Genomic DNA, 72,089 nt, shown 5'->3' with positions numbered 1-72,089 from the left:
GCCATTGCTATCAAAAGAAATACATCAACCCCACGGGAAATCGTCGGAAATTCAGAGTTTTTATTTACTACGTGCTTCTTTATATCCTGAGACCTCTTCAGATGCGGTTCAGCTAATTCAGCTACATGATTTAATATCTCCTTCTCGTCAGATACATAATCAAAGTGTGAGATCTTCGACTTCAATCCTGTCAATTGCACTCTAATTCATTTCAAAGTCCCTCTCATTTCATGTCCGACCATTAACTCAAAGGGAGCAAATTGATTAGATTCATTTGGGGCATCTCTAATGGCAAACAATGCAAATGGAACAAATTATCATGATCATTCGGGTAATCTTGCCAGTATGCTCATAACACGGTCTTCATGGTCCGATTCCAGCTTTCTTAAAGTGCTACATGCCATAGCTATCCATGACGTCCTTAAACAGCCTAGCAGTAAAAATAGACCCTTGGTCTGATTGAATCACTATGGGTAGCGCATGCGACGTGAAGGAAGATACTAACTCGTCTTCCGGCCTTTTTACCTTAATATTCCATAATGAAATTGCCTCTGGACATCTGGTAGAAACATCCAATTTGGTTAGCAAATACTGGTTCCTCCGTTTAGATTTAGGAAGGGAATCAACACAATCAATCATAACCTGGGTGAAAGGTTTTTCAAATGCGGGAATTGGCAACAAATGTGCTCGTTTTATTACTGCCTGTGTTTTCCTACCATTTGATATGCATGACACGTACAGCAAAAGGTAACCGCATCCTTGTATATTCCAATCCGGTAGAAAACTTCTGTATCTTTGCCTCGGTGATACTTACACCTAAGTGATCTCCTCCTTGTAATTCATGTGGTACCCGTAACATTTCCTAACTGTATGCTACAGACAACACAATCTGGTGCACTTCTGCCCATTTCTTCTCTGCACTAACATTCCATAGACTCATTTTCCGAGTGTGTATACATATATGGCAGTCTCTTCTTTCTCTTGCAAGGTTCATTAGCCTTTCAGGACTAATCACTTCTGCATGACCCTCTGCCTGTTGGTTTTTGCAGCACAATTGCATGAAATAGGGCATCTGCTATCTGATCCATAGCTCCTTCATCTTTCTGTTTATACTTTGCTTCTTACTGTGACTGATGATAGTGGGATCTTGCTACTGCGCAGTCTGGAAAATTTCCAAGGTATTTCTCTTTTAACTCCTCTGTACCCTGCTCTTCCTTTGGCTTAACCACAACAATGAGTGTCAATCCCACCTCAGATACTGATAAATTGTTCCCAGGTTTAAAAACCCTGCATTTCTGGAAATGACACTCTATCAATCACTCCCACTGTTTCTTCTCCAATCTTAATTTGGCATTCCAACCTGATCTTACATAGGACAACGCTAAACGTCTGCAAATCTATTGCACAAATTAACACTCTCTCGAGTAACATGTCAGTAAGAGTGCAAATACTTTCACATCATACTATTAGAGACTGATTAGATTCTGTATCTCTCAAAATTAATACTTCTTTCTCTTCTCTACCTGTTCTTTCTGAGTAAACTTTACTCGCAGAGGTGAATACATTACAGAGATCAAGCACCAACTCCACACCCAGCCCTGCCTAATCTGTTCATTCTCCTGCAGCTCCTAATCTTTTCTTAGGATTTCCTTTTTTACTTTCACTAATGCCTTAGCCTCTTTTTCGACGTCCTTTCCCACAGTGCCTGTCTTTAATGACTGGCACTGTGTGTATATGCGTCCCACTTTGCTACAGTCTATTCGGTTTCCTTTTGTACTCTACTCTTTATTTTGCACGTTAGAATCTCCCCTTCGCCCAATTTCAATCCCTCAAAAAATGACATACTTTTCCTGATGCACCAATGCCTATTCATCTGCCATATTTGCTGCTTTTCGAAATTCTTGAAGTTTCTGTTCACCCATATGAAATCTTATCATCTCTGGAAGTGAGTTTTTAAGCTCCTCCAGCAGAATAATCTCTCTTGGAGTTTTGTAGGTCTTATCTGTTTTTAAGGCCTGCACTCGTTTATCAAAGCTATCATTTTAATTCTTTTGAGCTCAACATAAGTCTGACATGGCTCCTTCTTTCTGTTTCTGAACTGTTGTTTTCCACTTCTGGTACTAATTCATAAGCACTCGAAATAGCGTGTTTGACATCTACATGATCTCTTTACCCCTCAACTGACAGCGCTGCAAATACGTCACGAGCTCTGCCTATCAGCTTAGATTGACCTAACATTGCCCACAAGTTCTCTGACCCCTCCATCTGCCTAGCCAGTTTTTCAAATGAAATGAAGAAGTATCCGACATCTTTTTCCATCAAAAAGAGTAAGTGAGGACTACAGATGCTGGAGATCAGAGCTTAAAAATGTGTTGCTGGAAAAGAGCAGCAGGTCAGGCAGCATCAAAGGAGAAGGATGCTTGAATGCTTATGCCCGAAACATCGATTCTCCTTCTCTTTTGATGCTGCCTGACCTGCTGCGCTTTTCCAGCAGCACATTTTAAGCTCATGAAAATGTAGCAATGTTTTAACATATTTTTGTATCACTACCTTTTCTCTTCATTTCCATATTATTAATTTGATTTTCCTGACTAATTTTCAACTTCTGAAGTTCAAGATCTCTCTACCTTGCTCTTTCTTCTCACTCTTTCTCTCCTTTGTCCCTCTCTTTGTTCGTCCCTTTCTTCTCTCTCTCTTTGTTTAGCAAAGAACCTTGTCTCCCTTTTGTTTTCTTTCTTCTGTCTTGCTCTTTCTTTTTTCTCTCTCTCTCCTTTTCTTCTCTCTCTTTCTCTCAGATTTTTCCCTGCCTTTATCGTCAAGCTCCATTTTCCTCAATTATAATTTAAGTTGATCTACCTCTAGTGCACTTGTGTGTTTCACTGACACAACTAAGTGAGTGACTAACTCCCTTACAGTTTCAGCTTTACTTTTGAAACTAATTAAAACGAATTCTAACCTATTTGCTGATTCTAAAGATTTGACCCTTTACTGTCTTTATAAACTTTTCTTGCTAATTTGCGAATCATCTTCAAACCTCTGGACCTCTAGCAATTTTAATAGCCAGTTCTCTCACGTTTAACTTAACCAACAACAGGCAAATAAAATTAAATAAATTGCCTCACATACGTTTTATTTTAAAGATTTGTTTTAAAGACCTCTCTTCTGAAGCCAAGAGAGTGGTCTTGTGTCATGTAAAATACCAAGAGACTGTCAGACGTTCCACATTCACACACACACACATAAATAACATCCTAATGTAGACACACTGAGGCGCATATTTACGTTGACAAGGGAACCTGTGAGTATTTCACTTCGTGGAGAGTCTGTCATGATTTTACGCGCTCTGAATAGTGTGCGTCAGCATTTCTGTATATTATTCGGCAGTGTGCCATTATTTGACTGGATCTGCAGGGAGTATGCCAATGTTTCTGACGCTCTGTAGCGAGTATGTAAGTATTTCACTTGTTCACACCAGTGAGTATGTTAGTATGTGAAGTTGTTCCGTGTGGAGTGCAACTGTCGTAAATGTTCACTGCTTGCAGGTATCAAACCTGGAAGTATTGAAAATTATGTGGAGGATGTTGTGGAACTCCAACAGAGCAGCAAGCAGTTGGTGCATTGTTCAAGTATATGGAAAATGAGGATTAAAGCAAAGGAATGGGAGATGATGTCCTTTGCAAGAAAGACATTAAAAGACATTACTAAATAGGCTGTACTATTGTAAATGGACTGCAGCAGCAGAGGGTCCTGTGTGGAAATAAGCACAGATTATTTAAGGTGTCAGGACAAGTGGGCAACCACAGCTTCTTCATTCAGCAGCAGTCAGACATTCCCATCGTCTTCTGGACTCCACGTACGAAAAGAAGGGAGGTCATCCCAGATAAAAGCTGTCTCCTTCACAGACGGTTCAAAATCCCCTCCCGCTCCCCACCTCCCCACCACTTCAATGTCTCCCGTGTGTACAGAGAGCAATGGGACAACTGGAAACATCATGGAGCAGGCCATCAGGGAGATGACTCGAGATTAGAGTGGTGCTGGAAAAGCACAACTGTTCAGGCAGCATCTGAGGAGCAAGGAAAATCGACGTTTGGAGCTAAAGCCCTTTATCAGGGCGGAGGGCAGGGAGCCTCCATGGTGGAGAGATAAATGGGAGGGGTCTGGGGCTGGGGACAAGGTAGCAAAGAATACAATGGATGGATGGGGGTAGGGATGAAGGTGATAGCTCAGAGAGAAGGGTGGAGGTGATAGATGGGAAGGACGATTCGAATCCTCCTATTTTCACCCGACGAAAGGGGTAGCCCTGGGCACCCGTATGGGCCCCAGCTATACCTGTCTCTTTGTCGGCTATGTAGAACAGTCCATCTTACGTTGTTACACCGACAGCACTCCCCACCTCTTCCTCCGCTACATTGATGACTGCATCAGCGCCACCTTGTGCGCCCGCGAGGAGGTTGAGCAGTTCATCAACCTCAACAACACATTCCATCCCGACCTTAAATTCACCTGGATCACCTCGGATACCTCCCATCCCTTCCTGGGCCTCTCCACCTCCATCAATGACGACCGACTTGACACTGACATTTTTACAAACCCACTGACTCCAATAGCTATCCGGATTACACCTCTTCCCACCCTACCTCCTGCAAAAATGCTATCCCGTATTCCCAAATACTCTGGCTCCACCGTATCTGCTCCCAGGAGGACCAGTTCCACCATAGAACACACCAGATGGCCTCCTTCATCAAAGACTGCAATTTCTCTTCCCACGTGGTTGAAGATGCCCTCCGACGCTTCTCATCCACATCCCACACATCCACCTGCAAACCCCACTCCTGCAACTGTAACAAAGAGAGTATCCCTCTAGTCCTCACCTTCCGCCTTACCAACCTTAGCATAATCCGCTTCATTTGCGGACAGTTCCACCACCTCCAAACGGGCCCCACCACCAGGGATATATTTCCCTCCCCACCCCTTTCCGCATTCCGCAAAGACCGTTCCCTCCGTGACTACCTGGTCAGGTCCACGCCCCCAACAACCCACCCTCTCCTACTGGCACCTTCCACTGCTACCGCCGGTATTGCAAAACCTGCGCCCACATCTCCCTCTTCATGTCCATTCAAGGCCCCAAAGCAGCCTTCCACATCCATTGAGGTTTCACCTGCACATCCACAAATGTAATTTATTGTATCTGTTGTTCCCGATGTGGTGTCCTTTATATTGGGGGACTGGACGCCTTCTCGCAGAGCGTTTTAGGGAACATCTATGGAACACACGCACCAATCAACCCCACCGCTCTGTGGCCCAACATTTCAACCCTCCCTCCCACTCTGTCGAGGACATGCACGAACTGGGCCTCCACCACCGCCACTCCCTCGTCACCGAATACCTGGAGGAAGAACGTCTCATCTTCCACCTCGGAACACTTCAACCCCAGGGCATCATGTGGACGTCACCAGTTTCCCCTCCCCCACCTTACCCCAGTTCCAACCTTGCTGCTCAGCACCAGACTCATGAATGGTCCTACCTGTCAATCTTCCTTCAGCTCCACCCTTCTCTCTGCCCATATGTCTTTCTTCCCGACCCCTATCCACCCAATGTATTCTTTGCTACCTTCTCCCCAGCCCCAATCCCCTTCCCATTTATCTCTCAACCCTGCTCCCTGCCTTCCGTCTTGATGAAGGGCGATTTTCCTGCTCCTCGGATGCTGCCTGACTGGCTGTGCTTTTCCAGCACCACTATAATCTAGACTCTAATTGCCAACATCTGCAGTCCTCACGTTTGCATCAAAGAGATGAAGCAACACTTCCAATGTCTGAAACGATCAGAGTGAACTCTCTAGTATAAACTGTAACACTAAGTCTTATACTTTCTCTCGATTTCCGTGGTGTATGGCTATTCATTCTTCCTGAAAAATTCACAGATTCACAGTTCCCAACATTGTATTCCTTCATCCAAATTGCCTATTGATTATCCATTTAGCGATTCTCTACTTCCTCTAGATAATTTCAGTTCCCACCTACCTTAACAATCATCGACAAACATCATTGGAATGCATTTCCTCCATTTGTCTCAACAATTGTTATAAATTGCAAATAGTTGAGCAACCAACAGTGGTCAGTCTCCCAGTACCGTGATAGTTTCCGTTAAACTGGTAAAGACTAATTTATCCGAGTGACTGATATCTTCAAACGTGGCTGACACTTTTTCTTTGCTAGCACTGTGTGCTGGGTGCTCCTAACGATACTATTAGGGACAGATACATTTGTGATAGATAGTTTTCTGAGAATATTTCCCCCTTGTTGGTTCAACCATCACTCCCCACAGTCTGGCAGCTGTGTAACTGAGGCTTTGCTCTGTTCAATCAGTGGTGGGACTGTGGAGACTCTCTTGGCGATGGGCATTGACATACCACACACATTACGCCCTTGTCACCCTCAGTGCTTCCTCCGATTTGATTCCAACATTGATGGAAACTGATTCGTCACCGAGGGCTGATGTAGAGGGCAGTAGATGTCCATCAACAGGCGATTTCTTCCACCATCTTTGACTTGCTATAATGAGATTTCTCGTGTTCTGGAAACAAAATTTGGGAATTCCCGGGTAACTCCATTCCTGACTGCATAACACGGTACCACCACCACTGGTGGATCTGTCCTGCCGGAAGGACAAGATGTAACCAGGGATGGTGATGGGACTTCATGAAGTATTAGAGAGCCTGACTCTGTGAGCATGACAATGTCAGAATCTTTCCTGACCAGTCAAAATGAGAAAAAAGACAACAATGGAGAAGGGTACAGTTGTTTAACAAACTAAGTGAAAGACATTATATCCGAATGTGTGTTGTATTTTTAAGAAAGATTGAGGAATTCCCTGCATACATTAAGGTGCATGGATGTGATTTAATGGCATTAGAGAGACCTGGCTACAGGGGGACTGATACTGGGAACTGAATATCCAGAATATTTAATATTTAGAAATAGTAAGCAAGAATGAAAAGGGATTGATGTAGATCTATGAATAAGGGTTTGATACTTGCATGTTTTTAAAAGTAAATTATCAAGGTATCAGCTTAATCTTATTGTTTTTGTGTGCAATATTTCAGTTGAGTTGGGTTTGGGGAGAGCTTCCCAAAATGAAGCTGAGTGGATCTCAACAAACTTAATGGCAGAAGCGGTTTTGTGACATTAATCTTTTGGACTCTATCACATTCTGTGCCCGATATTCCCCAAAATATTCTAACACAGACACTGCCTGAAACATTCTGTACCCATTCCCCGGCACTTTCTATACCCGAAATTCTCCAGAATGTTATATAACCCACATTCCTTGGAATATTCTATAACCGACATTCCCTCTTGAACATTTTATAACCAAAATTCTCCAGAACCTTCTATAACCGACATTCCACAGAAAATAGAGTAACCAACATTCTCAAGAACATTCTATACCTGACATTCTCCCACAAATCCTCGATCCAATATTCCCCACAACATTCTATACCCGACATTCTCTGGAACATTATGTACCCAACATTCCCTGGAACATCTTATAACTGGCATTCTCCACAGCATTTTATACACCTCATTCTCCAGATCATTGTATACCCGATATTCTCCAGAACATTTTACACCCGACTTTCCCTGGAACATTCTGTAACTGATATTCTCTGGAATATCCGATACCCAATATTCCCCAGAACATTCTGGAACTGACATCCTCCAGAGTATTCCATAACAGACATTATTTGTGAACGGCCGGACGTCAGTTAATTAAAGAAACACAAGATCCCGAGAGAAGAGCACCCATTCCAGGGAGAAGGAGACACCGCTTTCTAAGTTCTGTCAGGTAGTTAAAAGGATAAATAAGTTTTCCTTGTGTTTATATTTCTTCACGGCAGAGGATTCAATACAATCTGGAGTAAAGGATAGAAATTTTCAACTTTCTGTTTGTATTGAAAGAAGTGGAGAAGAATCCTTCAGGACGACAAGGTTTTCACTCTCCGCATTACGATTTCTAAAGAAGTGACCCGTGTCTGCTCTTCAGTAAAAGTTCTAAAAAGCAGTTGTGCTTATGGATGTGTATCTGTGTGTTTGGAGAGGAAGGATTTCTTGTGTTTTACATCACATTTTTATAAGTAATTCACATATTCCCATTTGTTACTTCAATGACATCATCTCTGTCCTCAATAAAACTGATAGCTCTGCTTCCGGGCGGATGTATAATGTGTTGTTTTCCTTCCTCACAGTTAACGTACTAACGATCTACGTCCTGCTATATAAAGATTGTGGATTGTCTCCATGTGTGAGTCGTTACTTGGGAGCCATGGCAGTGACGGACCTACTGGTCATTATCATCGACCTGATAATGAGACACATTCCATTTGTTTATAAGGAGCAGTTTTATTTCCTGAAGTCCATCCCCGTGTGTAATATCCACGCTGTGCTGCTTTATACAGCTACTGACTGTTCTGTCTGGTTCACCGTCACTTTCACCTTCGATCGATTTGTGGCCATTTGTTGCCCGAAGCTGAAAAGCAAATATTGCAGTGTGAAAACGGCGGCTGTGATTCTGGTAACAGTGATTGTGTTGAGCTTTTTAAAGAACATTTTCTGGTATTTTATGCTTTCAGCTCAGTATCGGCTTGGGAATTCCCCCTGGTTTTGTGAGGCAACAGACGATGTTTATAACTCTCGTGTCTGGGTCACAATCGAGTTCCTCCACCACTTTCTAACCCCGGTTCTTCCATGTCTCCTGATTCTGCTGCTCAATGCTTTCACCATCAGACACATTTTAGTAACCAATAGAGCCCGCAGGAGACTCAGGGCTCACACCAATGTGGACGCTCAGTGTGACAGAGAAATGCAAAATCGAAAAAAATATATTATTTTACTGTTTGTGATCTCGGCCAATTTTATCCTATTATGGTCAACATTAATGGTGTTTGTTGTGTGGAAACGGATGAGTTATTTGGGGTATAGGTCTGTATATCTGCCTTGGTTTGTGCTTCGATTGGGCTTCACGCTGCAGCTCCTCAGTTGCTGCACAAACACAGTGATTTATGCCGTGACACAGACTAAGTTCAGACAGCAGATGACGGACGTGCTGAAATATCCCTTTATCCGAATTCATCAATCAATCAAAATCACTCATTAATCAATCCATCTAGGATTTTCTTATTTCAGTTTAATATTCCAGTAACGAAGCAGTCTGTCGCGATGGTAACAGATTAGGGGTAGTACTGGTTTGTCCAAACTTATCCCATAGGAGAAAACGGGGACACATTTCAATTTTTCTGTCAACTCAGGGGCCAGTGAGAAAAGGCATCATCCCACTTACTGTTTCTATCACATCAATTTGTAATTAATAAAGATGTTAATTGAAAGGGGCAATGCAGCAGAGTCAACTAAATTGTCGTTTGTCTTTGTGGTGAAAAGCTGAGCTGGAGAAAGACAAACACAGCCTCAACTCCTGATCCTCAGAGAAGCAGCCTGAGCTCAGGAGTTGGTTTAAAGTCACTGTGTACTTGCTTTCACCTCTGGTGTTACACACTCTCCCCATTCTACTACACTAGCTCTCCATCTTGCTCTCTCTCTCTCTCTCACTCACTCTAAATCTCCCTCACTCTTCCTTCCATGGTAAAAGGTTTGCAAGCCGTTACGAGGAGAACAGAGTTGGCATGGTTCACATTTCGTTGCGAGGAGTTCAGAGTGGAGATAAGTTGATACATCATTACTAGGGGAACAGACCTGGAATAAGTTCGCAGGTAGTTGCGAGGTCAATAGAGTTCAGATAACTCACAGGCCAAAATGGGGAAGCATCGGAATAACGTTGCTGGTGAAATGGAATTGGAGCAGGGTAACAGGCTGTTGCTGGGAGAACAGAGTGGGAATTTGTTCACAGGCCCTTGCTGGGAGAACATTCAGGGGATGGGTTCACATTCAGTTCCAAGGAGAATGGAGTGGAGACGGGTTTCCAGGTTGTTTCGAGAGAACATACCGGAGATTGAATCACAGGCTATTGCTTGGAGAAACAATTGGGAATGGGTTCACAAGCAGTTGCTTAGGGAACAGAGTGGGGATGGGTTCACTGTCCGTTTCGAGGAGAACAGCGTGGGTTTTGATGTACAGTATGTTGCGAGGGAAACGCCATGAGGATGGGTTAAATGGGCCATTCAGAGCTGAGCGGAGTGGGAATGTGTATGTGGACTTCAGTAAGGCATTTGATAAGGTTCCCCATGGTAGGCTCGTTAAGAAGGTCAGGAGGAAAGGGATACAGGAAAATTTAGCTGTCTGAATACAGAATTGGCTGGTCGACAGAAGACAGTGAGTGGTAGTGGAAGGAAAGTATTCTGCCTGGAAGTTAGTGGTGAGTGGTGTTCCACAGGGCTCTGTTCTTGGGCCTCTATTGTTTGTACTTTTTAGTAATGACTTGGATGAGGAGATTGAAGAATGGGTTAGCAAGTTTGCAGACGACACAAAGGTTGGAGGTGTCGTTGACAGTATAGACGACTGTTGTAGGCTGCAGCGTGACATTGACAGGATGCAGAGATGGGCTGAGAGGTGGCAGATGGAGTTCAACCTGGATAAATGCGAAATGATGCATTTTGGAAGGTCGAACTTGAAAGTTGAGTACAGGATTAAAGACAGGATTCTTGGCAGTGTGGAGGAACAGCGGGATCTTTGTGTGCAGGTACATAGATCCCTTAAAATTTCCACCCAGCTGGACAGGGTTGTTAAGAAAGCATATGGTGCTTTGGCTTTCATTAGTAGAGGGAATTGAGTTTAACAGACGTGAGATCTTTTGCAGGTCTATAAAACTTTGGTTAGACCGCACTTGTAATATTGTGTCCAGTTCTGGTTGCCCTGCTGTAGAAAAGATGTGGATACTTTGGAGAGGGTTCAGAGGAGGTTTACCAGGATGCTGCCTGAAATGGAGGACTTATTTACGAAGAGAGGTTGACTGAGCTCGGACGTTTTTCACTGGAAAAAAGAAGGAAGAAAGGGAACCTAATTGAGAAGTACAAGATAATGAGAAGCATAGATAGAGTTGATAGCCAGAAACTTTTTCCCAGGGCAGAAATTGTTTACACGAGGGGTCATAGTTTTAAGCTGTTTGGCGTAAAGTATGGAGGGGATGTCAGAGATAGGTTATTTACGCAGAGAGTTGTGAGAGCATGGAATGCGTTGCCAGCAGCAATTGTGGAAGCGAGGTCATTGTGGATATTAATAGACTGCTGGACATGCATATGGTAACAGAAATTTGAGAGTTCGTGCATTCGGTTTACCTCACATGAGGATCGATGGTCGGCACAACATCGTGGGCTGAAGGGCCTGTTCTGTGCTGTACTGTTCTATATTCTATGTTTCACTATCACTAAAATCCCCGACTATCAATATCCTGGGGCTTATCATTGACCAGAAACTAAACTGGACTCGCCACATAAATATAAGAGCAGTTCAGAGGCTAGGAATGCTGCATGAGTTACTCACCTCCTGACTTCCTAAAGCCTGTCCAACATCTACAATGCACAAGTCAGGAGTGAGATGGAATACTCCTGAATGAATGCAGCCCGAACAGCACTAACGAAGCTTGACACCATCTCAGACAAAGCAGCCCGTTTCATTGGCATCGCATCCACAAGCATTCACTCCCTCCACCATCAATGTTCAGTAGAAGCAGTGTGTACTATGGACAAGACGCACAATTGAAATTCCCCAGAGACCCTCAGACAGCACTTTCCAATTCCATGAACAGTTTCATCGAGAATGACAACAGCAGCAGATTTTTGGGAATAACATCACCTTCAAATTCCCCTCCAAACCAGCCACCATTCTGATTTGGAAATGTATTGCCGTTCCTTCTCTGTTGCTGGGTCAAAGCCTTGGAATTCACTTCCTCTTACCATTGTGCGTCAATGAACATCAGGTGTATTTCAGCAATTCAAGAAGGCAGCTCAGCACCACCTTCTCAATGGGGGAAACTAGGGATGGGCAATAAATGCTAGATCTATCCAGCGATGCCCACATCCAAAAAAATATATAAAATGCTCCCAGTTGAGCATCTCGATGGGAGAGGTTGTCTGATTTGAACACGAACAGGAAAGCAGTGTTTCTGCTACTGAACATTTTAGGCTTTTTTGTTATTAAAAAAGTGTTCAGTATTCTATGACTCGTTGTTGCTGAGTTCTGTGATAAATTTCACCTGTTTTGTTAAATCCAACAACGCTGGCATAACAGGATCGAACCTTCTAAAATACCACACTGAAAATGACAACCATTGGAGAGACAATGTGCTCCCTCCAGATGAGACTCACTGATAGCAGCTCATATCCAAAATATTGATGGACTACTGACCGACACTGAATTCTCCCACCGTCCATATCACAGAGGTTACCATTGACCAGAACGTGAAGTCAAATCAACGTAAAAATACAAGGGTTACAAGAGCAGGTCAGAGACTTACAATTCTGCACTGAATAATCGACACTTTGACCAAAAGGGCATGAGATGCAGCGATAGATTTAGGCCATCAAGCCCATTCCTTCTCTCGGAAACTGTGTCATTTTGTCATAGTCTCTGTGACTAGTGGAAATGTCTTCTACACACTAAATGTATCAATCTTTGCATAATCAATCAGTTTCTATCAGACGCCCAACACCCCCTCCATTCTTCTAAATTCCATCGAGTACAGACAGAGCCCTCAACTGCTGCTCATATGACAAGCCGTCATCCCAGAATGCGTAACCTCCAACAACAGCAGTTCATTCCTTAAAACAGCTCCCACTATTCCAAATGCCGTCTGACCAGACCCTTATACATTCTCAGCAGTATGACTCCGCTTTTGCATTCTTGCTCTCTTGAAATGAATGCATTTGATTTTCTAACTGGCAATTGCACCTGCACATTAACCATAAGAGAGGACGAGTACTCTTAACTCCTTTTGTGCTTCAGATTTCATGAAGCTTTTTAGAACATAGTGCCTGTCTCTATTCCACTTACCAACGTGCATCTCACACGTTCCCATGTTGTGTTCCATCAGCCATGTATTTTCCAACAGTCCTAAACTGTCCAGGTCTTTCTGCAGCCTTCCCACTTCCTCAATATGACCTGCCCATCCAAACATCATTGTGTCATCTGTAAACATAACAAAACTTCCCTCAGGTCTTTCGTTCAGGTGGTTCATGTACAATGTACTTCCTGACTCCCTCAGGTCTGCCCACCATTGAAAAGGCACAACACTTAAGGTGCTTGACGCCATTCAAGTTAAAGCAGTGGCTTGACTGGAATTACAACTGTAAATTCTTCACTCCCTGCACCATCAACACTCAGTAGGAATACACCCTGCCCCCTTTTTTTGTGAATTAACCCCGTTATGGTGACACAGGACTTGATGGAGCATTATCCCAGTCTACTGATGGCACTCTATCTCAACATTAATTGTGTGATGCTAACAACAATCAATGTGATTGTGTGTTGATGATGACGGAGGGAGGTCGGGGAGGAAATGTCTATGATGAATGACTGTGTGTCTGCCAGGCTGAACCCTGCCCCGACCGCCTTGGATGTACATGTGTCCGTTGTCACCGCTGCAGGCATAATCAATCTTCCTGGGAGTCAAGTCAAGGAAAGTGACGGACCTGGACAGTGTTCCTGGCTGAGCACTCAGTCCTGCGAGGACCAACCGGCAGAGATATTCACAAATATCTTCAGCCTCTCCCTCCTACAAGCCAAAGTTCCAACCTGCTACAAGAAGGCCACAATCATCCTCGTAAGTGAGAAAGCATATGCAACAGGCCATAATGACTACCGCCCAGTGGTTCTGACATCAATAATCAGTGGTGGGACCCAACACCGAGCCTTGCGGTACACCACTGGTAACTGGACTCCGGGATGAACATTTCCCATCAACCCACCACCCTCTGTCTTCTTTAATCAAGCCAATTACTGATCTAAACTGCTATGTCTCCCACAATCCCATTCCTCTGCATTTTGTACAATAGCTGACTGTGGGGAACCTTATCGAACGCCTTGCTGAAATCCATGTACATAACATCAACCGGTTTACTCTCATCTACCTGCTTGGTCACCTTCTCAAAGAACTCAGTAAGGTTTGTGATGCAAGACCTACCCTTCACAAAACCATGCTGACTATACTTAATCAAATTATTCTTTTCTACATGATTATAAGTCGTATATCATATAACCTTTTCTAACACTTTACCAGCAACTGAAGTGAGGCTCACTGGTCTATAATTAACAGGATTGTCTCTACTCCCCTTCATGAACATGGGAACTACATTCGCCCTCCAGTCTTCTGGCACTATTTCGGGAGACAATGATGATTTAAAGATCAATGCCAAAGGCTCGGCAATCTTCCCCGTGGCTTCCCAGTGGATCCTAGGATAAATCCCATCCGGCACAGGGGACTTATCTATTTTCACACTCTGCAGGATTTCTAATACCTCCTCCTTGTGAACCTCAGTCACACCGAGTCTAGTAGCTTGTATCTTAGTATTCTCATCGACAACATTGCCGTTTTCTAGAGTGAATACTGCTGAAAAGTATTCATTTAGTGCTTCCCCTATCTCCTCTGACTCCACACACAACTTCCCACTACTATCCTTGATTGGCCCTAACCTTACTCTCGTCATTGTTTTACTCCTTAAATACAAATAGAAAGCCTTAGGGTTTACCAGGATCCTATCCACCAACAACTTCTCATGTTTCCTCCTAGCTCACCTGAGCTCTGTAGGTCTTTCCTGGCTACTTTGTAACCATCAAGCGCCCTAACTGAGCCTTCGCATCTCATCCTAACATAAGCCTTCTTCTTCCTCTTGACCTTAGAATCTACTTCCTTCAAAAACCACGGCTCCCGCGCTATTCAGCTTCCTCCCTGCCTGACAGGTACATACTTACCTAGGATGCACAGTAGCTTTTCCTTGAAAAAGCTCCACATTGCCTATCCACTGCAGTTTTCTTCTCCATCCTATGCTTCCTAAATCTTGCCTAATCACATCATAATTGCCTTTTCCCCAGCTGTAACTCTTGCCCAGTGGTATGTACCTATCCATTTCTATCACAATAGTAAACATAACAGAATTGTGATCGCGATCACCAAAGTGCTCACCTCCTTCCAAGTCTAACAACTGGCCGGGCTCATTACCCAATACCAAGTCTAATGTGGCCTCGCCCCTTTTTGGCCTGTCGACATAATGTGTCAGGAAGCCCTCCTGCACACACTGGACAAAGACTGACCCATTTATAGTATTTGTACTATAGTGTTCCCAGTCAATATTTGGAAAGTTGAAGACCCCCATGACAACTACCCTGTCTCTCTCAATCCTATCGAGAACCATCTTTGCTATCCTTTCCCCTACATCTCTGGAACTATTCAGAGGCCTATAGAAAAGTCCCAACATGGTGACCTTTCCTTTCCTGTTTCTAACTTCAGCCCATATTACCTCAGTTGACAGGGTGGAACTCCATCTGCCACTCCTCAGCCCAGCTCTGCATCATATCTAAGTCCCTTTGCAGCTGACAACAGCCCTCCTCACTATCCACAACTCCACCAATCTTCGTATCATCTGCAAATTTACTGACCCACCCTTCGACTCCCTCTTCCAAGTCATTAATAAACATTACAAACAACAGAGGACCCAGAACTGATCCCTGCGGAACTCCACTTGTAACTGGGCTCCAGGCTGAATATTTACCATCTACCACCACTGTCTGACTTCCACCGGTTCGCCAGTTCTCTATCCAACTGGCCAAATTTCCCACTATCCCATGCCTCTTGACTTTCCGCATAAGCCTACCATGGGGAACCTTACCAAATGCCTTACTAAAATCCATGTACATTACATCCACTGCTCTACCCCCATCCACATGCTTGGTCACCTCCTCAAAGAATTCAATAAGACTTGTAAGGCAAGACCTATCCCTCACAAATCCGTGCTGGCTGTCCCTAATCAAGCAGTGTCTTTCCAGATACTCATAAATCCTATCTCTCAATACCCTTTCCATTACTTTGCCTACCACCGAAGTAAGACGAACTGGCCTGCAATGCCTGGGGTTATCCCTATTCCCTGTTTTGAACAGGGGCACAACATTCACCACTCTCCAGTCCCCTGGCACCACCCCCATTGACAGTGAAGACGAAAATATCATTGCCAAAGGCTCTGCAATTTCCTCTCTTGCTTCCCACATAATCCTAGGATATATCCCGTCAGGCCCGGGGCACTTATCTATCCTCAAGTTTTTCAAAATGCCCAACACATCTTCCTTCCTAACAAGTATCTCCTCTTGCTTACCAGCCCGTTTCATACTCTCCTCTTCAACAATACGGTCCCTCTCATTTGTAAATACCGAAGAAAAGTATTCATTCAAGAAAGATTTAATCAGTGGCGAGGCATTTTCTCCTCGCACGACGTCGATGATGCTTTCCAGCTCATCTCATCTACTTCCCTCAACTACGCTCCCAAGACCCATCCCTCCAAATGTGACGAGGACGGAAATTCCTTCTTCATCACTTTAAAATCCAGCAACCTCTGTAGATATCATGTCATCCTCCGGTATTTCCGTCAGCTGCAAATGAACCCACCAACTAAGATGTGTTTCCCTCCCCACCCCCATCCACTTTCTGTAAAGATCATTCTCTCTTCGACTCCCTTGCAAACCACCGTCTCCTCCCAGCACCTTCTCATTCCAACAAGGGATTTGCAAAACATCCACCCACACCTCCGCCCTCAAATCTGTCCAAGGACCCAAAGGACCCTTCATGTCCATCAGAGTTTTACCTGCATTTCCACGCATGTCATTTACTGTATCCATTGTTCCCTTTGCAGTCTCCTCGACATTGAGGAGTTTGGATGCCTAATTACAGATCGATTCGGAAAACATCTCCGGGAGACCCGCACCAAACAACACCACTCGTCCCTGGCCGAACACGTCAACTCTCCCTGCCACACAGCCAAATTCATTCAGATCCAGGGTTTCCACCGCTCTCATGAACTGTCCTATCTGCCCATCTTCATTCCCACCTATCTGCTCCACCCTGCGCTGCGACCTATCATCATTACCCCCACCTCCATCCTCTATCACACTCTCAGCTACCTTGTCCCAGCCCCACCCGTTCCCATTTGTCTCTCTCCCGCCTCGGTTCACAAGCCTCTTTCCTGATGAGGACTCGTGCCCGAAATGTCGATTGTCCTGCTCATTGAATGCTGCCTGCCCTGCTGTGCTTTTGTAACATCACACTTTCGACTCAGTGGCGAGGCATTGAATAAAACAATGACTGCAGATGCTGGAAACCAGATTCTGGATTAGTGGTGCTGGAAGAGCACAGGAGTTCAGGCAGCATCCGAGGACAGGCAAAAATCCGAGTTTGCCTGTCCTCGGATTTTGCCTGTCCTCGAATGCTGACTGAACTGCTGTGCTCTTCCAGCACCACTAATCCAGGCGAGGCATTAGATTTTGAGTTAGGGACTGAAGTCAGAGACCTCAATTTTGCAATGATTCAATTGTAAGAAATGTCTGCTCCAAGAGGACTGGATGTCAGACAAGTCAGGACAGTGTTTGACCTAGAGGGAACAGGGATCGTGTTCATTACCATCTGCTGACCTGCTCGTTCTCTGTGGTGGAGCTGTGTGCATGAAGGATTCTGACAAAATTCTGGTCAAATTCTTAGTGTCGAAAATCCATTACCTTCAGACCATATCTTCAGACAGAATCTAGAGTCTTGTCAAAGACGGTTTCACGCTTTTATTTTTGGGTAACATAAATTTCGCAGGATATTAGAAGGGGAAGATATACAAACCAACCTCTCCACCATAATCTGATGAAGCCAGTTTAAGTGCTAGCAGCAGCGGAGGTCGGACGAACTCGGAAGACTGCAGATAAGGTGAGGCAGTTTTAATTAATATTACTTACCGGTAGCGGGCAGCGGTGTTTTTCTCTTTCACAGAACGAGCGGGTGCAGCGATGGAAGTGACGGGGACCAGAGGGGTAGCCGGGAAGGCAAGCAGTGAGTATAAATAGTCACTCTTCGACGCCAACGGCATTTTAAGTGCGAGCAACAGCGGAGAAAGAGCGGGAGCAGCAGAGGAAGTGACGTGAACGGACTGGCAGCCGGGAAGGAAAGCAGTGATCATATATATCAGCAAAGCCGCTATCACCGAGACTCTACTACTGTAGTGTCTCCCACCTGCCTTCCTCCTCTAACCGAGTTAATAAGTAGGAAGATATGGATCGACGACCAGGGGACTGCCGGTAATATATCTGGTCAGTGGCTGAACCCGACGTGTTGTGTCTCCCTCCCACCCCCCCACCTCCTCTAACCAAAAATAGGACTCTGGTTGGTTGTCTTTTGGCAACAGAGAGCGGCGGGAGCTGAGCGGAAGTTCAGACGGAGCACAAAACCGGTCGGGAAGGTAAGTGATTACTATATAAAGAACTTCCCTCGACGCCAACGGTGTTTTCGGAACAGAGAGCAGCGGAAGCTGGGAGGAAGTTCAGACGGAGCGCAAAGCCGGTCGGGAAGGTAAGTGATTACTATTTAAAGAACTTACCTCGACGCCAACGGTCTTTCCGCAACAGAGAGCGGCGGCAGCTGGGCGGAAGTTCAGATGGAGTGCAAAGCCGGTCAGGAAGGTAAGTGATTACTATTAGAGTGGGTATGTTCTAAACCCCAGGTCCTACAAAGTAGGGTCTCCCTCCCTCCCTCCTCTAACCTTAATTAAGAGTCCACAGACGTGCCACAAAAAGAGGGTCTAAGGAAGTTTAGATCGAAGAGTGAGGCTTCAGCTCAGGACTCTTTGACAAGGAGGTTGAGTGAAGTGATTACACCACAGTTGAAGAGGGTGAAGACATGACTGCCCAGCTGGTTCAGTGCGCTACGTGCTTGATGAGGGAGGTCAACGACTCTGCTGTGTCTGGCTCGTATATGTGTGGAAAGTGTGTGCACACTCAGCAATTGATCGAGCATATTGCAGCGCTGACGAAAGAACTCGAAGACCTTAGGCTCATCCGAGAGAATGAGATCTTTCCGGACAAGACCTTCAGCGAAGTTATTACACCAATCATGTCAGAAGAGAGCAAATGATGAGGAAGGCAGAGAGGAGACAGGTGCAAGAGACCCCGCGAGAAGTACCTGTCAGGAACAAGTTGAAGCTTTTGGAAGCAGAGACTGATGACACTGCCAGTTCGCAAGGCAGCCAAGTTTGTCAATCAATAGTTGCCGCAGAGGCAGAGTGGAAGAGTCGGACATCGCACAGAGCCGTGGTAATAGGGGACTCCATCGTGAGAGGAACTGACCGGGGTTTTTGTGGCAGCAGACGGGATTTAAGGATGGTGTGTTGCTTTCCTGGTGCTAGAGTGAAAGACATCGCGGACAGAGTGCAGGAAATCCTCAAGGATGAGGGTGAAGAGCCAGAGGTGGTGGTACATGTCCGCACAAATGATGTCAGGAAGAAGAGGAGGAACATACTACAGTGAGACTTCGGAGCACCAGGAAGAAGGCTGAAAAGCAGGACGTCCAAGGTGGTTATCTCCGGTTTGCTTCCAGTTCCTCGGGCTAGTGTGGCCAGAAACAGGGAGATAATGGACTTGAACGTGTGGTTGGGGAACTGGTGCAGGAAGCAAGGATTTAAGTTCTTGGATCACTGGGGTATATTTTGTGGTAAACATAAATTCTACAAGAGAGACGGCTTGCACCTTAACAGGTTAGGGACCAGTATTCTGGCAGGCAGGTTTTCTACTGCAACACCGCTACATTTAAACTAAGTAGCGAGGGGGAGGGGACAAGCTGGATGTTTAAATAGGAAATGGAAGGGAAAGTTAGAACAAGAGAAGTCAAGAAAGACAACTGTATTAATGATGCAGAAAACTCGGAAAGGCATCATGCTGTAAGGTTGAGTGAAATAAGGGTTGATGGGAAGGGTGAGAGCAGTAACAAATTAAAAATACTATACATGAATGCACGAAGCATTAGACATAAGATGGATGAGCTTGAGGCTCTTTTGGAAATTGGCAGATACGATATTGTGGGGATAACTGAGACGTGGCTTCAAGTGGACAGGGCCTGGGAAATGAATATTCAAGGATACACGTGTTATCGTAAGGACAGACTGACGGGCAGAGGGGGTGGGGTGGCCTTGTTGGTAAGGGATGATATTCAGTCCCTTGCGCGAGGGGACCTAGAGTCAGGAGATGTAGAGTCAGTGTGGATAGAGCTTCGAAATACCAGGGGTAAAAAGACCCTCTTGGGAGTCATCCACAGGCCCCCAAACAGTAGTCTGGATGTCGGATGTAAGTTAAATCAGGAGCTGAAATTGGCCTGTCGCAAAGATGTCACTACAGTTGTTATGGGGGATTTTAACATGCAGGTAGACTGGGAGAATCAGGATGGTATTGGGCCACAAGAAAGAGACTTTGTGCAGTGCCTCAGAGATGGATTCTTAGAGCAGCTGGTGCTGGAGAAGGCAATTCTGGATCTGGTATTGTGTAACGAACCAGAATTCGTCAGAGACCTCGAAGTGAAGGAGCCATTGGGACGTAGTGATCATAATACAATAAGCTTCAATCTGCAATTTGAGAGGGAGAGGGTACAGTCGGAACTGACAGTACTTCTGTTGAATAAAGGGAATTATGGAGCTATGAGGGAGGAGCTGGCCAAAGTTCAATGGTGCAATACCTTAGCAGGGATGACCGTGGAGGAACAATGGCAGATATTTCTGTGTATAATGCAGAAATTGCAGGATCAGTTCATTCCTAAAAGGAAGAAAGATCCCAGGAGGAGGCATGGGCGGACGTAGCTGACGAGGGAAGTAAAGAAACATATAAAGTTAAAAGAGAAAAAGTATAGCATAGCTAAGATAATTGGGAAAACTGAGGACTGGGAAGCTTTTAAAGAGCAACAGAGGATTACTAAGAAGGAAATACGCAGAGGAAAAATGAGGTACGAAGGTAAACTGGCCAAGAATATTAAGGAGGATAGTAAATGCTTTTTTAGGTATGTGCAAGGCAAAAAAATGGTTAGGACAAAAATTGGGACCTTGAAGACAGAAACAGGGGAATATATTACTAGGAACAAAGAAATGGCAGAGGAATTAAATGGGTACTTCAGATCTGTGTTCAGTGGGGAAGACACAAGCAATCTCCCTGAGGTAACAGTGGCTGAAGGACCTGAACTTAAGGGAATTTATATTTGCCAGGATTTGGTGTTGGAGAAGCTGTTAGGTCTGAAGGTTGATAAGTCTCCGGGGCCTGATGGTCTGCATCCCAGGGTACTGAAGGAGGTGGCTTGGGAAATCGTCGGATGGGTTGGTGATTATTTTCCAGAGTTCAATAGATTCGGGGTCGTTTCCTGAGGATTGGAGGGTGGCTAATGTTATACCACTTTTTAAGAAAGGTGGGCGAGAGAAAGCAGGCAATTGTAGACCAGTTAGTCTGACCTCAGTGGTGGGAAAGATGCTGGAGTCTATTATAAAGGATGAAATTACTGCACATCTGGATAGTAGTAACAAGATAGGACAGAGTCAGCATGGATTTATGAAGGGGAAATCATGCTTGACTAATCTTCTTGAATTTTTTGAGGATGTAATTATAAAGTTGGACGAGGGACATCCAGTAGATGTAGTGTACCTGGACTTTCAGAAAGCTTTTGATAAAGTCCCACACAGGAGGTTAGTGAGTAAAATTAAGGTGCATGGTATTGGGGGCAAAGTACTAGATTGGATTGAAAATTGGTTGGCTAATAGGAAACAAAGGGTAGTGATAAACGGCTCCATTTCGGAATGGCAGGCAGTGACCAGTGGGGTACCGCAGGGATCCGTGCTGGGACCACAGCTTTTTACAATACATGTTAATGATATAGAAGAAGGTATCAGCAATAACATTAGCAAATTTGCTGATGATACAAAGCTGGGTGGCAGGGTGAAAAATGATGAGGATGTTAGGAGATTACAGGGTGACCTGGACAAGTTAGGTGAGTGGGCAGATGCATGGCAGAAGCAGTTTAATGTGGATAAATATATGGTTATCCACTTTGGTAGCAAGAACAGGAAGGCAGACTACTACCTCAATGGAATCAATTTATGTAAAGGGGCAGTACAGAGAGATCTGGGTGTTCTTGTACACCAGTCAATGAAGGCAAGCATGCAGGTACAACAGGTAGTGAAAAAGGCTAATAGCATGCTGGCCTTCTTAACAAGAGGAATTGAGTATAGAAGCAAAGAGGTGCTTCTGCAGCTGTACAGGGCCCTGGTGAGACAGTTCTGGTCTCCAAATTTGAGAAAAGACATTCTGGCTATTGAGGGAGTGCAGCGTAGGTTCACGAGGTCAATTCCTGGAATGGCAGGATTACCTTACACTGAAAGACTGAAGGGACTGGGCTTGTATACCCTTGAGTTTCGAAGATTGAGAGGGGATCTGATTGAGACGTATAAGATTATGAAAGGATTGGACACTCTGGCAGTAGGAAACATATTTCCACTGATGGGTGAGTGCCGAACCAGAGGACACAGCTTAAAAATACGGGGTAGACCATTTAGGACAGAGATGAGGAGAAACTTCTTCACCCAGAGAGTGGTGGCTGTGTGGAATGCTCTGCCCCAGGGGGCAGTGGAGGCCCACTCTCTGGATTCATTTAAGAAGGAGTTGGAGAGAGCTCTCAAAGATAGTGGAATCAAGGGTTATGGAGATAAGGCAGGAACAGGATACTGATTAGGAATGATCAGCCATGATTATATTGAATGGCGGTGCAGGCTCGAAGGGCTGAATGGCCTACTCCTGCACCTATTGTCTATTGTCTAAGGTAAGGATTTTCTATTTCTTTATCGGTGAATGGTTAAAAATTTACTTTTTATGGTTTATCTATTAGATGGTTTTTAGAAAAAGACTATAGCAGAGAGGTATCAGAATGTATTTTAACTCAAACCTGTACAAAGTAATAAAGTAATTAACTAAGCCGAGATGGCTGGGCAGATAATGTGATGTAGCTGTATGATGTGGGCGCTGGCAGATCCCATTGTGAATGGCAGTGACCACATCTGCAGCAAGTATTGGTTGCTGGAAGAACTCCGGCTCAGAGTTGATAATCTGGAATCTGAGCTTCAAACACTGCTGCACATCCTGGAGGGTGGTGAGCTACCTGGGCGCTTTGTTTCAGGAGGAGTCACACCTGGGAGATTAAGTAATTCACATTCAGTTAATGATCAGGGACATCAGAGTGTGACTGTAAGTGAGGCAGGCAGGGGGAACTGGAGTTCAGGAGTGCAGGAGCCTCAGCCCTTGACCTTGTCCAACAGGTATGAGGTTCTTGCTCCCTATACGGATGAGGAAAAGGACTCTGGACAGGATGAGCCAGCTGACCACGGCACCATGGGGCAGAAGGCCATTCAAGAGAGGGGAGCAAAAAGACAAGTAGTTGTTGTAGTGGATACTATAATTAGGGGGACAGATAGTATCCTATGCAAGCTGGATCGGGAGTCTCGCATGGTGTGTTGCCTGTCTGGTGCCAGGGTGCTGGACATCTCAGACCGGCTTGAAAGGATATTGGAGCGGGAGGGGGAGGATCCAGTTATTGTGGTCCACGTTGGGACTAACAACATAGGCAAACCTAGGGTGGAGGACCTGTTTGGAGATTATCAAGCACTAGGAAGGAAATTGAAGTACAGTTCCTCAAGGGTGATAATCTCCGGATTACTGCCTGAGCCACGTGCCAATTGGCATAGGGATAAAAAAATTAGGGAAGTAAACACGTGACTAAGGGATTGGTGTGGGAAAGAGGGATTCCATTTCTTGGGGCATTGGCATCAGTTTTGGAACCGGGGGATCTGTACCATCGGACGGTCTCCACCTGAACCGATCTGTTAACAAGGTTCTAACGAAGACGATAAATAGGGTGGTCAATAGGACTTTAAACTTCTGAGTTGGGAGGAAGGGAAAGTGAAAGCGACAGAGAGTACGGAGTTAAATAGATTGATAAGCAGGAGGATACCATGTATGCAGGTGGATTTAACCTTGAGGCAGATTAGGAATGCAACAAAAAGGAAGGATAACCTAGGCATCTTATGACTTCCAATATCTCTCATGATAAGAATGTTAGCATTAAGGCACTTTACCTGAATGCTAGTAGAATTCGTAACAAAGTAGATGAACTAACGGCACAGATCATCGTGAATGATTATGATGTGGTAGGCATCACAGAGACATGGTTGCAGGGGGTTCAGGACTGACAGTTAAACATCCAAGGATTTACAATTTATTGAAAAGACAGGGAGGTGGGCAGAGTGGGCGGGGTGGTCTTGTTAGTTCAGAAGAAAATTAAATCTATGGCACTGAATGACATAGGATCGGATGATGTGGAGTCTGTGTGAGTGGAATTGAGGAACCACAAAGGCAAAAAAACCATAATGGGAGTTATGTACAAACCTCCTAACAGTGGTCAGGACCAGAGGCGCAACATGTAGTGGGTAATAGAAAAGGCATGTCAGAAAGGCAAGGTCACGGTGATCATGGGGGACTTCAATATACAGGTGGACTGGGTGACCAATGTTGCCAGTGGATCCACAGAAAGGGAATTGTTGGAATGCTTACAAGATGGCGTTTTGGAACAGCTTGTCATGGAGACCACAAGGGAGCAGGCTATTTTGTACCTAGTGCTATGTAATGAACCAGACATTATAAAAGATCTTAAAGTAAGGGAACACTTAGGAAGCAGCGATCATAATATGGTAGAGTTCAGTCTACAGTTTGAAAGAGAGACGGCAAAATCGTATGTAATGGTGTTAAAGTTAAACAAAGGTAATTATGAGGGCATGAGAGGGGAACTGACTAAAATCGACTGGAAGTAGAGCCTATCAGGGAAGACAGTACAGCAAAAATGGCAGGAGTTTGTGGGTATAATTGAGGACACAGTACAGAAGTTCATCCCCAAGAAAATAATTTATTATCTGGGGAGGGATTAGACAGCCATGGCTGACAAAGGAAGTCAGGAAATTTATCAAATAAAAAGAGAGATCCAATAAAGTGGCCAAGAGCACTGGGAAATCAGAAGATTGGGAAGTCTACAAAAACAGAGGATAACAAAGAGAGAAATAAGGAAGGAGAGGATCAAATATAAAGATAGGCTAGCCAGTAATATTAGAAATGATAGTAAAAGTGTCTTTCAATACATAAGAAACAAACGACAGGCAAAAGTAGACATTGGGCCACTTCAAACTGATGCTGGAAGACTAGTGATGGGAGATAAGGAAATAGCTGGAGAACTTAATAAATACTTTGCGCCAGTCTTCACAGTGGAAGAACATGAGTAATATCCCAACAATTAAAGGGAGTCAGGGGGCTGAGTTCAGTATGGTTGCCATTACAAAAGAGAGAGTGCTAGAAAAGCTAAAAGGTCTTAAAATTGACAAATCTCCTGGCCCCGATGGGCGACATGCTCGAGTTCTGAGGGAGGTGGTTGAGGAAATAGCGGAGGCGTTGGTTGAGATCTTTCAAAAGTCACTGCAGTCAGGGAAAGCCCCGAATGATTGGAAAACCGCTGTTGTAACCCTATTGTTCAAGAAAGGATCAAGACAACAGAGGGAAAATTATAGTCCAATTATCATAACCTCGGTTGTTGGTAAAATTCTAGAATCCATCGTTAATGATCAGGTTTCTAAATTCTTGGAAGAGCAGGGTCGGATTAGAACAAGTCAACATGGATTTAATAAGGGGAGGTCGTGCCTGACAAACCTGTTAGAATTCTTTGAAGAGGTGACAAGTAGGTTAGACCAGGGAAACCCAGTGGATGTGGTCTACTTAGACTTCCAAAAGGCCTTTGATAAGGAGCCACACGGGAGGCTGCTGAGTAAGGTGAGGGCCCATGGTGTTCGAGGTGAGCTACTGGCATGGATTGAGGATATGCTGTCTGACAGAAGGCAGAGGGTTGGGATAAGAGCTTCTTTTTCGGAATGGCAGCCAGTGACAAGCGGTGTCCCACAGGGTTCAGTGTTGAGGCCACAGCTGTTCACGTTATATATTAATGATCTGGATGAAGGGACTGGGGGCATTCTAGTGAAGTTTGCCGATGATACAAAGATAGGTGGACAGGCAGGTTGTACTGAGGAAGTGGGTAGGCTGCAGAAGGATCTAGACAGTTTGGGAGAGTAGTCCAGGAAATGGCTGATGAAGTTCAATGTGAGCAAATGCGAGGTCTTGCACTTTGGAAAAAAGAATACCAGCATAAACTACTTTGTAAACGGTGAGAAAATTCATAAAGCCAAAGTACAAAGAGATCTGGGAGTGCAAGTCCTGCATTCTCTAAAGGTAAACATGCAGGTTGAATCCGTGATTAAGAAAGCGAATGCAATGTTGTTATTTGTCTCAAGAGGTTTGGAATATAAAAGCAGTGATATGCTCCTGAGACTTTATAACGCTCTGGTTAGGCCCCATTTGGAGTACTGTGCACAGTATTGGGCCCCACATCTCAGGAGGGACATACTGGCACTGGAGCGAGTCCAGCAGAGATTCACACGGATGATCCCTGGAATGGTAGGCCTAACATACGAGGAACGGCTGAGGATCCTGGGATTGTACTCATTGGAGTTTAGAAGGTTAAGGGGAGATCTATTAGAAACTTACAAGATAATACATGGCTTGGAAAGGGTGGACGCGAAGAAATTGTTTCCGTTAGGCGGGGAGACTAGGACCCGTGGGCACAGCCTTAAAATTAGACGGGGTCAATTCAGAACAGAAATGCGGAGACATTTCTTCAGCCAGAGAGTGGTGGGCCTGTGGAATTCATTGCAGCACAGTGCAGTGGAAGCAGGGACGCTAAATGTCTTCAAGGCAGAGATTGATAAATTCTTGATGTCACAAAGATTAAGGGCTACGGGGAGAATGCGGGTAAGTGGAGTTGAAATGCTCATCAGCCATGATTAAATGGCGGAGTGGACCCGACGGGCCTAATGGCCTTACTTCCACTCCTATGTCTAATGGTCTTCTGATCTTAAATGCAACTTGATCAGATTTCGAACATGAAAGGAACAAGCTCTGGTTACAGTGGGAGATAAATCGTTCACTTATCGTGTGTGTGGACGAGGTTTTTACCCTATCATGAGACCTTACAAACCTCAATTGCAGTCATACTGAGTAAAGACTGTGGAAATGTGGGGATTCATTTCCCTATCTGAGCTGAATTCCCATGGATGCAATGATACCAGGCACAAGCCATTCATCTACTCAGAGTGTGGGAAGAGATTCACTCTGCCTCTGACCTGCTGCGACACCTGCTCGTTCAAAATGATGAAAAACCATTTCAATGTCTGAACTGCGGAAAATGCTTTAAAAGTCCAGCAATTGGATAACCGAACACCACGCTCATACTAATGAGAAAACTTTTATCTCTCCGGACTTTGGAAAATGTTATCAAACCTCGATGTTCTTCATCTCTGAGAAATATGCTCACATAAATAAGGGTCCATTAAGAATTATGGAGACCTGACGTCTGATCCACGTGCTCACCCGGAAGAGAGACATCTCCAACTTCAAATCTGTGGGACATGCTGTAAAGTCCGAGCGACCGGATGGCTCATCACCTTTCCCACCATATTAACAGGTCTTTCTAAATGCCCTGGCTGCGGGAAGTGCTGCGCAAGTTCCTGAATACTAATGTATCATCAACGTGTTCACACTGAAGAAAGACATTAATCACTATAAACGTTCCTGGGGACAGTTTATCATGAACGTCTTCATATTGAGGAGAGACCAATCAAATATGTAGCCTGCGGGATGTGCTCTCTAGTCTCTGTAGAACTGATTTCCCATCGATATTTTCGAATTGTGAGAGACGTTTCAAGTGTATTTATTCCAGGAATAGGTTCAAGCGATCATCTCAACTCTCAGTACACCGTCTGGTTTGCAGTTGACAGCAAGCATTTACCTGTTCCATGTGAGAAAAACAGTTAGGTCACTCATCGACCCTGCTGAGAGAGTAGAGGGATCCCACTGAGGGACGGTTTCACTCACTCATCGAACCTACTGATGCAGCGTAGGGTTTACATGTCTCAACAGCGATTGAGCTTTGTTGTTCTTCACATTCAGGTCCGAAATCAAAGTTTTAATATTCCAGATAACAATCAAATAAATCAGCTTTGTGTTAGACACAGAATCAAAGGTCATTGGAAGGTTGGGATTACAGAGTACGTGAAGCATCAGCACAGGTTGTCAAGGAGAAATCACATTTGACAAATATATTAGAATGCTTTGAGTAGGTAATGAGCAAGTGAGACGAAGTCAAGCCTGTGGAGGTGACCAGCTTGAATTTCCACAGACATATGTCAAGATGCAGTATGGCATACTGCTGAATAAGAGGCCATGGATTGAGGCTTGGCTGACTGGCAGAAGGCAGACAGTTGGAAAAAGGGGTCTCTTCCAGAATGGCAGCCCGTGACTAGTGGAGTTCAGAGGAGTCAGTGTTGGCAACACAGCTGTTCACATTATGTATGAATGACCCATTCAAAGGGACTGAGGGTGTTGTTGCTCCATTTGAAGAAGACACAATGATAAGTGGAAGGACAGATCTTATTGATGAAGCGGACATGCTGCAGAATGACTTGACAGGACTGAGTGCTTCGAAAAAGTAGTAGCAGTTGCCATACTTTGTGGAAAATATGAAGTCATATGTTTGACGGAAAGAGTAGAGGCATAGACAATGTTCTGAAAGCAGAAAGAATTCCAAGTTCAATTTTCTCTTATGTTTAGCATGCAGTTTCAGTTGGTGTTTAGGAAGGCAAATACAATGTAGGCGTTCAGTTCAAGCGAATTAGAAAGCACGGGCAGAGGTTTAGACCTCAGTCAATAGAAGGCTCTGGACAGATGCATTTGGAACATTGGGAGTAGGTTCTTGAACGATATAAGGAGTAGAGGGACATTCAATTTGAGGGGCGGCACAGTGGCACAGTGGTTAGCACTGCTGCCTCACAGCGCCAGAGACCCGGGTTCAATTCCCCCCTCAGGCGACTGACTGGGTGGAGTTTGCACGTTCTCCCCGTGTCTGTGTGGGTTTCCTCCGGGTGCTCCGGTTTCCTCCCACAGTCCAAAAGATGTGCAGGTAAGGTGAATTGGCCATGCTAAATTGCCCGTAGTGTTAGGTAAGGGGTAAATGTAGGGGTATGGGTGGGTTGCGCTTCGGCGCGGCAGTGTGGACTTGTTGGGCTGAAGGGCCTGTTTCCATACTGTAAGTAATCTAATCTAATCTAATTCGTAAGGAGGACATCATAAAGGTGAATCGAGAATATGAGATCGCCTCACACCATAAAGTTAATATAATCTAAAGAGATTCTACAAGTATATTAAGAACGTGAGACCAAATAGGGCTACTTTAAGATGAAAAAGCTCACCTTTGTCTTGAACCTCAGCAGATGGAGAGACATATAATGTTCACTTCACGTCAGTTTACACCGTGGAGAACGAAATGGCGGTTACAACTAAATATTGATGTTTTGAAAGTAGTTAGCATTGAAAAGGGAAAGTGCTGGACGACCTGGAAAATATAAAGTTGGATATTTCTCTGGGATCTGATCTTCTGTATCCCGGAACTTTGTGGGAAGTAAGGGAAAGAAACTGTTGGCCCTTCGTAGAAATATTTTTATCATCTATTATTACGAGTGAGGCGCCGAATGACTGGGGGATGGCTAATGTTGTGCCTGTGTTTAGAAAGGAATTCATGGAGAAGCCTGGGATCGATAGACCTGTGTGTCTGGTTATGGTCATGGGTACGTTGTTGGATGAATTCTAAACGATAGGATTTACTTGAATTTTTAGATACAAGGAATGAATCGGGATAATCAGCATGGTTTTGCACAAAATTGATTGAGTTTTTTGAGGGCGTAACCATGAAGATCAATGAGGACATAGTGGTAGACATTGCTCACTTGGACTTTAATAAAAGCTTTTACACGGTTCCACATGGTTGACTAATTCATAAAGTTAGATCACATAGAGTTCAATGTAAGGATTCCAATTAGATATAAAATTAGTTCAATAGCAGGATGCTGAGAATGATGGTGGAGGAGATTTCAGACTGGAGGACTGTTACCAATGGTGTCCCATTGGCTGAACGCACATTCATTTTTTTTTCATTTAAATAAATGATGTAGGTGGGAAAATAGAAAGCATGGTAAGTAATTTTGCAAAATTGGTAGTAGAATGGTCAATAAAAAGGTTATGGAAGGTTGTGAAGCAATTTTCTCGTCAGCTCAGTTTCTCTCTGGCCTCGAATTTAAAAAGCGTGTGGGGGAGGAGTTGTGAAGGGCCATTCGTCCATTGTGAAGCGTACATTATCAGACATCCATCTATTATCGTCCCAGTTTGCAGCAATGAGATCGTCTATGTGATCTTAAATGACATAACAATGGTACTGAAGGTTGACCTGGTCACACTGTTGTAACTTGTTTGAGGAACGTATTCTCATGTTCACATTCAGAGACAGTCGCACAGGCACATTCCCCGACAGTGATAGAGTCCTCAGGATTATACCCACTGCATCCCTGTGGAGCTGAGGGACAGGCAATCATTGTTTGGTTTGTTTGAATTCCATCACCACAGTTTCGACAGGGTTAAATGTCAGGACATGTTTGGTCTGTGTAATCAATCTCATTGGTTGAAATGGTCATTCAGTTAAAAAGAATGGGAGAGATTGCAGGAGAAACTAAACAGATCTGGCAGCATCTGGGGAGACAAACAGACACAACGATTCAGCGTTTCTTCAGGAGTTTCTCGGAACTCTATTTTCTCTTACAGGTACTGCCAAACCTGCCGAGTTCCTTGAGCAGTTTTTATTTTTGTTTTAGATCCCGAGTGTCCACAACCCTTCACTAGCCATTCAACAATACAGAAAGGCATTTGTGGCTGTAGATGTAGTAGAACGGAGTAGACCACTTAGGACAGAGATGAGGAGAAACTTCTTCACCCAGAGAGTGGTGGCTGTGTGGAATGCTCTGCCCCAGAGGGCAGTGGAGGCACTGTCTCTGGATTCATTAAAGAAAAAGTTGGATAGAACTCTCAAAGCTAGTGGAATCAAGGGTTATGGAGATAAGGCAGGAAGAGGATACTGATTAGGAATTATCAGGCATGATCATATTGAATGGCAGTGCATGCTCGAAGGGCTGAATGCCCTACTCCTGCACCTATTGTCTATTGTCTATTGTGGTTCCTCACTGGATTTGGTTTCCGTTTGAATACATATCCCGGACCCTATTAAAAACCCCGAAAGTGCACAACAAAGGAGTCGGATGGATAAGAACAGCGACCGCTCCATGCGTGAGTACACCCTCTCTTTTAACAGCCAAACGAGAGGACTAATTGCTTTACAGAGACTGCGGAGTCCCTTGTAGCAGGCCCCTTGCAGGATCTCCTAAAGCAGTCAGTGAATTCAAGATTTGCCTGCCCTTTGCAGAATGAAAATTGTCCTCAATTGGTTTGACGTTTCCAAAAAGAATCCTGGGGCATTCATTGTGGGCAATGGGAACAGTGTGATCTCACCCTTTGCAGACACATACATGTCACCAGGAACCAGCTCTCCTAAAACCTGGACCTTCTCCCTTCGAGCCTTATGAGGAACATAGAACATAGAACAATACAGCACAGAACAGGCCCTTCGGCCCACGATGTTGTGCCAAACATTTGTCCTAGCTTAAGCACCCATCCATGTACCTATCCAATTGCTGCTTAAAGGACACCAATGATTCTGACTCTGCCACTCCCACAGGCAGCGCAGTCCATGCCCCCACCACTCCCTGGGTAAAGAAACTACCCCTGACGTCCCCCTATACCTTCTACCCTTCACCTTAAATTTATGTCCCCTTGTAAAACTCTGTTGTACCCGGGGAAAAGTTTTCTGACTGTCTACTCTATCTATTCCCCTGATCATCTTATAAACCTTTATCAAGTCACCCCTCATCCTTCACCGTTCCAATGAGAAATTCATCTTTTAGAATGATCACCTGCACTTCGAAAGCTAGTGCTTTGAAATAAACCTGCTGGACTATAACTTGGTGTAGTGTGATTTTTAATTCACCCAATCGACCTCCAGTTTAAGACCTTAATCTGTGGACCTGTCTGATCTTTTTCCATAACTATGTTAAATGAAGACAGTTGTGCTCACTGGACACAAAGTGCTCTCCGACTGACACTTCAGTCACTTGCCTGACCTTGTTTTCTGAGGGGAGGTCCAGTGTTTCACCTGCCTGAGTAGAGTGTGGCCCTCTACATATTGATCAAGGAAAGTTTCTCGGATTCTCGGATACGTTTGACATCCGGGCCTTTTACACTCTGTGTAGTCCAGTCAATACAGAGGAAGTTAAAATCTCCAACTAATACTCTTCTTTATTATTTCTATAGGTACCTGCAAACTCTCTACACATCTGCCCCTCTAGCACCCGCTGGCTATTTGGGGGACCAGAACACCATCCTGACAGACTGACCATCCCCTTTTTGTTTCTAACTTCTCAACATATGACCTCATTTGATCACCCCAAAAGAGTATCCTCTCTAAGCACAGTTGTTATATCCTCCCTTATCAAAAGTACAACTCCCCCTCGTCATTTACTAGTCATTTTGTCTGTCCTGTAGTTTCTGTATCCTGGAACACTGAGTTGCCAGTCCTGCCCTTCTCTCAGCCATGTTTCTGTTATGGCTATAATATCCCAGTCCCCAGAGCCATTCCATGATCTGAGCTCCACTCCCTTACCAGTCAGGCCTCGTGCGTTGAAATGAATGCCCTTTAAACCAGAAGTCTTTTCCCTCCCTTGACTGTGCCCCTGGATATCCTGGATAGGAAACTTGCTCTCGATGGAAGATGCATTTTTCCCTTGACTAGTCGATGGTACCTATCTTATTCAGAGTCCAAACCCTCTGCCAAACAAGTTTGATTCCTCCCTGCGTATCACTAGCAAATCTCTCCCCCTCCCCACCCCATTCAAGAGGTTTTAACAATTGATTATTCAGGGAATTCGCAGGGAAAGGGACGTCAGGCAGGTGGGAAGCTTTCAAAAGAGATATAAAATGAGAGTTCAGGGCCAGCATATTCCTGTTAGTCTGAAGGACAATGCTGATCACAAGTAGGAAAGACTGGATGACCGGCGTTATTAAGGCTCTCGTCAAGAAAAGGGGGCACGTGTCATATATAGCCAGCTGTATTAAGGGAAACTCTTGAAAAAATATTGTGGGTGGAGCAATACACTTAAAAGGAAAATCAGGACGGTCCAAAGGGGACCACAGAAAGCGTCGGCAGATCAGGCTGTGGAAAATCCAAAGAGATAGAACATATTCCTGACCTCGGTAAAAACTTGGAACTGTGCGGTCAAAATAAAACCAGATGGTGTGAGAACAGCTGTCGCTCTGTTCCTGGTTCGTGAGAGAACAGCAACCTCTCAGTGAAGAGCCGAACGCACTGATTAACATTATCACAGCGACTGATAAGCCAATGGCGTCAATGATCCCCGAATGTAAGCTGCAGCATGCTCCTCCCACATTGACAATCGTCCTTAATTAGCATTAGTTTTCCGAAATAAGACATGGGATTAGTCTGATCCCACCATCTATAGACGCACCCATCATACCGGAAACCAGTTATCCTCCACCAGGGATCGTTTCACTTCCAGACTTTCAGTGTCCTGTCTGTTCCTGCGTTTTCTAATTGCCCCGGAGCTGAGGTGAGATTTGACATCCTGACGTGCAGGAACGAGAATCCTTCAGTGTCACAGATCAGTTCATGTCCAGAGAACATAAGTGTCAAAGTACCGGTCTCCGAAAGAAAGGCAGTTCACTCTTCATTCGTCTCTGAATCCGCTTCCCAAGGCATATCTAAAGTTTCACAAAGTTCGAGTCTGGGATTTCTGTTTTGCTTGTTGACAGTTTTCCCACTTGTCAATTGGCAACATTTTCCCAGAATCTTTTCACAATCCTCTGCTTTGCACCATGTAGAGGGATAAATAAACCTCCTTTTGTGGAGAGATTCCCGACTCTGGGAATGTTTTGTTTGGAGCAAAGAAGATTAATTGGAGATTTCTTGGGGGCGTTTATAATGATGTTGGAGAAAGAGGTGTGGATGAGCGGGTTAATGGCAAGGAGGAACTGCTGCCTCTGACCAGGGCAATTGACGAGAGGGCGAGGAGTGAAGACGTTTTATGGAAAACACAATTTGTTTCAAAGAAATTCAGTGAAACCTGTATATATCCCATGCGTTTTTTTAATCATCTGTGGATAGAGAAACAGAGCTAACGTTTTGAGTCAGTTCCGTTTCTGGTTCAGAACGCAAGTTTCCTGCATGTCAAGAAATGAGCAGACGTGAGAAAACATCGAGTTGTTGAGACGGGTTCTCTGGAATTTCAGGGATAACTCATCCAACAAGAAATAATTTAAAGTCAACTGTGAGGGAAACATGTACGGTATAGATGTGAGGTAGAATGGATATGAAGGATCCATTTTCATGAGCAGAGAGACTAATAATATGGCAATGGTAGAGTCATTAAGATGCACTTTTATCGCGCCTTTCGGCTCCACTTTAATCCCAGACACTGAAGTACGTTTGAAGCAGATGCGTCATTGTCAAATCTAATGTGTTAATCAGGGCATTTTGTTCAAACAGAGGTCAAAAAAGAAGACTCAGAACTCGCACTGGAGACGCCAGTGACATTATGTTTTACTTTAAGCGTTTGTTCTGCTCTGGTTTATATCCAGAATCGTGCAGGACCGGAGGTCCCAATCTCAGGGGAAGGGGTTACCCACTTAAGAAACAAATGAGGAGCATGTTCTCACATTCAGAGGGTAGCAAGTATGTAGAAGTATTTACAGCAAAGGCCTGTCAGGACTGGGTACATTCAAGGCTTCAGTTATCTCTTTGTTAATAGCATGGAGCAAGTGGCAGTGTTAAATGTGTCCAAATTTACTGACAATACACACTCGTGGAAGTGAATGTTGTGATGAGATCATGGCATTATGCAGAGGCAAATAGATAGGTTGGGTGAGTGGGGAAAAACTTGTCAGATGCAGTTTCATGTCCGGATTATGAGGTCATGCACTTTGGTCGGAAGTGTCAAAACACAGAGTACTATTAAAATCGAGAGAAAGTAGAAGAAACGTATGACACAGAGGAATCTTATGCATGGCACAAACAAAGATTAGTATGATATTCTTTCCCTGACAAAAAGAATGGCTCCATTTCCGATTGCTAACAATGAAAGGGATGATTTCCCAGGAAAGAAAAATAACTGAAACTAATAGCCTAATCGAAAATTTAGATAAGACTTGGATCGTTCCAATCGACGACGTTGATGTTTATGGCTCTCTAAAATTTGTTTACAATGGGGCTGGGAGTGGGATTAGGGGAGTGGAAGTCGGGTTACCCATGATTACTGTCATCCTTCATCTGTCTACGTCATTTTGTACGTTTTATTTCGCATTTTGGTTCCTGTGAGTGCCCTTGTAAACTATATCCCCGAGTGACTTATTTCCCTGGTTGTTCTTCATCACGATCCGAAAGAATTCAATATTCTTTTCTCCTGAATCTCGGTAATCTCTGATCAAATGTCACGAGAAACTCGATATTTTCCACGCCTGTCTGCCTTCTTGCAATATCAATTGATCCGTCACTGTGTTACTGTTGCACAAATCAAGAACATATCAAACAGCATCTAGGTTGCGACCGCAGATAACTGCAGCCTTTCCCCAGAGTACTGCCAACTGTGCGATCACAGAAGCACACATTGAACAGCCAGGAATCTCAAAACAATAGAAACACTCTTTTGGGCTACAGACCTGGTTGTATTTCTCGATCAGCAATCGAATGTTACATTGGTGATATCAACAGTTCACTCACACAAGGAACTAAGGAACGGAGGAGACAGTGAGGACTGTAGATATTGGAGGTCAGAGTCGTGAGTGTGGTGCTGTAAAACACAGCAGGTCAGGCAGCATCCAAGGAGCAGGCGAATCGACGTTTTGGCCGAATGCCTGATGAAGTACTCATCTCAGAAACGTCCATTCTCCTGCTTCTTTGATGCTGCCTAACCTGCTGTACTTTTCCAGCAACAAATTATCCATTGCTGCAGACTGTCACACAATCCGAGCTTCCAGCCATGGAATCAGCGACGCTCAGTGTCTTGAGTCAACCTACTCAGGACACCAGGCAGTGGTCTTTTGTGTCAAGTTGATCTTCATGAATGCGTATCGTGAGTTGTTTGTCCTTTATAATGTTTCCAGCAGTCATTACGTGCAACATTGTTTGGCCAAATTTGTCCTGAAGATGATGGGTATTGGGTCCATGTTTTGGTGAGTTGTTGTCAAACGTGGCTTTCGGTTTATCCTGTCTCATAAATCCGAGTGGTCAGAGGAGTCTGGCTGTCCGTGCTGAGACATTTTTTTAACCTATAATGTAGAGTGCTTGGTGTGTTGGGTCATGGCATGTCCTCCTCGCGTTGTTTTTGGCAAGGTATCTGCGGGAATATCTATTGTTGCAAAGTTTTTCTGGAGTAACCAGTAAACAACACAACCAGCTGTTCCGAGTAGCAATGTAAAGCGATGACGAGGACAACAAATTTGACTGGGACAACACAAAAATAATAGGACCAGCTAAACAGAGTGCAGCCAGAGAATTTCTAGAATGACGAGACTCATCCAATGACTCCATCAAAAAACATGTTGATCTGGACCCAACACACTGAGACATGCAAAGAACGACAAGAACCAGCAACTGAAAGCAGTGGGAAGGAAATTAAAACAATTCGAAACGCTGCAGGACAGCAGCGCTTCACACGAGTTTCATCTGCCTTCAGAATATCACCGAGAAAGGGGAGTCAACGGCTGCAAACCAACTTCACAAAACCACCGAACATCCCCACACTATCTGCAGCCTTCACCGAAACTACAGATCTTTACACAAACCTTGAAACCCTGAAACAGTCAGAGCCGCACCAGCGGGAAAATGAACTCTGGCCTCCCACGTGACAACTGAGGTTTCTAAACGCCACACGAAGGACGTCAGAGCTAACTGAGCCTGCAAGCTACATGTGCATCTCTTGTCAATAACACCTTGATTATCCTCATCCCATTTTCCATTATTTAACGTTGTATACCTTAAGCATTACAAATTCACAGTTAAATATCTCTGAAGGTTATTAGAATTTCTGCCGCTCTGACACACAGAGACAGTGGTGTCCAGATTCCAACCACTCGCTGGCTGATAAAGTTTTTTCTATGTACAGCTCCTCGAACTTTTATGACTCCTATCTTAAATCTATGGCTACCTTTAGATTGATCCCTCTATCATCGGGAAATTTTTCATTAAGTGCACCCAATCCATGCTCCTCATTATTTCCTACATCTCAATACTGTCTCCTCTCAATCTCTCCTACTCTCACAAAAACAAGGCTAGTCTGTCTAAACTCTTTCATACCTGAAGTTCTTGAATCCAGACAACATATTGGCAAATCACTTCTGCACCGTTTCCACAGCTGTCATATTGCTTCTTTTATGTAAATTGCAGAATTGTTCATAATCCTCCAGCGAAAGACGAATAAAGACTTGAAATAAATGTGGGGAATTCATATCTGATTGCATTAAGTGGCTTAAATGTCCTCATGGTGGTATTGGGGCACGTTCAACTAACAAGAGTGACAGCTGCAGCAGTAAGTTAACGGTGTCAATGTGAAAGTGAACGTTAATTTGTGCAATGCCCAAGTGGCACGGGAGGAGGATGGAAAGGAAGAATAGTGTTTGTGAAAGGGAGAAAATCTCCGAGATTTGGTGCAGATAAAGTTTGAAGCAATAGCTTCATCACCTTAGGAGTATTTACACCTTAAAAATTGATTGTTTCCTTTCTGCGTTTTTTTTTGCACAGGTTACATGGAGTAACATTGAACAAATGCGCATTACTGATACTCAGATTTGAATGGAGGTTGCTTCAGCCACAATGCAGAGGATGAACCGCTATACGATCACATGAAAATACCGAAAAGTAAAAGCAATAAATACAATGGATGAGATTGGCGAGGAACAGCACCACATGCACAAGAGGATAACCCACTGAGATTGGGTTGAATCGTCATCTTCGATGTCCTCAGTGGCTGTGGAGATTCCTTCATTGAGAAAGTGAAGAATGAGTTCGATGGATTTCTAGAAAAGATGAAATATACAGATAATAGTACATAAATTGTTGAAACATACGTTTTAATAACAATGAAGCTTCACATTGTTACTTTACCAGTGCCACGAGACAAGGTAGTAACTACTGTTACACACTCACATCACACCCGTTCCCAGGTCTGGAATCAGAGAAATTTAATGGCGCAGTGGCGAAGATCCGATTGGAAATTGGGAGTGGAACGAACGCGTGGATGTCTACTCTATCTGCCCATGACAAAGTCCGTGAGCATGCAGTCCTTCTATGAAAGCAGAGGGGCGCGTGAAACGCCCAGGCTGGGAACTCCAAACTCGGCTGGAGCAACTTATGTTGAAATGGGATAGGGAGCATTGGGAGAGAAGGCTGGGAGGCCTAACCTCATCTGGAGACACTTCAATTGACATGGCGCAGGAAACATTGGGTTAATGGAAAGTATCCTGAGCCATTTTAATCTGAACTGAAATAGTTTTCGGCAGCATACATTTTTGTGGATTGAGGGAGTATCTGTCCCAGGGAATTGTAACAATTATAAATAAACATTTTGCAAAGTCTGAGCTCGTGTGCGAGTATCTGTGCATTGTGAAATGGACTAAATATCATTGCACTGTGACATTTCTCATATTCTGACTCTGCAGTCGGTTAGCTTTCTGGAAGGATATTTTAAAAAAAATTTTTGTGTGTTCGTCAATTTCCTGCAAGCTTGTTCTGGTCTAGTCATTGATGTAACATCAACAACCGAAAATTAATATGATGTTGGGATTCGGTTCGAGGTTCCCTCGAATTATGGAAGAACAACAGGGGAGAGCAGGTGAAATTTATCAGAACAGCAGTGATCAAATTGAATGGATGGGCAGACAAAGGGTGAAAGGAACCTTCATGGGGATAAATCTGCTTTCTTTGCCAACGAAACATAACGCATCACAAAGTGGTGACTATTGAAGTCAAACAGTGCGGGTGATAATATTTGCTGGTTTTGTGAATGTCTCACCTGGACTGACGGGAATGGAGCTTATAAGTCCTTCTACATAGAGTGAAGCGGGAGAATGTAAACACAGCAAGCTAAAACAAAAAACATAAATATTTGTTCTTTTCTGAACTTCAGTCCCGGACTGACTAAGATGACCTTTTGAAAAGTATTTTACAACATGTCAGGAGAGGAGTTACAGATTCGAACACGGAAACCAAATTACGTATCAAGATAAAATCATGCCACTTTATTTGCTAAGACAAAAGCAGCATGGAAGTTCTACCGACTGACTCGCAGTAATTCTTGCACAATATCACAAATTTGTTTCCCATGAAAAGGGAACAGCTGCACTTCCTCTAAATTCCTAAACGCATTAAAACCTCGGTACCTTGAACAAATCACACCTCAATGTTTTTTGATCTGTGTAGAACAACTTCAACTTCTCCACCCTGAACTTAGATATAATATTCCACATTTATTTGACTGTTCTGATAAATCTGCTTTTCGATTTCTCCACAGACACTCACATTCTTTGTCGAGATTACCTGTTTGCGCAAACCCAAATGCTGTGTATTCGTGTGGGTGATGTCATTACACACAGGCAATTGCTCAGTAACATCATCCTGATTCCTGGGTATTTCCTCAACTGTGAACGTTTGCTCTGACCACAGTGCTTCTGATTTTGTTCAAGCTGCCGGGTCCAAATTTGAATACCAAGGTGAAATCAAATAAATCAAATAAATTACTCCAGTATTTTTTTCCTGATAATCTACCCACTTCTAATGCTGTGCTTTCTTACCTGCAAAATGTTTTACATGTCTCTTTGGCGGATGTGACCATTTAGTGCCAACTGAAGCACAGTTCATCCATTGATCTGTTTGATACTTTTCTCCTGAATGAAGCTTCTGTCATGGGTTTAACTATCTTTCTCCAAGAATGTCAGTATTACCTTGGTTGTTTTTTTTTTTATTCTTACTTCTATTGACTCTCTAAATTAGGATTTTAGTGCTGAACGTTTCCTAACTATGTGCCGCTGGCAATATTCTTCGCTTAGTAGCTCCCATTAGGCGATTAGGTTTGGAGATATTCAAGAAGTGAGAGTGAAGTGATTGTGATGCGTGTCAAAAACAATGACAATTAATTTACATAAATCAATTGTTATGATCCAACCAATGGGTGGAAAATGCTGCAAGCCAACTTCCCATATCGGTAGAACACACCCATAATAACTGCACCCGGTACTAGGGGGCCAATTCTTTCCAGAAATCTTGAAGCTCCAAAAGGGATATCAACGGCAGAGAATTGAAACTCCGACTCCCGCGGAATAGGCGAGTATAGTCACCACTAAAGAAACGAGGGCATCATGTAGGGCGCCTGTCTCAAGTTCATTGTGCGTGACCTTGTCAAAACCAATTGCTTGGCCATCCACATTCCATTTTCCATCATTTGGCCCTGTGTGCCTTGTCTTCAAATACTCACACCTGAAGGTTATGAGGGTTACTGCCTCTCCCGCCCATGCAGACATTAAGTTCCTGATTCAACCACTCGCTGGCTGTATAAGTTTTTCCGCACATTACCACAAACCTTTTTGTCTCTTATCAGAAATCTATGGATCACTGTTGATTTAAACCCTCCACCAATGGCAAGCGTTTCTTTCCGTCGACCGTATCCATGCCGGTCATTATTTTGTACTTCTTAATCATGTCTTCTCATAATCTTCCTCTCTCTGAGAAAAAAATAACCCCAAGGTGTCTCATCTCTCCTCATAACTGAAGCTCTTCAGGACAGAAACTATCCCCATATGCAGCTGTCATATTGCTGCTATACCGTGAATTATGGAACTCCAAATAAAAATGTGCAGGGGGAAGGAACAAATTACATAAATGTCACAGAAAGCCACAGAAATTTCTCCTTTCCAAAATTAAAAGGTCCCTTTTCCTCGCTACTGCTCTGAATTCCTTTCCTGAGACTGACGCTCCAACACTGTCTGGTCAATGTCCTTTAAAAGTGCTGCATGATGATTGATGTCACAACCACGATGTCTGAATGATTCAAATGGTTTGAAGGTTCAAATGTTTCGGTGAGACTGGGGCAAGTCCACTCAGCAACAATGATGGCAACACAGACTGAACGTTGTCCATGCAGAAGTAAGTGTCAGAGTGAGCAGTGCATTTTTGAAATGGGACGAGGGAACATATTCACAACAGGACTCGGAAAGATGTCAGACAGCGGCAGTTAGAAGGAACAGAATCGTCACTTCAGAGAAAATTTTCATGTAAAAATAATTAATGATAAAAATGCCAAATCAATGAAAATTTAATTATATAAATACAGTGTTACAAATCAACCTTTTGACCCCAGTCATAGAACGAGTTATAACGTAGGTAACAACATGTATAATGTTCAAATACGCCGTTTTTAAGAGATATTTTAAAGTGACAATCTGAGATCAAGAGAGAGAGTTTAGTGAAGAGGCTACACAGTTTATACCCTTGGCAGCAATAGGTTGTGGGCCACCTTTGTGAACGTGTGGAAAAGTTAAAAGCGAGAATGCTTAGATGCATGGTTTAGTGGTAATGCAGATATAATGAAGGGTGTTTTTTAAAACAATAATTGTTTGGATATAGGCATTGTTGGCTGTGTTGGCACTTTTTGCCCAGCCATAATTGCACCGGAGAGGGCTGGAGGACTTTAAAGACCGAGGCAGAGAGACGGTATTTCTTTCTTCAACTTTTTGTGTTGAGAAAGCATTTGTTTCTTCTCCAACTTCTCCAACTTTGGTAATAGACACATTGTTCCAAAGATGCCGCTGTGTGTGGGGACATTGCCCACTTCTCTCTCATAGCCTTATACCGAAGAATACGTGACAATTCCACCTTAAAGAATCCCAGCAGTATGTATACAGGCGCTTTGCTCCCAAGCGTAAACCAGCCAGAGCAATCCTCATATCCTAATATTCTTTATTTACCTCAGGCTAATGCATCTAACCCACATAAACCTGAACACTAAGGGCAATTTAGCTCAGCCAATTCACCCACCCTGCAAGTCTTTGGACTGTCCGAGGACACTGGAGCACCCTGAAAAAATCCATGCAGCACAGTGCGAACGTGAAAACTTCACACATACAGTTGCCAGAGTCTGAAATTGAATCAGGCTCCTCAGCGCTGTGACAAAGCAGTAATGATCAATGACCCAGCGAGCCTAACATCTCCCTAGCGCCCTCACTCACACTCATCGAGAGTGAGATCCTGCCCTTATTTCCTGTTTAGTCAGTGACCCTTCTCCGTCCCTGTACCACTAGCCCCGCCCTTTGCTTACTGTTGACAGTGCCATATCACCATGCCAGTGGCCAGCGTGCTGGAGAAGGAAAACAATGTAGATTATGAACATGCGCACCACAAGTTATCTCCGGACAGAAATGTTGGTCCCTCACGTCAAAGGTGGAGATTGAAGGTTGAAGGAGAGGGCCGAGTACGGAGCTATATACAGGTTTGTATTTTTCATGACTGGTCTGAGCACAACTCTAGCACCAAAAAAATTGGTTTTACGGGCTGTGATTGAAGCCGCAGAGATCCTCAGACCGTTATCCTTGGATCAGTTTGTCTTGTTTTCGTTTAAGTTATCGCTTCACTATTTGTTAATCTCTCTTTGGTGTGCATGGGGCTGAAATCAAAGGTTATTGAGTTAAATCATTGTTGTCGAGTGTGGTGCTGCCAAAGTACATCAGATCAGGCAGAATCCGAGGAGCAGGAGAAGTGACGTTTTGAGCAAAACCCCTTCACCAGGAATGAGTCTGGTGAGCCAAGACAGTGGTAAGATATTTCAAAAGGGGCTGGTTCGGGGGCATGGGAGCTGAGATTGCAATACGGAGATGAAGGTGGGGATGATGGGACAGGTCAGAGAGGATGGTGGAGTGGATAGGTGAGAAGGAAGCTCGACAGTGTAGGCCAGGTCATGAGGGAGTTGCCGAGTTCGAAGTTTGGATTTGGGATAAGATGGGGAGTGGAGGGGTAATCAGGAAATTGTTGCAATTCACATTAATCCCGTGAGGTTGGATGGACCTAAAGTGGAAGATGAGGCGTTCTCCCGACAGGCGTTTGGTGGTTAGGACTTGGCAATGAGGGAAGCACAGAACCTTCATGTCCTTGGCCGAGTGGGAGCGAGTTGTTTAATTGGTCGGCCACATGGTGATGCGGTTGGTTGGTGTGGACGTCTCACAGATGCTCTCTGAAGCGTTCTGTACGCAGTTGGCCTGCCTCCCTAATGTAGAGGAGACCGTATTGGGAGCAACGACTACAGTGAAGCACATTTGTGGAAATGCGGGTAAATTTCTGATGAATGTAGAAGGCTTCTTTTGGGCCTTGGACGGAGGTGATTGGGAGGAATGGGCGCAGGATTCCTAATTCCTGCGGTAGCAGGGGAAGGTGCTGTTAGGAGTGGGAAGGTTGGTGCTTGGCAGTGATACAGTGTTTGAGTGGGGAAGCTTGCGCCAGTCTCAATTTTGCTATGTGATGGCGCACACTTGACTTCGAAATCCAGCATCAGCAGTTCTCACTTTCTCCTCCTTAAATAGTTGGTGTATTCGGTTAAAAACTAACCGGCAACCCGACTTGTTCACTGTAAATGCCACCAATTTCCCAGAGATCAGTAATGGAAAGGGTACTGAGGGATAGGATTTATGAGTATCTGGCAAGACACTGCTTGATTAGGGACAGCCAGCACGGATTTGTGAAGGGTAGGTCTTGCCTTACAAGTCTTATTGAATTCTTTGAGGAGGTGACCAAGCATGTGGATGAGGGTAGAGCAGTGGATGTAGTATACATGGATTTTAGTAAGGCATTTGATAAGGTTCCCCATGGTAGGCTTATGCAGATAGTCAGGAGGCATGGGATAGAGGGAAATTTGGCCAATTGGATAGAAAACTGGCCAGAGTGGTGGTAGATGGTAAATATTCAGCCTGGAGCCCAGTTACAAGTGGAGTTCCGCAGGGATCAGTTCTGGGTCCTCTGCTGTTCGTAATTTTTATTAACGACTTGGATGAGGGAGTCGAAGGGTGGGTTAGTAAATTTGCAGATGATACGAAGATTGATGGAGTTGTGGATAGTGAGGAGGGCTGTTGTCTGCTGCAAAGGGACTCAGATATGATGCAGAGCTGGGCTGAGGAGTGGCAGATGGAGTTCAACCCTGCCAAGTGTGAGGTTATCTATTTTGGAAAGACAAATAAGAATGCGGAATACAGCGTTAACAGTCGGGTTCTTAGTAAGGTGGAGGAACAGAGGGATCTTGGGGTCTATGTTCATAGATCTTTGAAAGTTGCCACTCAGGTGGATAGAGCTTGCAAGAAGGCCTATGGTGTATTAGCGTTCATTAGCAGAGGGATTGAATTCAAGAGTCGTGAAGTGATGTTGTAGCTGTACAGGACTTTGGTTAGGCCACATTTGGAGTACTGTGTGCAGTTCTGGTCGCCTCACTTTAGGAAAGATGAGGAAGCTTTGGAGAGGGTGCAGAGAAGATTTACCAGGATGTTGCCTGGAATGGAGAATAGGTCGTACGAGGATAGGTTGAGAGTGCTAGGCCTTTTCTCGTTGGAACGGCGAAGGATGAGGGGTGACTTGATAGAGGTTTATAAGATGATCAGAGGAATAGATAGCGTAGACAGTCAGAAACGTTTCCCTCGGTACAACAGAGTGTTACAAGGGGACATAAATTTAAGGTGAAGGGTGGAAGGTATAGGGGAGATGTCAGGGGTGGGTTCTTTACCCAGAGAGTGGTGGGGGCATGGAATGCGCTGCCTGTGGGAGTGGCAGAGTCAGAATCATTGGTGACCTTTAAGCAGCAATTGGATAGGTACATGGATGGGTGCTTTCGCTAGGACAAATGTTCGGCACAACATCGTGGGCCGAAGGGCCTGTTCTGTGCTGTATTGTTCTATGTTCTCTGTTCTAGATCACATTCCTGTCATTGCGGGTTTCCTTCAATTCCTCTCACTTATCTCTTCACGAATATGTTAGTGATATCATTTTGTGATCGTTTGTGCTGACATAACCAGATATATAATGAATTCTTGTGCCATCTCCTCATTCCACATTATAATTTCGCCTGTTTGACTGTCAGGAATTTGTTTCCATGGCATTTTTTCTCTTCATATTCTTTTGGAAGCTTTGAAAATTAGTTTGCATGTTAAGCTAAAGCTTACCTTCAGGATTTATTTTTCTATCTTCAGTAATCCTTTAGTCTTCTTTTGTTGCATTCTGAACTGCTTCCAGTTAACTTGTATGCTGCTCTTTTTAGCCGGTTGGTACGCCTCTTACTTGAAGTCACTTCTTCTATCCCTCATATTCTTTGTGAGCCATGGCAGGGCCACCTATCCCGATTAATGTTGTGACTGACAGGAATGATCAACAGTCACAGTTCCTTCAAGAGCTTTTCCATTTTTTTTATCGTTTTAAGTGATCTTCCCAAATTATTGTGTCTCATGCCATCATAATTTTGTCCATTTAGATTTTAACCCACAGTCTCAGAATTATCGTTGTCACTGTAGTGCATAGTGCATCACTCTCACACAAGGTGCTTCTCATGGTTAGATTCCCAGCAATTCCCTTCTCATTACAAAACAGAAATTTTAATACAAAACTTGTCGTTGTCCCAGAAGATCAAAGGACCGCAAACTCACGAGCAAGAGAGAGAGAGAGATGACTGATGGTACTTTAAACTGTGTGTCACTATGCCTCAGGCCAGGGGTAATGTTCAGAAGCTGGAACTTGCATGGCAACCTCAACCGGTGCAGGGATTGGGCACGTGCTGTTGTTGTCACTCTGCATCACAAACCAGCCATCCATTCAACAATTTTCCCATTCTGGACTGTGGGAGAAAACCGCACCACCCATATGAAACCCACACAGACACGGGGAAAACATACAAACTCCACACAGACAGTGTCGAACCTGGGACCCTGAATCTATGAGGCAGCCGTGCTAACCAATGAGCCACCAGGCCACACGTTTGCTCACTGACTTGGCGCCCACAGCCCTCTATGACAACTATCTTCACAGAATCGCCACTCTCTGGCTGAAATTTTCCTCCTCGTCTCATTTCCATTTTGTTATCGCTTCAATTTGACTCTGTGCCCTCGGGTTCTGGTGTGTCATATTGGTTGAAACGTCTTCTCCACATTGGCTGTATGCAGGCCTCTCAGCATTCTGAAAATTTCAATCCCATCGAGTCATTGACTCAAACATCACTGAAACAGACCGCTGTTCCAACCAGTCCATGGCTACCATTTACGGAACCTAACGTAGTACCAACTGCGTGTACTGGGCCCATATCTCTCTTAACATTTCCTATTGATGCACTTATCCAAATGTCTTTTAAAATTTGCAATTTTATCCACATTCACTACTTCCTCTGGAACTTTGCACATGTAAAGTAAAACAAAGTGCACCTCATGTCTTTTTATACTCTTTCTCCTCTCACCTTCAAAATACGTCCACTAGTCCTGAAATCCCCCAATGAAGGAAAGCACAGTTGCAGTTGAGCTAATCTGTATCCCTCAGGATTTTCAAAAATTTTATCGGATAAACGTCAACCTCCTAAGCTCCTTTGAAAGAAGTCCCAGCCTATCAAACCTTCCCCTTCACCTCAATCCCCTCATTCCGAGCAAATTCCTGGTGAATCTCTTCTGAACTCTCTCCAACTTACTATTCTTCTTCGTCTAACTGATCAACCAGAACTTGACGCAGTACTCCAGAAAGGCCTCACCAACGTCCTGTACAACCTCAACATGACGTCCCAACTGCAACACAAAAAAACTGAACAACGAATGAAAGCATTCTCACAGCATTTTTAACGGAACTGTCGATGTGTGACACGACTTTCACATAGGTAACTCACGTGTCTATTACGCAGCACTATCCAAGGCAGTACTTTTAATTGTACAAGTGCTACATCAGCACCTTACATTTATCCAAGTTACACTCTCTCTGTCATTCCTTTGATCATATACCTGAATGATCAATGTCTCTTTTAATCGTAGATAACCTGAGATAACTTTCTTCTCTGTCTACTGTACCACCATGGAGAGTTATAGAGTCCTTCAGCACAGATACAGGCCGTTTGGCACAAACTGGTTCATACTGATCATAATGTCTGTCCACATTAACTGCATGTCTCTGCACTTGGCCCATATCATTCCAATCATTTGCTGTCCACGTATTTGTCCCAACGCATTTTTAATGTTCTCAATGTACACACAAAAACTTCTGTTCTCTTCTCATTATATGCATACCGCTAATTTTGGTGTTAACCACAAACTGACGATCTCTGCCTTTCATATTGTCATCTAAAACGTTTACGTAAGTCACAAACAAAGGAGCCAGCATGGATCCCTGTGGAACACTGCTGGTCACAAGTCTGACAATCAACCCTCCAAAATCTCATCCCTTCTCTTGTTGTAAACTGAATTTTGTATCCAATGGGCAAGCTCACTGCGAACTCCATGTGATCTAAATTTACTAATTAGTCTTCCTTGCGGAATCTTGTCAAACGCTTTCTTAAAGCAACGTCTGTTGTTGTTGCCTCATCAATCCTCTTGTGTACTTGATCAAAAACTAAAAACAAATTGTGAGACACAGTTTCCACCTCACGAATCCATGCTGATGATCCCCTATATTTCCTGGCCTCTGCAAATGCTCTCTTCCAAAACCACCTCTAAAAACCTGCGAACAACCAATTTCAAACTCACAAGTCTGTAGATCCAAGTCTTTTCCCTATGTCGTTCTTCAACTACGCTCGTCACTGTCCAGTCATTTGGAATCCCACCCATATTTAGATATGACACCATTATTTCAGCAAGGAGTCCTGCAATTTCCACGCTTACCTCCCACAGTACTTTTGGATTCAGTTCCGACACAGGGTAAACCTCTATGCTAATTGAAACCAGCAAAACAGAAAAAAATGTTTACCCCGTGCTGTAATGTGTGAAAATCTGAGAGGCAAGACTTATCTCAAAGGTCACGATTTATGTCAAACAGAGAATATGAAAACTGAAAACTATTTACAATTACTTCCTCTGAAACCCATCTTTTACCTTCCAATCTACAATAGTATCCCAATTTGAAAAATTCCCAATGATGATTTTTTTTTAAAAAATCGCAGTTCTAAACCACTCAGCATTGCCATGTCTTATTTTGTGGATTTTTCTGTGTCGATTCTCTCCAGGTAGTCATCGATGTTCTGCCATGCAACCACATTTCCCAGGTTGGTACATTTGGGAAATCTCTTTTAGGTTAGATTACTTACAGTGTGGAAACAGGCCCTTCTGACCAACAAGTCCACACGCACCCGCCGAAGTGCAACCCACCCATACTCCTATGTTTGCCCCTTTACCGAACACTACGGGCAATTTAGCATGGCCAATTCACCTGACCTACACATCTTTGGACTGTGGGAAGAAACCGGAGCACCCTGAGGAAACCCATACAGACAGAGGGAGAATGTGCAAACTCCACACAGTCAATCACCTGAGTCGGGAATTGAACCCGGGTCTCTAGCACTGTGAGGCAGCAGTGCTGATCACTGTCCCACCGTGCCGCCCACTGTACCGGCCGTTTCTGACACAGTCCTCTCACTAGCTTTTCAAAATGTCCTGTTTTATACACCAAAACATCAGGTTATTTCATTGGCTTTAACATTATCAAAATGCTAAGTTTCAACCTGATTTTGGTTTGGGATCTTGATTAATAATTTAACCTGATAGTAATCCAGCTCTGCTGGCTATTTCGAATAAATGTCACATTGTTCCCTTGTTCAGACCAGGTTGTGATGTGTCCTTGCAAGTTTTCAAATCTTTTCTTCACAGCATCTTCATAACAATGCACTAGTCCAAGGTCTGGAGAGTTATCTGCTTTTTACACTTTCTGAGAATTTCAGCAATTATTTTCCTGTTATATGAAGTATTTATCAGTATGTATTTCCATGATTTCTGTAGCCTCCTTAAGTGCAACATATCTCAAACCAAACTATCCCATCTTGCTTGCATTTGGTCTGTATCTCTCTAATCACGTCTTCTTCATCTAAATGTCCAAATGTCTTTCAAATAATGCAACAGTACCTCGACGAACCAGTTGCTCCAGCAGTTGATTCCAAAAAGAAACCATCCTCTGTGTGAAAAGGATATCTTGTCATTCCATGTAAATCTTATGAGTTCTGGACTCCCGTATCCAAGGGAAAAAGACCTTTGCTGTTCACCTTATCGAGAGCACTCATGATTTTATGAATCTCTAAAATGTCCTCCTTCAACCTCCGATGCTGCAGCCCGACAAGTCAAACCCTACTCAGTGTCTCCTCGTTATATTACAATCGAGTCCAGGGAGCATGTAAACGCTTTGTTGCATGAAGCAACACAGAGTCGAATGCAATCCAGCCGCTGGAAATATCACCTAATGTCAATTTCTTTGATGCTTTGTCAAATAGTTGAAGAAGAGGAATCGTCCTCTTCATACATGGAGAGTGAACATTCGGTCTTTCTTTCTCCACAGTAAAAACTGACGTGAAAAATTCGTTTAATGGCTCTTCCATCTGCTAAGCTCAAACGCAATGTAAGCCGCTTTAATCTTTATGTTACTATTTCTCCAGTTATTCACTTGCCAGATATGTTTTGTAGACCCTCTTCGGATTATTTTCAGCCCTGGCCGATTCGATAATTTCATATTCCCACTTTGCCTTCCTGGTCTGCATCTTATTGAAGATCCTCCAAGAAATTAATTTGAACTCTGTGACAAACAGATTTTAATCAGCAAGGGATTCGAAGGGTAGCTGACATTGCAGGAAACTGAATCTGTGGATTATCAGATCAGCTGTAACGTCACTGAACAGTGAGAGCAGACTGTATAGGTTGAATTGAAAATGTGTTGCTGGAAAAGCGCAGCAGGTCAGGCAGCATCCAAGGAGCAGGAGAATCGACGTTTCGGGCATGAGCCCTTCTTCAGGAATGAGGCAAGTGTGCCAGGCAGGCTAAGATAAAAGCTAGGGAGGAGGGACTTGGTGGATGGGTGTTGGAAATGCGTTAGGTGGAAGGAGGTCAAGGTGAGGGTGATAAGGTGAGGGTGATAGGCCAGGAAGAAGATTGCAGGTTAGGAAGGTGGTGCTGCGTTCGAGGGTTGGGATTGAGACAAGGTGGAGGGAGGGGAAATGAGGAAACTGGAAAAATCTGAGTTTTGGGCAGGAGGTAGAAACGGGCGGTGCGGGGTTGTGGGACTATGAGGTTTGAGGCGGTGGATGGGAGATCCTCTGAGGAGATGAGGTTATGGATGGTCTGGGAGATGATGGTTTGGTGTTGTGAGGTAGGGTCATAGTAAAGGGAGCAGTAGGAGGAGGTGCCCGCGAGCTGGCGTTTAGCCTCAGTGGTGTAAAGGTCAGTGCGCCAAACTACTACCGTGCCTCCCTTGTCTGCCGGTTTGATTGTGAGGTTGGAGTTGGAACGGAGGGAGTGGAGTGCTGCACATTCCGAGGGTGAGAGGTTGGAGTGGGTGAGAGGGGTGGAGAGGTTGAGGCAGTTAATGTCATGGCGGCAGTTAGCTATGAAGAGATCGAGGGCAGGTAAGAGGCCAGCACGGGGTGTCCAGGTGGATGGGGTGTGTTGGAGGCGGGAGAACAGTGAGTCAAATTAACCACTTGAATCCAGGACCTGACTTCGCAGTCACACAGCTCTGACCTCCAGCACCTGCAGTCCTCACTTTCTCCTATATAGGTTGAATTGCCGACTTCTGCTCTTGCATCTTATTGTCTTTTTCTTCTGGACTACAAAGTGCTTCTGTTTTTCCTTTATGAATACATTTCCCGGGCATTTGAAAAAGAAGATTTACAGTGAAAAGCTTAAAACCAAATATCATTTCAGCATCTGATGATGTTGTCCAATTGATTGTTGTCTGAATATGATTCGCTTTTGAACATGGAAGAGAAAAGCATCATTCACAGTGTGGAGAAACTGTGTCTTGATACGAGTCGACAGGGATTCAACAGATAATCTGCCTTGTCAGAACAGAAATACAGTCAGACGAGGTAGAGGCCATTCGTCTGTTTCGAGTGTGGGATACAATTCACTTGATCCACCACATTGTTTGAACAACAGCAAGTCCACAAATAGGAAGGATTTTTTAAATGCCCTGAACGTGGGAAACGCCTGAAAATCTCGGAGGATCTGTTGACCCATCAACGTTGACATTAAGAGAAACCGTTAGTTGCTCTCAACATGGGTCTGGATTCAAGTGGTTAATTTGAGTCACTGTGCACCCGCCATCTCACTCTGGGGAGAGAAGGTGTGGGAAGAGATTTGATGTGAAATCCAAACTACTGAAACAACAGCAAGTTCAAAAGTGAAGGAAGTGCCTGGTTTTTGCTGTGCTTCATCGTGTGCCAAAGTCTCAACTAGAAGTTTTTGTTTGAATTGCAGCTTACTGTGGATTTGTGCCAAGGAGTTTAACTGTTTCTTAATTGAGGATTGAATGGTGCCCATTGTGTCTTCCTTCCGATGAAGTTAATAAATTCCAGCAGAAACGAAATGTGTTCCATGTTCCTCATGTTCTACAGCAGAGAAGTACCTGTTTTTCTCCACATTGTCCGGACAGGAATTGTTTGTGTGACTGAGATGGTGCTCAAATGGTGCTAAATAATATGCAGTCAGGTATGGCATGTTGGCGCAATAGTCACCACTGTTTTCTCACAGGGACAGGGCCCTTGCTTCAATTGCAGCCTTGGGTGATATTCTGTGTGGAGTATGCACAATGTCCCCACGTTTGTATGGTTTCTATTCAACGCCCAAAGATGTGCAGGTTAGGTAGTTTACAATTGCTAAATTATCCAAGGAAGTCTGGGTTAGATACTTAGCGATGGGAAATGCAGGGTTACCGAAGGAGGGTGGGAGATTATTGGATGGTGTTTGGAAGGCAGATGTGAAGTTGTTGGGTAAATTGGCCCCTTTCAGGGATTCCAAGTTTCCGTGATTCAAATAACCAACTCTTATTTTATGATTGAACAATAGTAATTGAAACAGTTCAGAACGATTGGGACTGAGACAATAACCTGCGAACCCACTGCAGTGATGTGCTGGGCTTGGGATGATTGACATTCCGAAATTGCAAGCATTTGGGCTGGATGATTACACCAAGTGAAGAGTGTTACTTTATTGACACACACATGTTCACTTTAAAATAGTGTATTTTCTGAATGCTGAAGGAAATTAAGAGTGCATGCTTTGCTCCCTGAATGAAAAGGCTGGGGGACAGGCTGTTCACTTCTCGGTGAAAATCTGATTTTTTTCCTGCTGTTTTGACAACAACTCACATTTAATCAATTACATTAAATTATGCCCAGGGTCCCAGAAGCAAATGAAATTTCAATTTTGGTTTTGCTTTGCATCCGGAACCTAATCAATTTATACAAATTAATGTGTCATTGGAGTGTATATAAAACCAATATTTTGAAAACTAGAGTGAGAGCTATTGCTGGAGAGCCCACCCAACACTTCCCTCTCTAAGAAATTAGAAAGCACTCTCTACCAAGAAGGTACCTTTTTCTGCAAAACACACTCTGTATAAATGAAAGAAGTTGGAAAAATTGAGATGAGCAGATAGAAGTTGGAAACAGCGGAGCACATACAAACTGTGTCGACTTGAGATGAAGTTGATGTAATGTTTAACAGCTGTGTTAATGAAACAGCATGTTCATAGATTGCGTTCAATTAAAGTAAATAATGTTTAGTTTGTTCATTGTTTTGTTTAGTATTCGCAATAGAGTGAAATAAAAAGTTGTTTTTCTTTATGTATTGGAAATTGGAATTTCTGTGTCACTCACTCAAGTTTGAATAGATTACGAGATGAGGAGAGGTTTTCCGACTGTTTGCTATTAATTAACGAGGGATTCCACGTCCTCATTGTAACAGTGGTTTCCGTTGATTCCAATTGACTCCAGTTTTGCAAAAGCTATTCAATGTCTTAGTCATTCAGATGCACCCTTAATTTCAAGGGCAGTCAGTCTCACCTTGCATTGTGAGTGCAGTATTTTATCCATTTTGGACTAATTATGTAATGAGGACAAAAGGTATGTGCCTTTGATCAAACACGCAGGATCAGAGAGCTGCTTATTGTTGACTGAGTACAATCTGAAAGCACAGTTATTACTCCCTTCCATCACTTTGCTGTTGGTTGAGCATTGATTAACCGGAATAAGGGTTGAGGTTGTCCCGCTTTTGTGGACTCATCACAACTGGGCATTTTTAATAAACTTGTATCAATATGAATGTCGTGGTTACAATACGCTGTTGTGAAAGCTGGAGCAGGGCATTGAGTATGATGACCATCAATCATTATATCGAAGGGAAAGACAAGCTTGAAGGCCCAAATGACCGCCTGCTATTCTGATATATCAATGCTGGGCACATTCGGGGTGGGCGAACTGATATAGAATCGTCCAGGGTCTCCATCATTTCACACTTCTGTCTTGAGATTATTAACAATGGTTCAGTCTTACCTTGTGCACTGATTGTGCTGGATGGCCCCGTCTGCCCCATGACAGACAATCTTTGAGATAAGTAGCTCATTTCCAGTCTGGCTTATTATGAGTGAGGACAGAGTGAATTTCTCTCTAGCATGTCTGCGACGACACGAGCCTCATCCTCGTTCGCTATGCGTTTGGTGGATTAATATTTTCGCCCCTACTCATATTGGACAGGTGCCGCTGTCAATCACCTGTTTAGCGTACATGTGCAGTATTGTGTGAAGTGTTGGTGCAGACACAAACCACGGGCTGGAGCCAGACTGGCTGGAACTGGAGGCTTACTAACACTGGGAGTGTCCCAAATACCCAATGTTGGCGTAAAAGTCCAAATAAGACTGTTTATTGCTTTGAGTGAGCATCAGTTGCATAGTTTCTTACGGTAACAGGCACAGCGTGAACATTCCAAGCAGAATCTCGTAAAGTTAAAACAGAGAGCGACTGTGGACAGTATTGAAGATTAGAAACACTGCCTTAAATCTTCCCAGTATTAATTAGAGTTAATTAATCAGCATGAAGTGAAGCAGAAAGCAAGATGGCTCACGAGGTGGATTCCACATGCAATTGAGTATAAGCGGGAGAACAGGAACGAAGGGAAAACTGGCAGGTTTAGAGAAATCTCATTGAAACAACAGTCTCCGGCAGTTAAATATTTCAACCATGACGTTAAATTGGAGAAACGACATTGAAACGACAGTCTCCGGCATTGAAGCATTTCAGCCATGACGTTAAATTGGAGAAAGCAGACAGGAAATTCAAAAACATTTTCAAAATCATGAGGGTACAGTACAGAATTGATGGTGAGAAAGTGTTCCCACGCGGAAAAGCTTTGAGAGTAAGAGTGGAGAATTCAAAAACATTACAAAAGAAGAAAATGTGATGCAAGAAATAAACTTCACACAGAGAGTCGTTAGATGTGGAATTGTTTTATGGATCTGTGGTTTGGGCTTTATCAGTCAAGGGCATTAAAAGATTATTTTATAAGGAAACATGACAGGATTACAGTGGGAGAAGTCAGGGAAATGACACAAAATCAGAAAGCATATTCGGAGAATGGTGTTGACCCAAAGGATTGAATGACCTCCTCTGCACGTTAACAATTCTGTGATTCAAAATTAGTCATTGAATCTCCACACAGTCCGTCAAGAACATGGCACTAATATCTCATATTCAATCTAGTTGTACAACTATACTGTGATTAATTATTTGAGAGAATCATTGACTAAATTGGATTATCAAGCACATCACTGTTTCCAGATGCATTTTTTTTAAAAAATAGCTTCATAAATTAATTATCCATACCAGAATTTCGATTTTGTCGGAACACGAGGAAGAATGTGGGAAACAGATTTATAACTTTGAGATTAACAGAAAGGAAAAATGTTTCATACGAACTGGTTTCCCTGGCAACATTCTTGTTCTATATTTAGCAGAGCTGAATGTTGTGCTTTTTTTTCGAATTGATGAGAAAGAGAGTATTTGCTGATGGGAAAATTAAACAAGATACTATACTGATATCTGAAAGAGCCACGCGATTCATCAGCAATTGAACGCTACCCCTCAATGTGTTCATCTGACAAGATTACAAATTTTAGCATTATACATTCCTGATGTGGGGAAATAGGCCATTCAGCTTAACATGTCCACACCAACTTACTGGACAGCGTCCCTACGAGAGTCACCCCTCTACCCTCCAAGAGTACACGTCCCATGACCAGCCAATATAAATCTGAACACTGTGGGCAATCCAATTCACCAGGACATATTTGAAATGTAGGAGGAAATGCGCACACACAAGTGGGGATTGTGAAAAGTCCACACAGACTGTCACCCAAGGCCGAGGTTGAACCCAGATCCTTGGCGTTGTGAGGCAGCAGTGCAAACCACCGTGACAGCCTACTAGATAAAAATAGTAATGGCACATAGAAACTTATTTGGTGCTCCAGTGAACAGACTGTGAAAAGATTAAGAGTCAGTTACGCAGCCATAAATTCACTTGTTTCGAAAATGTGTATGTTTTTCCTGAAACCAATTTTGTGATTATATGATGTTTGCAAATACCAGCCTGCCTTAGCAGCGAATTGATTCAAATATAAGGAAATTTCTCACCATTATCCAGGTCCTCCTCCTTGCAGTTAGGGTAAGGATCGTGGATGTTACATATGGAGAGGTCGGAGTAAACTCATATTATTTTCGGGTGAGCTCCATCATTATCATTCTCAATTGCCTCCTCTTAGGTCTCACAGTAAAATCTATGACCACTGTCTGTTAATAAATTTCCGTTTATCATGGGAACACTTTGATTTTTCACATCGTCCTAATTCTCACTAATGTTATCTTCCTCCAGAGATTCAATGTTAAGTTGATAGGGACATGGGAGAGGTAGTGAGCTCCTCTCTGACACTGGTGGATAGATCTCCACCATTCCTTGAAATCCCTAATTTTGTCTGTTCTCTGCCCTGATCACCTGTGATCGCACACATGTGCACTCCATTCTCACATCCGGGAGGCAGATTAAATATGAATCAAATCCGTCTCTTTTATGGATCGGTTTCTTTTGATTAATGAAACATCTGGCCATCTGTGATTGAGTCACTTATTGGTGTCAGGACATGAGTAGAAGCGGAAAAATTTTAAGTGCCTCCACTCAGTCAACTTTAAGACACATCTACAAACGTGTCTCTCGTTCACACGTAATTGTCACTTTGTACCAGCAACTGAGGCATTAATATTCAGAACAGCAGGTAAACTCGCTTCGAATGTGATTACTCTGCCAGTGGAATGAAAAGTCAATGTTCAGCTAAAAAAAACGATATTCAATGGAACATTGTGCAATGAGGGTGTCAAATGTATGATTTGAGATTAAAAATCGCTTATTCTCCTAACATTGGCAAGTGGACAACACTAACAAACTACAATTACATCTCTTATCAAGGCCAGGTAACTGTTGAAAAGCCATTCACTGAATTAAATTAAACCATCAGAGGCCAACGACATTATTGCTTCCTCATTAAAATGTCAGTGGAATCTTGGAGATATATGATAAGGAAACAGTAAAGATTGGAGGAATTTTGTAACAGGAGTAGACCATTGAGCGCTTCGATGCCGTTCCAGAATTTAAAGAAATCATGGATAATCGGAGACCAAATCCATTTTCCTGCCTTTTGCATTTTGTGGTTGAAAGTGCTTCTGAGCATGCATCTTGAATGGTCTGGCCCTAAGTTTAGATTATGAGCTCTATCAACGCAGAAATATTTTTGTGAACAGCCGAACATGCTGACAAAATACAAAACAGGTGTAAAAAATGTAGGATTCCGAAAAATATGTGTCATCGAGTTCAAGCTTTAGACTGCATTTCCTGAAATGGCAGTTGTCCTCGATCAGTGTTCCACTTCCAAAGTATAGGCTGGGACTTTCATTGTCGAAAGATATGGGCAGTATTCTCCCAGCCATTGCATACCCATCTATGTCACGAGAAATCAACCCTGTGTGCGGATACATGCAAAGTAATTCTGCAGTTTGTCTGCCATTGTCTTTCTTTCAATTACGGTGTCACCTGTGTCGCTCTTTAGAAACATGGACAGACCAAACCGAATGCAGTCTTCCTCTATGTAACGACACCATGGTAAACCTTTCTGCTAACGAAACCAAACACACAGAAACTCTCACCTCGTCTCATAATCTGTTCATGTAAAAGTGACAAAGAGCGACTCAAATTCCAGTATTTAACAAATGTTTATCAGTTTGATTCTGTAATTCTAAAACTGAACATTAAACAACAAATATTGAAAACGCTAAGTCTCCTTCGATTGGGTTTTAATAATTGTGACATAATTTAAACTAATTGGTTAAATTGGACCTGATGTGAAATAGTCGTTCTGGATTGTTATTAGACAGAGGGAGAACTGGTGGTGATCGACACTAAGGGAAATCAAACAACAGATGAGCAGAGATTTTGGAAAGGACAGTCTTTCCTCGTAAGCTGATGGATTTAAACCCATACTTGGCGGCATAAGGAAAACAGGCAATCGGCTCTAAGAAAGGTTTTGGTTTTCAGAAACTTCTTCAAGGAGGAAAACTGAGAGTGCATGTTCCAACAAACAACAATGCTCACTGTTATTGGTTCAAGGAGCTTTTATTTGTTCCGCTGCAGCCTTCAAGACAAGGAATTCATATTTGGATGAACGTTTAAAACGCATTTGAACACACAAGGTCAAGTTTTGGAATCTTGGTTCAGACGTACCATGTGTGACGACTGTCAATGCTATAATGGGACGAAGGGACTGTGCCCATTGCTTTTAAAATTCAGTGATTTTTTCTCAGGTTTTGAACGAAAAATCACAAGCAGTGTTAAGAAGTAAAGCCTTCTCTGGTGCTCTAGTTGTTGGGAATCAGCAATCGCACTGTTGTTTCCTGAGTTTAATGGTCAGAGAGGAATGCGGTTTAGCATGCTTGTAAAACGTGTGAAAAATGAACATGAATTCCTGACATTAAAAACAGCAAATGGTGCAGCTCTAAAAGACTCAATGAGCGTTTTACTGCAGAGATAAAATTAAATGGGAGGAAGCGGTGATATCCATTGACTTGGCATGCTCAGACTCAGTACAGCAACAAAAACAAAATACTCCTTACTTCAACATACACGTTCGTTAAAGATTTAACTTATTTTTGAGTTTGAAAGGATCAAACAAAGTAATTTGATAAATGGACAAGAGCTTTTAAAATCAAGAAAATCTACGATGCTCGTCGAGAGACAAATAATTTGGAGGAGTTCAAAAAATTCTTGCCTGACATAGTGCAAACTCATTTGGAACAACAGAGAGTGAAAACAGCAAGGTTAGCAGCTGAAGTAGTAGATGATTATGAATTGATCCATACAACACAGTTTGGCTTCCAGAATCAATTTCAGTCCATGAGGGATAGAAATTGGACCAATGATAAATCCTCACGTGGAAAGGGAAAGGTAGATCACTGTGAAGATCATAAGAACAACTTACTACATGATAAAAAGGAAACCCGTGAATAGTACAATGAAGTTAGAAAAGCTCTGGTGTTTTCATTGCAATAACTTAGGTCACATGAAGTCAATCTGTTGGTGGGCTAGCAAAAAGAAAACAGATGTAGGAAAACAGAATAAGCCTGGGGGTTTTGTTGGAGCGGTAACAGAAAGCACAGAGGAAGCTAGAAAGCTGCATGAGAGTGTGCAAGCTTATTGAAGATTGGTGAAGGAGGAAGTGCCGGATCTGCTTATAAAATTACCTGCAAAGTGTATTCACATAGTCCAGGAGTAGTAGGTAAAGAAAATGTGATATTAAGGAACACAGGATCCTCTCAACCTTGGATGCTGAAAAATGAGGAGATATGTACTCCGGAAGGATTATTTCCAGAAAAGGTACTATTAAAGGAATACATGGTGAGACAGAAAGTGCAAGGGCAGAGTGTCAAGAAGAGTGTGGAAAATTGTGGTTGGAGTATTGGACACACTGACAGCTCCAGGAATTCAAATTGTCTTTGCGACATCAACAGCTGATTCACCCGTAGAAGTGCTTCCTACTTTGGTTGAAAAGGCAGCACAGACACAGGCAACAGAAGCAATGCAGGAGTCTTAATCTGTAATCTTTCCTGATTGTGGGGTAACAAGGTCCAAATGTCACCAGTTGAAACAGGAAAAATCAAAAATGCAAAGATAAGGAAGATGAAGTGGCATTAGCAGACATGTTATTCTATCAAATAGGTGAGACGAAGTAGGAGCAAACAGGGTTTCATGCATTTTTTTTAGTTCACCTATACTAATTGAGTTAAAGCAGAAAAGTTAAAATGTAATGCAGTTATAACAAAGAAGCATGTAAATTCGGGATTCTGAATGGATCCCAGAGTGTTATTACCTTTAAAATGATGTCGTTATAAGGAAATGGAGACTATCACATATTCAAGGAGATGAGAAATGGGCATTAATGCATCAAATCTTATTGCCAATGCAGTATGGAAATGAGGTGATGTGAGTGGCGCATGAGCGACCATCTGGAGGAAAACACAGGCTGAAATACAAATACATTTTTGCATGCCTCTACGGCACCAGCATGTAGTTGAAGTTTGCCAGACGTGGCATACATGTCAGGTAATTGGATAACCACAGCTGGTAATAAGACCTGCAACTTTAATAACTGTTCCTGTGTTTGAGGAACCTTTTCCAAGAATCTTAATTAATTGGTTAGATCAATTCCCAGATGCAATCTCACAGCTAAAACGATTGTAGCGTTTTAAAAGAACGAGAGGAATTAGTCGTCTTTTAAAAAAAATAAATAGATACGGACTTCCAATCGAGATACAGTGAGATCAAAGTTCAAATTTCACATCCAAACTATTCAAGGAAGTTAAGGACCGCTTAGCAATTCAAATCTACTGCGTACCACGCAAAATCGCAGGGAGCACTAGAAAAGTGACATGAAACATGAAAGACCATGATGAGGGCTTATGGTCAGGATTATCCTGATGATTAGGGTAAGGGAAATCCTTTTGTGCTTTTTGTGATCAGAGATGCATCAAATGAATCGAACAAATTTAGTCTATTTGAGTTAGTCTTTGGGAATGACATGAGAGGACCATGTGGGCGGCACGGTGGCACAGTGGTTAGCACTGCTGCCTCACAGCGCCAGAGACCCGGGTTCAATTCCCGCCTCAGGCGACTGACTGTGTGGAGTTTGCACGTTCTCCCCGTGTCTGCGTGGGTTTACTCCGGGTGCTCCGGTTTCCTCCCACCGTCCAAAAAAAGATGTGCAGGGTCAGGTGAATTGGCCATACTAAATTGCCCGCAGTGTTAGGTAAGGGGTAAATGTAGGGGTATGGGTGGGTTTCGCTTCGGCGGGTCGGTGTGGACTTGTTGGGCCGAAGGGCCTGTTTCCAGTAATCTAATCTAATTAAAATTGATTAAGAAGTAATTAGTAAATCAGTTTTCAATGGTCACGCATTTAGACTCATAGAGTCATAGAGATGTACAGCATGGAAACGGAGCCTTCGATCCAACCTGTCCATGTTGACCAGATATCCCAACCCAATCTAGTCCCACCTGCCAGCACCTGGACCATATCCATCCAAACCCTTCCTATTAATATACCCATCCAAATGTCTCTTAAATGTTGCAATTGTACCAGCCTCCATCACATCCTCTGGCAGCTCATTCCATACAGATACCATCCTCTGCGTGAAAAGGTTGCCCCTTATGTCCCTTTTATATCTTTCCCCTCTCAACCTAAACCTATGCCCTCTAGTTCTGGACACCCCGACCTCAGGGAAAATACTTTCTCTATTTATCCTATCCATGCTCCTCATAATTTTGTAAACCTCTATAAGGTCTCCCCTCAGCCTCCGACGCTCCAATAAAGACAGACCCAGCCTGTTCAGACACTCCCAATTGATCAAATCCTTCAACCCTTGCAATATCCTTGTCAATCTTTTCTGAACCCTTTCAAGTTTCACAACATCTTTCCGATACGAACAAGACCAGAATTGCACGCAATATTCCAACAGTGGCCTAACCAATGTCCTGTACAGCCACAACATAACCTCCCAACTCCTGTACTCAATACGCTGACAAATAAAGAAAAGTATACCGAACGCCTTCTTCACTAGCATATCTACCTGCGACTCCACTTTCAAGGAGCTATGTACCTGCACTCCAAAGTCTCTTTGTTCAGCAACACTACATAGGGCCTTACCATAACGTGTATAAGTCCTGCTAAGATTTGCTTTCCCAAAATGCAGCACCTCGCATTTTTCTGAATTAAACTCCATCTGCCACTTCTCAGCCCATTGACCCATCTGGTCCAGATCCTGTTGAAATCAGAGGTAACCCTCTTCCAATTTTAGTGTCATCTGCAAACTTACTAACTGTACCTCTTATGCTCTCATCCAAATCATTTATGTAAATGACAAAAAGTAGAGGACCCAGCACCGATCCTTGTGGCACTCCACTGGTCACAGGCCTCCAGTCTGAAAAACAACCCTTCACCACCACCACCCTCCGTCTTCTACCTTTGAGCCAGTTCTGTATGCAAATGGCTAGTTCTCCCTCTATTCATTGAGATCTAACCTTGCTAATCAGTCTCCCATGGGGAACCTTGTCGAACGCCTTACTGAAGTCTATATAGTTCACATTTACTGCTCTGCCCTCATCAATCTTCTTTGTTATTTCCTCAAAAAACTCAATCAAGTTTGTGAGACATGATTTCCCATGCACAAAGCCATGTTGACTATCCCGAATCAGTCCTTGCCTTTCCAAATACATGTACATCCTGTCCCTCAGGATTCCCTCCAACAACTTGCCCACCACTGAGGTCAGGCTCACCGGTCTATAGTTCCCTGGCTTGTCCTTACCACCTTTCGTAAACAATGGCACCACGTTTGCCAACCTCCAGTCTTCCGGCACCTCACCTGTGACTATTGATGATATAAATATCTCAGCACGAGGCCCAGCAATCACTTTTCCAGCTTCCCACCGCGTTCTAGGGTACACCTGATCAGGTCCTGGGGATGTATCTACCTTTAACCATTTCAAGACATCCAGCACTTCCTCCTCTGTATATCTGGACAGTTTGCAAGATGTCACCATCTATTTCCCTACAGTCTATATCTTCCATATCCTTTTCCACAGTAAATACTGTTGCAAAATATTCATTTAGCATCTTCCCCATTTCCTGTGGCTCCACACAAAGGCCGCCTTGCTGATCTTTGAGGGGTCCTATTCTCTCCCTAGTTACCCTTTGTCCTTAATATATTTGTAAAAACCCTTTGGATTCTCCTTAATTATATTTGCCAAAGCTATCTCATGTCCCATTTTTGCCCTCCTGATTTCCCTGTTAAGTATACTCCCACTTCCTTTATACTCCTCAAAGGATTCACTCGATCTATCCTGTCTATACCTGACATCTGCTTCCTTCTTTTTCTTAACCAAACTCTCAATTTCTTTCGTCATCCAGCATTCCCTATACCTATCAGCCTTCCTTTTCACCCTGACTGGAATTTACTTTCTCTGGATGCGTGTTATCTCATTTCTGAAGGCTTCCCATTTTCCAGCCGTCCCTTTGCCTGCAATCATCTACCTCCAATCAGCTTTCGAAAGTTCTTGCCTAATACCATTAAAATTGGACCAGGTCTCAAATTTTTTGGAACGAATAATAGCGCTGAGGAGTTGGCTCGATATCATTTAAAAGTATTGCAGCTTGCAATGTAACAGGAAGCGGATAGGAAATCAAATATTTGCAATTTTACTGTCGGGGATAATGTATTAGTGTTACTTCCAGTAATAGGTGAACCTTGAAAAGCAAGGTTTAGTGGACCTTATCAAATGCAAATGAAATTGAGTGGGGGTAAATACTTGATAGGGACTGCAGACAGAAAGATATCTCACAGATTGTGTATTATGAATATGCTCAAAATGTGTTTTGACAGGGAAGAAAAAAAGAGGTGAAGGTGATAATAATGACAACAAAGAAAGAAGAACCAAGTTCAGAGGCTTCTGAATTGGACATTCCTCAAGTTAAATTGGACAATAAGGAAGTTGTTTAAAATTGGGATAAATTATTGAGTTACCTTCCTGACAAATAATCGGAATGACCTTGGCGAGTTATTAATATCACATAGGAGATATGCGGAAATTAACTGGGAAGTACTTACCTATTTGTGAATAATGTAGATATAGCAGATGCTGTGGCAATTAAGCAACATCCTTACAGGCATAACCCTCTAAAATTGGCACAGGTTCAGAAGGAGATTGAACACATGCTCCAAGGTGGCAGAATCAAAGTGCGTTACAGTGACTGGAACTCACTCATAGCCATGGTGCCAAAGCCAGATATTGCCCAACAGTTATGTGTGGACTATCGCAAAGTTAATGCAGTTACAAAGACTGATGCATATCCACTTCTGCGGTTGCAAGACTGTGTTGAAAATGTGAGACCAGCAATTTACATTTTTTATGTAAAACGTGACAGCCACATTTCAGAGACTAACCAATAACTTGCCGGATTATCCAATATGTGGTGTATTTTGATGACCTGGTGATTTTTAGTCACTCATGGAAGAAATATTTACAACATTTACCAGACTTGTTTGGTCAACTTCGGAAGGCAGGCTTCGTGATAAACCGAGCTAAACGTGAATTTGCCAAAGTACAAGTCACTTTCCTGGGCCATGGGCACAGATAAATGGTGCCATGGAATGTAACATTGACAAGAGGAGTATTACTACAGTTCCTGGAATTGAGTGGATTTTTTCAAAAGTTAGTGCCTAATTTTAGCAGCGTGGATGCTCCACTCACTGAATTGCGAAAGAAAGGCAAAGAGTTTCAGGTGACAACAGACTGTCAAAAGACATTTGACAGCATGAAAAATGTGTTAACCACTGCCCCAGTATCAGCCACATCTGATTACACAAAACCTTTCAAAGTGGCTATAAATGGGAGTGATATGGGCATTGGTGCTATGCTCGTGCAGGAAGATGACGAGAAGATAGAAAGACCTATTGGACATTTCTCCAGCAGGTGAACGTTATTTGGTAGAAATATTCAACAGCTGAGGAAAAGACTTTGAGCTTCGTGTTGGCACTCCAACATTTCAGTGTTTATATTACCAGCAACACATCTGAGATAACCATATACACTGATCGAAACACATTTAAGATTATGGAAATATTTAAGAACGAAAATGCTGGACCGTTTAGCCAGAGGCTGCAGTTACAGCCACTCTGTTTGAGAATTTTGCATGTCGCAGGTCTTGAAAACATGATTGTCGATGCACTGTCGAGAACTTAAAGACAGGTCACAGCACTCAATGATGGGAGTGCCATGCATTGAATCCGGATGCAGCTGTTCATGCTGCATGTTTATAGTAAGTGAACGTATATGTGTGTTTTAGTGTAGTAACCACTATTTGGTTTTGAAAACTGAAGCCATCTTTGGATATTGACGATTCAGTTTTATCATGTGGGGTGGGAGGAGTTGTCACAAAGGCGGTCTCTTTACATCATGTTGTCCTTTACTATTTTCAGAGAGGTTCAAACCGAACCAAGGTTCGAATATTTCTCAATTTTGAATCGTTCGTTGGGATCCTTTGGTTTATACTTAACAGGTAATGCCTCGGGAAGAAGTCTTTAGAATCTTTAAAAATACTGGTACAATCAAGGACACGTGGCCAGATCTTCAGCTGCACATGTCAATTCATTTCGAGGGTTAGTTGAGTTAGGATCACTGTTGAAACTGGTTGCTCTCCCCCTCCTTCTGCCCTCCGACTTCGTAACCTGTAAGTGTTTTGTGTAATTTTTGCTCTTTGTCCTCAGGGGTTTGTTTATTGGAATTGTTGCAAGCAATCTGGAACATCATCATTAAGTTGTGATAGCCTGTTAGATTCGGATAGGAAGTGTTATTCGGATATTTTATGTTCGGTTCGTTGTATTTATTTTTAATTTTAAATGTAATGTATGGAATTAAATCTAATATATATAGAATGTTTCATCACAGGTTATACAGGTTGTTAAGTTGTTTATATTTCAACATGATATTCAGCATTAAAAACAGATACAGGTAATAAAATGTCTGCGATTAAATGGAGTTATAGCAGAAATAGAGTGAGGATATAGTTCATTCTGAGCTGGTACAGAGATGATGGCCTGCGTGTGGTACCATTTTTGCTGCAATTATTCTGAGAAACGTGTTGAAAACTTTCAGAGCCTGAGATAACAAGCTTCATCATAAAACGCACAGACAATGTTGTAATTAAGAAACTATTCATATTATTTCATCAAGTGTAGCTGTCTCTAAAATGCCTTTTGAATCAAAATCAATTTTCTGAGATCACACATTTATTTTCAGAACTTAAAGAAGAACAGACTCCAGTGTCATACATGTGTACTGGTACCAGAAATGGGAACAGGAATGGAGCATAATATCCATATATAATCGGATTCAGCATCTAGACAAATAAAAAAAGCAAAATATTAGTGATAGTGGAAATCTGAAATACAAACACAAGATTATGGAGAAATACAACAGATGATGCAGGATCTGGGCAAGGAAACAGTGCTAACGTATCGAGTCTGATCTGAACTTGTTCTGAACCACTCATACTGGACTCAAAAAGTTAATTTTGTTTTTCTCTGCTCCGATCCAGCCTGAACTGTGGGGTTTCTCTCCAGCACTTTCAATTGGTACAATGGCAGGAGACAGAAAGTAATGGTGGGCGGTTGCTCGTCAGACTGGAGGCAGTGCTTCTCATACGTTGGTTCTTGGTTTTCATTGTTTGTCATTTATATAATGATTTGGATGATTTGGATGAGAATATAGAAAGCATGGTAAGTAAGTTTGCGGATGACACCAAAAGTGTTGGCACAGTGAACAGTGAAGAAGTTTTTCTAAGATTATAAAAGGATCTTGATCAAATGGGTCAATGTGCTGACAAATAGCAGATAGAGTTCAATCTGGATAAATGAGAGGTGCAAACAATAGTGCTTGTTTGCTGCTGTCTAGTGCACCAGGAATGGGACGATTTTATTCCCCATCTTCTGGGTTCAACACATCAATATCCTTCATGATCATGAAGAGGCCTCATCCTCTCCATGGTTACCCTCTTTCTGATAATATAGTTGGACACTATCTTTGGATTATCCTTAACCTTATCTGCCCATGCTATCTCAGATCTCCTTTTTGCTTTCCTGATTTATCTCGAAATAATTCCCAACGCTCTTTGTATTGATTAAGCGATTCAATTGAATAAAGTTGTCTATATCTAAAGTAAGACCCTCTTTTATTCTTGACTACAACGTCAATAACTTTAGTCATCCATTGTTCCTTAATTTTAAACTGTTACCCTTCACTCTGACAGGAAGATAATGCCTCTCAACTCTCGCCGTCACACTGTTGAACGCTTCCCACTTGTCAGATATAGTTTTACCTGCTAACAGTCTAGTCCCATCAAACTTGGTTCATCCTTGTCCCGTGCCATTAAACTTTATGGTTCTCCAATTAAAAAGATAATATTAATTGAAGGTGTATTCTTTTCCATAGCCATTTTGAAACGAATAATGTTATGTTTGCAAGACCAAAAGAATTCCCCCACATTTATTTCAGTCACTTGTCCTAAACAAAGCAAAAAGAAGGTCTGGTTTTGCTCCTTCTCTACTAGGATCATCCACATATCGATGAAGAAAATTTTCTTGAACACATTTGACAAACTAAACAACTATCCAAATCTTTAACACTGTGGTAATCACAAACGTTGAACTTCCAGTCTTGAACATCTCTCAAGCAAAAGCAAGTGCTGCAGATACTGGAGATTAGAGTCGAGAGTGTGGTGCTGGAAAAAGCACAGCAAGTAAGGCAGCAGCAGAAGATCAGGAAAAATCGATGTTTCGGGCAAAAGCCCTTCATCAGCCCATTCCTGATGAGGGTTTTTGCTTGAAACACCGAGTTTCCTGCTCCTCAGGTGCTGCCTGACCTGCTGTGCTTTTCCTGCACTACACTCTCAACCTGAACATCTCTCAAACAACATTCTGCAGTAAATGTGATGTCCCAATCCCATGTTCTAAAACATGCCCTTAGTTCATCAGCCTTCCCTGTAAGACCCCATACGTTGAAATAAATGCAATTTAGTGCGTGAGAATTACTGTATGCTCTGATGTGCTCTCCTCACATTCATAACCTCCTCCGTAATCCCATTAACACTGCTACTGAGAATCCTCCCGTTACCTTCCCTATCAATATAAAGTCTCCCTACATAGAGTGAGCAAATCTCCTTGCTAAGATATTGGTTACTTTCCAGTATAGATTATACCAATCCTTTTTGAACAGGACATTTTTTATTCCAAAAACACATTCCAATTTCTCCAAAACAAATCCCTCAACAACAAACAAGCTCTTCAGCTATAGATTTTTTCTCCTTTAGCCTTTTGTTCCTTCCCCGGTTGAATTGGCATTGTGAGTAACCATATTAATGTTACCTTTCATTACCTACAGACAATAATGTTAAAATAGAGAAATATATACATATACATATCAAACATATAAAAAGTATATAAAGTGAACCAATTTGCTCATGAAATCAATAAAAATATTTCTCTTAAATAAATTACGAGAAGAAAAATATCTTTTCCGGAGCTTAACGCGCGTAGGACTCTCCGGAATGAAGGCACAACTCCTTATTTTAAAAAAAAGTTTAATTTTTCGAAATCAAACGAATTGCAGCGTAAAAAATCTTTTAAAGCATAAATAGACTTTGCTTTTGTAAACCACCCTAAAACCGCTCTATTAAAGAAATAAATAAATATATATATATATATATATATATATATCAACTTCAAACAAGACTATAATAAATATTTAACTGCCTCCAATCCCAGGATCAGCTGTGAGATCCATGCTGCTCTAAGAATATTTTTTGCAACTGTTTTTACAATATGAAGATAAGTGGGCGTATGTTTTAGTAATTTGTTTCCAGTTCAATGTAGACATGCCGATATAAATTGATCCCCTGCTGTTAGTCCATATGTAGTGTTTAATTGAATCTTTATCCTCATCACTCCAGATCCTTCAAACAAAATTATGAACCTGTGTCCACCCTACAGACGAAACGTGTCTTCAGCTCGGATTGTTGCAGGGAATGTTATAAAGAACATTATCCTGGTCCACATAAAAAACAAATATTGCACAAATAAAGCCAACTAAACCGAATCCAATATTAATTATGCCCAAGCCTAATGAATAAAACATACAGAGGTGCATAGCATGATAGGGGAATTCAGCTCCATGTCCAAAATAAAATCTGTGGCTCCTTCATAAAAATACTTCAATTGCATCACGCTGTAAATTCATCGAAATAGGAAAATAATAACAAGAGATTGGGATTCTCAATTCTTTTCCTGTGAATAACAACTGAAAAAACAGGAAGAAAATCAAGGCTTAGTAGTGAACTTCATGAATGATGATGCTGAGAATGAGAGGGAGGGTGTTGGTGGGGGAAATGATAAACAATGCTGTAGATGACACAAAGATGAGTTGGGTGGTTCACAGTGAGGAGGAACGTGTGAGGGTGCAGGAGGGGATAAACCAATTGTTCAGGTGGACAGATCAATCACCGATTAAATTTAACACTGATAAATGTGATAAATTTCAGAAGGAACAAGACAAGACAGAACTCAAACTGAAGAGAAGCTAGAGTTACTTGATTTCACTTTTAAGCATAGGAGGTTGAGCGGTGCTCCTGATAGAGGTGCTTAACAGCATGCAGTACATCTACAGGGTGAACAGTGACCAGTCCTTACTCGAAGGCTCAATAACAAGGAGACACACATATAAAGTGAAAGCAGTCTCACCATTAATCTGTAAACTGGAGAAAAACTTCCTTATTTCTAAATGCATTGGGTTTCATGTGAAGCAGCATTTCACTTGTACTCTTTCAGTCCAGTCTCCTGTCATTGCTGCTCACAATGCAGTCTCCTTATACATTGGCGAGAACAAACAGAGACTGAATTGAGGAATACTCCCAATCTGTCCGTAGGAATAGCCATGACCTTCTCATTGCTTCCCATTTCAACAATCTCCCTTGCTCTCATGCTAACATTTCGGCCCTGGGCTGCTACAATGTTCCAGTGAAGCACAAGCCAAGTTCAAGTAACACCAGAGTGTGGTAGTCAGTGATTGTTGTGTTGAGGTGTTACATTTACTGCATTATTTCATTACAATATATATGATCTAAAGATTTACTTAGACTGTGCTATCATTTGTGTTTGACTAACTACTATTTCTGTTTTGATTTTTACTTATACGGTTGGTGGTTTGCCTCTGACACTTTTTCCCCCTACAAGCCCCATTATTCATATTGTACGATGTTCAATAACACAGTGTTCCACAGCATCACAGTTACCACATTATTGAAGAACTACCTGTCAGGATGGCTGACTTCACAATTGGTGCATTACAGCCTGTAGGCCGTTCTCCATTCTTCATACATTCTCCCTTCTGGGCTCCGTTTGTGTCTTGTTTATACTGCACTGAATGGAGTGAATCAGTTGCTCCCATTCAAAACCGAACTTACACCTATTTTACATCTGTTTCTCTTTCTCCCACAATTAAAAGTCCGTTGTCTTCTGTGCTGCACCGCCACACCCCCTGTTTTTGTCACCCCTCCTCCACTGCTGCGAAGGAATTTAAAAGCCAATTTCCAATCCCTTCCAGTTCTGAAGAAGAGTCACAGTGGCCTTTAAAAGTTAACTCCGTTTCCCTGCCTACGAAGATGATGTCGATCTGTTGTGTTCCTCCATAAATGAGCTGGACAAATGTTCAATAAAACAAAGAACTGGGGATACTGGAAATCTGAAGCAAAAACAAAAGCTAGAAGCTTTGAAGAACGATCACTGGACCCGAAAGATTTCACTCTGCTTTCACTCCACGGATGCTGCCAGACCAGCTTACTTTCTCCTGTAATTTCTGCTTTTGAACAAGTTTCAAAGGCGTGTGTCAAAGCTGCTCAATCACTCTGTCCAACACGGAGCGCCGTACACCAGGAAGTGAGCAATAATGCAAGGTGCACAAGTTCATCGGCTCTAAAACTACATAAGGCTGGCATCACTGACACTACAGATCTCTGAATCATGGTCAGGGAGAGAAACAGGGAAACACATTCACATCAAACAGAGAAGATGGCACTACTCAAGGCAAAGCATTCAGGTGAATTAAACAGTTGCATTAAAATCAGTTAAATGGTTTTGAGGAATGTGTCAGATTGGAGGCGTGACACCAGGGAGAGACTCTCAGCAGAATGAGAATGTGAAAATGGAAGCGTTACAATATGAGACACCAGATTAGGTCACTGAGTGCAGGGGTGATGGATCTTGATGTGAAATAGGGGACAGACAAAATTGTATTGCAGATATTTCAGATCGAAACTGTTCATTCATAGCGTCCTGCAGATCACAGCAGCAATACAAGCAGAACTGCATTCAATCACAATGTGTACCTTTTTGCCTGCGATAATCCCTCAGTCAACGATTACCATCAAGGCAATCTATGGTTCAGTGACAAGTGTGGGTGAACATGTCAGGGTCAGAAACATGTGAGCCTAAACCTGATGACAACCCAATAAATCTATTGCACTTGACAAACAGATCAAATCATAGATCTGCAGGCTTGCCACATTCAGGCATAAATGGTGTTGACGATTCAACAAATCTCTGGAGGAAAGGAAAACAGCCCTGCACATCAGACAAGGATGTAATATCTGCACCATCCTCAGCCAGACGTATTGAGGTTATGATCCACCTCAACCTCCTCATGATGCCCACAGAATCACAGAAGCCCATCTGCAACCAATTCTATTAGTTGCACATGACATGAAGAAACAGCTGAACACTGCTCATACGACAAAGGCAAAGGGCCCTGACAGCGTTCCTGCAATAAGACTGAATATTTGTGCTGCACAGTTAGCCGTGCGCCTGTTTCATTCCAGCTCCAACTCTGACATCTCTCTGGCAATGTGGAAAATGACTCAACCATATCCATCCCCCTAAGAGGAGAATAATTACAATCTGATCAATTGACACCCCCTAAGTCCCATAGCGACAGTTAGATTGGTGGGAGTTCTTTTTGACGGATGTGTCAAGCAGCACAGAAATAGCCCGCTCAGTGTGGCTTCTGATAGTTCCCCAGTTGGAGATGTTGCTGTTGTGGAAGTGTCACTGGATTAATAATCCAGACCAGGCTAATGCTCTAGCAGCTGGTGGAAGTTAAAAACAATTAATAAAATATCGAGATCTAAAATCTAGTGTCAGTAACAGTGACCTTGAAGCCAATGTCGATTGTAAACATCAATTTGTTTCCCCACTGTACTTTCAGGAAGTTAATCTCTTGTGCTGTCCTAGTCTATACTGAAAGTGAATCCAGACACACAGACATCTAAGAAACATGTCAATAGTGTCTAAAACGGCCAAGCAAGACACTCTATTGTTTCACACTCCTCCAATATCTTACACAGCCCGGACAGAACACTCAGCCCCAGCCTCGGTGTCGGAAAAGGGAGCGGGAAACACAGCCTGTTGTCCCTGCAGAGACCTCCTTCCTCACATCTGAGAACTCGTGACAACATTTACAGAATTTTCACACAAACTGCACAGAACATCAGGAAAGGAGTCGGCTATTCATCACATTGATCCTTCCCTATTCCAGTTCATGGTCGAATATCTCCTCAATGCACATTTCCCACACAATGCACATATCCCTTAATAGGATAAACCATTGGGATATATAAACTGCATTGGTCAATTCAGTCCATCGCCTTCGCTTCTCTGTGAAGATTCTCCTATAACACGTGTTAGTTAAACGTGATGTGGCTGTTATGAGATTAGTGAATTGTGCACCTTTCTTTATAAAGCGAGC

This window comes from Chiloscyllium plagiosum, unplaced genomic scaffold (genome assembly GCF_037043375.1).
Source record: "Chiloscyllium plagiosum isolate Xiang-an unplaced genomic scaffold, Cpla_swu_hap1 HiC_scaffold_46, whole genome shotgun sequence".
NCBI lineage: Eukaryota > Metazoa > Chordata > Chondrichthyes > Orectolobiformes > Hemiscylliidae > Chiloscyllium > Chiloscyllium plagiosum.
Note: the sequence above shows the minus strand (reverse complement) of the source record.